The sequence below is a fragment of the Erythrolamprus reginae genome, chromosome 2 (genome assembly GCF_031021105.1).
Source record: "Erythrolamprus reginae isolate rEryReg1 chromosome 2, rEryReg1.hap1, whole genome shotgun sequence".
Lineage (NCBI taxonomy): Eukaryota > Metazoa > Chordata > Lepidosauria > Squamata > Dipsadidae > Erythrolamprus > Erythrolamprus reginae.
This window is the reverse complement of record NC_091951.1, coordinates 324,767,328-324,839,416: the sequence shown is the minus strand read 5'-3', so window position 1 is coordinate 324,839,416 and position 72,089 is coordinate 324,767,328. Positions and strand designations below refer to the sequence as shown.

Genomic DNA, 72,089 nt, shown 5'->3' with positions numbered 1-72,089 from the left:
GAGGTGAGCGAGGGGCTCATGGCAGGGGAGGGCAGCGCTCACAGCGGGGCAGGGCAGGTGTAGGTCCGGAGCTAGGCTACATGCTACATGTCCACCACCAGAACCATGTTCCCCACCATTTAGGGTCGGGCCCACCACTGCTCTCCATGCTGCGTGCACAGTGCACTGGTAGCAGGAGGTAGGAGCAATCCGCTCCTGATTGAATCCTATATCCTTTCCTGCATCCTATATTTTGAGAGAAAGTATCATGTTTAGCAGAATGTTTCTGCTATAATAGATGAAGCACTCCTAAAATATTCTGAAGAAATATTACAAACTCAAAGTTAGGAGACTCTCAAAAGTTATTTGGTTTGCCTCTTATTTCCACATCCTTGCTAAGTTAAATTCCCCACATGTTTTTTTATTGGAATAAAAATTATTTCTTATGCTGTGCAACTTTTTTTATCTTATTTATTTTATATTGGGCCTTCTTGATAAAAATTAGAGAATGGAAAGTGTACTATGAATTATCATCTCAATAAATATAGATTAGCTGGTTTCTGTTCCTCCTGTAGAAACAAATCAATTTACTGCATAAAATGAATATCTTGCTGACTAAACCATCCTTGGTGAGGAACATATGGCTCCAAGGAACATCGCATCTTACTCTCTATTTGCCCAGTGTAACTATGGAATTATTTCCCAATAATCAAAATATACAAAAGGGTGGTTTGTAATGATCTAACATTATAGGCACCAATACTCTTCCTGCTTCAACTTTGGCTTACATAGAATGAAAAGATAGTGCAGGTTATCGATGTTCCTTCCTCTTATTTTAAAACCACACTCATCTTTTTCCAATCCAACTTCCATTAATTTATATTTGGTATACAAGTTAAATAAATACAGGGAGAACAAACACTCTCCTTTGCCAACTTGAAATCAGTTCATTTCTCCCTGTCCTACTCATATTATGGCTTCTTGACTGCATTGTTCCATGAGAACAATGGGATTCCCATTTTTTAAAGGATTTTCCAGAGCTTGACATAATTAACATAGTCTTTTTAATCAATGAAAAGTCACAGCGACTTCTTTTTGGTATCCCTTAGGGGTTTTTTTTTCAATTACCCAATGGTTATCAGAAATAATGGCTCATGTTCCTTCACCTTTTGTAAAGTCATCTTGAGTATCTGGCATTATTTTTTACACATAAAACTCTAATCTGGGTTGGATCATCCCAATAATTATTTTTCTAGTATATGAAATTTAGGATAAATATCCTAAATTTAATATACTAGAAAAATGCTTGGGACTATCCAACCCAGTTTCTGCACTCTGAACATTACATTATAGATTACAAAACTTACTTTAAAATTATTTTAACAAGTCCATTCGGATGGGTATTTTATGAACATTTCCGTTCATGAACTAGGACTATAAATTTTAAATACAATAAATTAATAACTTCCAGTCTTATCTGGATTATTAATCAAGTTGTAGCTCAATCACAATTTAATCTTGAAAAGCAGCATTTAGTCAAAGGAAAATGTGTGACTATAATGTGAAATAATTCATGAATAGTCGAAAAATAAAGAAATCATGAATATGCAAAGACAATAAAGAGCTATAAATACTATACGGCTTTTCTTATAGTAGTATAACAGCAACAGAATAAATGCACAATTTTCACATGGCTTTTTCAATGTTTGCATTAACAGTGGCTTATTTCAAAAACTAAAACAATGAAATAAATCTTGTTGTACCAGACATTTTATCGTTATTCATTTATATTTTGAATATTCAGGAAGTAAATGATATACGGCCGCGAGAGCTATCATGGGGCTTCCTAGATCTGCCCACGTTTCGTCAACACTCCGTGGCCTGCACTGGTTGCCGATTAGTTTCCGGTCACAATTCAAAGTGTTGGTAATGACCTATAAAGCCCTTCATGGCATCGGACCAGAATACCTTCGGAACCGCCTACTGCCGCAAGAATCCCGGCAACCTATTAGGTCCCACAGAGTTGGCCTTCTCCGGGTCCTGTTGACAAAACAATGCCGTTTGGCAGACCCCAGGGGAAGACCCTTCTTTGTGGCGGCCCCGACCCTCTGGAACCAACTCCCCCCGGAGATTAGAACTACCCCCACCCTCCTTGCCTTTCATAAGCTATTAAAGACCCACTTATGTTGTCAGGCATGGGGAAGCTGAACCCCTGGGTTATATTTATGTATGGTATGAGTGTGTTGTATGATTTTTAAATAATGGGTTTTAGACTTCTTTAATGTATTAGATTTGTTATATTGTTGTTATTGTTGTGAGCCGCCCCGAGTCTTTGGAAAGGGCGGCATACAAATCTAATAAATCTAATAAATAAAGCTAATAGATAGATAGATAGATAGATAGATAGATAGATAGATAGATAGATAGATAGATAGATAGATAGATAGATAAAATGTATCGTAATTATTTATGACTTAGTATGATATATGAACCAGCTACTATGATTTTGTCAACATCCAAATTTTGTTTAGCACTGTAGAGAACTGTAGAAATAGAATGAAACTCACAAGCATGAACTGTCTAAGAAATATCAATCCTGCTCCTTGAACAGGTCAACTTTCAACCATATCTCATTGATATCACTGGAATCCTTGGTGTTCACTGACTTGGTTATTTTCTTGCAGACATTTCATTACCCAACTAGGTAACATCATCAGTATCAGGGTCCCAAATAGCATCCAAAATTAAATCAGAGTCTGACTCAAAGTATTCCTCAAAGTCCCAATTTATTATTAGAGCCATGTTGTTACATCTGGGTGAAACCCAAATCTGAAGTCCTCTGAGGTTCAAGTCCCAATTGAAAGTTCAAGTCCCCAGTCCTCACAACCACAACTCCACTATGTTGTCGATTTTTCATTTACCATGCTGGCAGAGTGCATGGTAAACTCCTTCCGTGCAGGTGCAGAAACAAAGGATGACCTTGGCTTTTTAGAAGAAATTTGGTATGGCTACATGCTAACAACCTCATGCAATCCCCCCTCCCATTTCCCCACAATAGAAAATGCATAGTAGAATGATATAAAATGTGGCAGGCCAAAGAGCCCAATAAAGATGGCTTTGGGCTGACAGTCAACAAGGGTGGGTTCCAACTTACTGGTTCACTTCCTCCCGTGCCACGTGGGTGCACTTCATGCACAGTGCTGAAAAATCCCCCTTCCCAGAAAAGCCAAAAACAAGATGGCGACCACATGCACAGTGCTGGAAACTCGACTTCTGCATATGCTCAGAGGGAAAAAAATCATTTTTAAAAAAAAATTAAAAAAAGATAGCAGCGCCCATGGATCGGCACCGACCGAACCAGGTCAGTGACATCATCATGACATCATCATGACATTGCTCTTAATTTATATTCTAGTGGTTTGTCTTCCACATAAGTGCCACTCTTGATGATTTTATGGATATAGCCACATACTGGACATGCTTTTTCAGTTTTTCAAAATAGCCTATAATCCTGATGTTTCCCTGTAGACTTCCATCCAAGTCTGAAGCATTCTGAACACCGTTTTTCTTGGAGCTCAGACAAGATTAGCAGGCACCAGAAATCAAAACCAAACACAACATGCTTAACACAATTTATAATCCCAGCTAATGTTTTTACATTTATTCACTAAGATATTCACAACGTCAAGTGTTCCATTAGGATTCCCATTTTACAAATGGGACTTAGGCCTAAGGAAAATAATGCTACAGTTTTACAGTAATGCTACAGTTTTACAGAAATTTGAATACAGTATAAGCCAAAGCTTTTTTTCTAAATCAAAATCCACTTATATAGAGCGCTGGTGAGACCACATTTGAAATACTGTGTTCAGTTCTGGAGACCTCACCTACAAAAAGATATTGACAAAATTGAATGGGTCCAAAGTCGGGCTACAAGAATGGTGGAAGGTCTTAAGCAAAAAACGTATCAGGAAAGACTTAATGAACTCAATCTGTATAGTCTGGAGGACAGAAGGAAAAGGGGGGACATGATCGAAACATTTAAATATGTCAAAGGGTTAAATAAGGTTCAGGAGGGAAGTGTTTTTAATGGGAAAGTGAACACAAGAACAAGGGGACACAATCTGAAATTAGCTGGGGGAAAGATCAAAAGCAACATGAGAAAATATTATTTTACTGAAAGAGTAGTAGATCCTTGGAACAAACTTCCAGCAGACGTGGTAGATAAATCCACAGTAACTGAATTTAAATATGCCTGGGATAAACATATATCTATTGTAAGATAAAATACAGGAAATAGTATAAGGGCAGACTAGATGGACCATGAGGTCTTTTTCTGCCGTCAGTCTTCTATGTTTCTATGTTTCTAAAATAACTACAGATCATTTCAGAATAAAACATTTCTCAATATTTTTAGAGAGGAAGAAAAAAGTCAAATAAAGATCCAGAAGAGAAGTTGGTGCTTTTGGATTAAAATAGACAGTTAGATTTTCTGGAAGCAGTCACATCATGAGACACAATGTAAAATTTTCAAGTTTCATAATTGTTTTCTAGTTACCTTAAAATCAAATTACTTAGTTAGATAGTATTGGGAAGTGTTTCTACATCAACAGTATCTCCTATACACACTTTAAGTCCTGTATATTAAAAAAGTAGTCATCTGAGGAAAAGAATGTAATCAGTCAGGTTGTTCCACTTTGCATTTTAATTTGTGCATTAGTAATCTTTTTTTTTAAAGAATGCACCAAGAAGTAGTGCTTTAATTTAGAATCCATACTGTATGCTACGGATGTACTTCAAGATCACCAGCAGTTATTCCTTAATGCCTTACTTTTAAAAGCACTCTTTTACATGATCTTATCTTTGATTTTAACTTGACAAAGAAATTACTATTCACTTATTTTTGTATACTAAATTGGATACTGAGAGTATTTCTTCCGTTGCTTAGAATATAGCGTAAATTATACATAGCAGTAGAATTTTCCCGAAGAAACCATTCAAGAACAATGTGATTTGCACTCTAAAGCATTACTGGATTATAACAAGCCCATCAAAGCAAGAGCCATGTGCCTTTTCAGTGCTTATTTCTAATGTTGCATGAGTTATATTAGAACCTATATGCTGTTCTTTAATAATAATAATAATAACAACAGAGTTGGAAGGGATCTTGGAAGTCTTCTAGTCCAACACCCTGCTTAGACAGATACTACTTCAGACAGATGGTTATCCAACATTTTCTTTAAAACTTCCAGTGTTGGAGCATTCATAACTTCTGGAGGCAAGCTGTTCCACGGATTATTTGTGATTGGACAAACAACAAATTTGTCTTGGTACATATGCTCTCTTAATTGTTCTGTCAGGAAATTTCTCCTTAGTTCTAAGTTACTTCTCTCCTTGTTTAATTTCCACCCATTGCTTCTTGTTCTACCCTCAGATGCTTTGGAGAATAGGTTGACTTCCTCTTCTTTGTGGCAACCGCTGAGATATTGGAGCATTGCTCTCATGTCTCCTCAGGTCTTTCTTTTCATTAAACTGCAACCGTTCTTCATATGTTTTAGTCTCCAGTTCCCTAATCATCTTTATTGCTCTTCTCTGCACTTTTTCTAGAGTCTCAACATACTTTTGTATTGTGACAATCAAAAATGAATGCAGTATTCTAAGTGTGGCCTTACCAAGGTCTTATAAAGTGGTATTAACACTTCATGTGATCTTGATTCTATTTTTCTGTTAATGCAGCCTAGAACTGTGTTGGCTGCTGCACACTTTTTAAAAAAAAATTATTTATTTATTTATTTATTTATTTATTTATTTATTTATTTATTTATTTATTTATTTATTTATTTATTTATTTATTTATTTATTTATTTATTTATTTATTTATTTATTTATTTATTTATTTATTTATTTATTATTTAGATTTGTATGCCGCCCCTCTCCGCAGACTCGGGACGGCTCACAACAGAATACAACAATTCCTGACAAATCTAAATTGTAATTTAAAATATTTTAAAAACCCCATTTACTAAGCAAACATACATACAAACATACCATGCATAAATTGTATATGCCCGGGGGAGATGTCTCAGTTCCCCCATGCCTGACGACAAAGGTGGGTTTTAAGGAGCTTACGAAAGGCAAGGAGAGTAGGGGCAGTTCTAATCTCTGGGGGGAGTTGGTTCCAGAGAGTCGGGGCCACCACAGAGAAGGCTCTTCCCCTGGGGCCCGCCAACCGACATTGTTTGGTTGACAGGACCCGGAGAAGGCCCACTCTGTGGGACCTAATCGGTCGCTGGGATTCGTGCGGCAGAAGGCGGTCTCGGAGATATTCTGGTCCAGTGCCATGAAGGGCTTTAAAGGTCATAACCAACACTTTGAATTGTGACCGGAAATTGATTGGCAACCAATGCAGACTGCGGAGTGTTGGTGAAACATGGGCATACCTAGGTAAGCCCATGACTGCTCTCGCAGCTGCATTCTGCACGATCTGAAGTTTCCGAACACTTTTGACTTTTAAATGCCTGAATTAGGACACATCTATGTTCATTTCAAAAGATTTCAAAATATGTAGCTTTTGTGCACAGTTCAAAACAGAAAACTGTGTACTAATGTCCAACATGTATGTTTACATTTTTGTTTTCAGAGATTTACAAACATTTTTGAATATATTTAGTAACATATTTTGTACATTTCTATTTTTCCTTTTCAAAAGTGCCTTAAAAGGACATGTATTGTTTTCTTCACATATGCACATGCAATTCCATATTATTTTTGCTGTAATCCAGGGAAGATTGTTTATTTTGTTTATAAATCATATTTATATAGCCTCACATTTCACAATCAAGTGACTTTTTAGGCCAAAAGACAAGGACAGGTTAATCCAGATTGCTGAAGGGCTCAAGAAAGATTTATTTCAGAGTTTCTCTGAATTCACAGCTAAAACCTGTAATAACAGCACAATAATTTAATTTTCTATCTTCTGTTTAAGTGACATCTTTCAATCAACCAAGCAAAAACTAAGTCAATAGGATCTTACACAATTAACCTTAGTTTTTATACTGTTCATTTTAGACAGAAATCTCCAAGTTGGCAACTTTAAGACTTGTGGACTTCAACGTCCAGAATTCTGGGATTTGAAGTCCACAAGTCTTAAAGTTGCCAAGTTTGAAGACCCCTGATTTAAGAAGATGCCTCGACACAGTGGGTGAACTGAGTTTACTACCCTGTTTTCCCCAAAATAAGACAGTGTCTTACATTAATTTTTGCTCCCAAAGATGTGCTACGTCTTATTTTCAGGGGATGTCTTATTTTTTTTCATTGAATTGTATCCTGTATCCTGCTGCAGCAAAAATGCATCCAAATACACAGCTGCATGTTGCATGCAAGTTGGATGTGTTTTAAATCTGATTGATGCAGCATTTTGGGATGCAATTTATGGACAGCAGTGTTATATATGTTTTGTTCGGAAATGCTGCGAAATGAAACGTCTCCTATGTCTTACTTTTGGGGGATGCCTTATATTAGGCAATTCTATGAAACGTCTCCTATGTCTTAATTTCAGGAGTGACTTATTTTCAGGGAAACAGTGTAGGTCAGTTTACATTCAGCTCTGACCTGGAACTGAAAGGAGGTTAACATATTATAAGGAACTTACCATTACTTCCCTAAGAGTCAACCCTTAGAAAATACCAATTTGCTTGCATTTTTGTTTTCAAATAAATTAATGTAATCCTATAAAACTCAACAGTATTGAACATTCTGTTCCACTTCTTGAGTACACATCTGTTCCATGTAATTTGCACAATAGCATTTGTAGAAACGGCTTCTTTTACAATCTTGAAATTAAAAAAGCATATGCTATGTTTAGAGTATTATTTATGTAATTTAGGTCCTTGTCATATGCTATAGTCCAGAAATTTCTTCAGAGCTGTAGTGCAGACAGCAAAGCTGGGAATGAATTCTGAAACATAATTTATCAGTTCTGTGATGCTCGGAATCTCTTTCTGATTTATCATTTTGTCTTTTCTTTCATCTGGTTTAATGCCATCTTTCATAAATAATTCTCCCTTTTCAGACTGATCTGAAAATGAATCTAAAAATGCAAGAATGATATGGGGAAAGATGCTATACTGGTTGTATAAATGATGTCTTAATAATTTAAAAGGGATAGTATGCCAATAATAAAACAAAAATAGGGATCTGGATAATTGGATTTACAAAAGAGAAATATTGAAGTTTTGCAGAATTTTGTGAGAAGGAATAAACAAACAATGAAACCAAGTTCTAGATCCTTATTTGAAGGGATTAAAGATCAAGGTAATTAAAAGTAAAAGCAAGGAATAAAAATTGGTTTATCTGATTAAAATAAATATTTTGCTGATCAAGACTGAACAACAAGGAGTTAAGAATTTGTTTAAAAGAAAATGATTAGTTACTACAATTATTTATACTTATTGGTGATGAAGATGTAAGTCATTACTTTATATACTGTATACTGTTTACTATCTTCTTTTTTTCTTTTATATTTGTCTACTTTTTCTTTCTTTTTTCTTCACTTTCTATTTTTTTAGTTTGTATTTGTTTTTCTTTTTGATTGCAAAGTTTAATAAAATCACATAGTTCTGTAGCTTTTATTGCCTGCCTATAAATACACCCTAGTTTCTTTCCTTCACAGCGTTGCCTGTGGAATGTTGCTGAACATGTTCATGTGTGCTTCAACTGGCTTTGCAAACGCATAATAAAATATTGGGAGACTAAAATAAAATGAAGGCGCAAGGTTACTGGCATGACAATTGTGACAGTCTAGAATAACACCTTTTTAAAATTGACTGTATTGGTTGCTGGGAGGCTTTCAGAGCCAATCTAAATTATGCTCATTATGTTTGACGCTCATGCAATGCAATAGTGGATTACATCAAGCAATGTCCTGCCAGACTAGACTCTGTTCTTTCCTTAATCTAGTCATCTACAGGCGGTTTTCTGAGTAATCCTCCTTGCAAGGTCCAAGCCCACAATTATATTCTCTTTGCTCAGGCGTGCATACAGCCCCTACCTTCCTTGCATTTTCAAGACAACAAGCCTTTACCCAGCACTGAAAATACCATGACAGTGTTTATACTTTTCTGTTTTAGTGCTACATTATGTTGTGGTTAGCTCTGGCCCAGCTCCTGCCCCAAGGACTGTGGATGTGGGGGAGACATCCACATGCCGCAGGCCTGTTTTGCTCTCGGTGGAATCTGATGATGAAGGCTCCTCTGACCAAGAAGACATGAGTGACAGGGAGGAAGAGAGTGTGGCAGACAGCTCAGAAGGAGATCAATTATCTCTCTCCTCCTTGGATTCGGAACAAGAGTTAATGATACAGCCATGCATGCGCAGAGCGATGCATAGGCAGCAACAACTGAGAGATTATTATCAAAGAAAATGAGGCCACCTGTGCTTGGGTGGGGCTGTGGTAATTAGTGAGGCTGTTATAAAGAGCAATGTGTGGGTTTGGCCATTGTGGAGGATTGTCTGATCGTTGTGTTTTGTGCCTGCCTTGCTGACTTCGACCTTGGTGTGTTGCTTTTTCCCCCACTTTGAAACTAAAGCAGAGCAAAAGGTGTTTCACTTTGTGAAAGAAGAAGGACTGTGAATTGCCTCACAGCTGCAAGCTGAGTATCTCAGAACTGATAAGGGACTTGTACCAATTACCAGTTTGTTTGGAGACGAGTGCTCTTTGCTACACAAAAAGAGGGCTTAGTTTAAGTGAATTTTCGTTATAAAGAACATTGTTTTGAATTTTCAAACGTGTGTGTCTGAAATTTGTACCTGTGAATTTTTGGGAGGATTCTACCAGAGAGCCCGACAGAACACATTATATTTATTACTTTTAAAGATTTTGAGTTTTAGAGTCTTTTGGAATTAATTAAATTGTTTGCAAGTTTGTTCCAATTATCTACTACTCTTTCAGTAAAATAATATTTTCTAATGTTGCTTTTGATCTTTCCCCCAACTAACTTCAGATTGTGAACCTTGTTCTTGTGTTCACTTTCCTATTAAAAACACTTCCCTCCTGAACCTTATTTAACCCTTTGACATATTTAAATGTTTCGATCATGTCCCCCCTTTTCCTTCTGTCCTCCAGACTATACAGATTGAGTTAATTAAGTCTTTCCTGATACGTTTTATGCTTAAGACCTTCCACCATTCATGTAGCCCCTCTTTGGACACGTTCAATTTTGTCAATATCTTTTTGTAGGTGAGGTCTCCAGAACTGAACACAGTATTCCAAATGTGGTCTCACCAGTGCTCTATATAGTGGGATCACAATCTCCCTCTTCCTGCTTGTTATACCTCTAGCTATGCAGCCAAGCACCCTTCTTGCTTTTCCTACCGCCCGACCACACTGCTCACCCACACTTTGATCTAAATATGTCATGGGGGAGGGGGGGCAGAGAAATATTTATACAAAGGATTTATTTGCATATCTTTATCATTTGGTATGCTCATACAATAATATACAATACTGGAAGCTTGTTTCAAACAATAGGAATAAATTAAAATTACTACAAATGCAAATTTCCTGGCATGGCAATGATCCTTTGGATTCCATCTGAACAAGTTTTCTACTTTGATTTCATAGCGGACCATAGTTTTGATCTATTCACCCAGTGCAAAATTGAAAACGTTGCTCATCATTATCACACTCACAATTTTGCTTTCAATTTTACTCTGCTTTTCCTTCATTTCCCCAAATAAACCAGATGATCTAATTCTAAAGATAGGACTGTCTTTCTTTTAAAAGTAAGGTAGCCACACATTGTTACCAAATGCTGACAGTGGAATTCTTTAATAGTTTACACAGCAGAAAAAGAGATGATATCCCAAAAATCTCTCTACAGTCAGCTGTACAGTGACAGATAAAACTAACTACACAAAAGCGAAAGAAAATAATGGTGGAGGGACTGAAATGAAAACGATATACCGGGAATGGATAATGCACAAAAAGTGAAGACAGGAAGACTCACAACAGTTTTTTTCCAGAATATATAATGGAGAAAAATGGAAAACATGCCTTCATTATTTCAGTTTCATATTATGTTAATGGATTTTAGCCAGCTATCAACATATGCTATTTTTCAAAAATAGCTACAGCAATCAATAAGTAATAGACATGACTCAAGTGAATAATACCTAAAACTATATCTTCCTCCAACATAGACCTTAAATAAGGCTAAACACAGCAACTAAATAAAAAGACCCACAGGCACAAAATGATCTCCGTTTTAGGAAAATCACTGCTGTCAAAGAGAGTAATTAGAACAACCAAATTAAACTTTAGGGAATTAAACTATTTCTGCCAGTTTTATAACCTTCCATTTTTAATCTCAGGGGTTTTTGCATAGAGTTTGCCGGCTTGAAAATTTAAATCTATTCCTCTGATGGTGAAGATGATATTACAGTAGTACAGTAATATATGTTGTGGTTAGATCTGGCCCAGCTCCTGCCCCAAGGAATGTGCAGGTGGATGTGGGGGAGAGATCCACATGCCGCAGGCCTGTTTTGCTCCCGATGGAATCTGACGATGAAGCCTCCTCTGACCAAGGAAGCATGAGTGACAGGGAAAAGGGGAGTTTGGCAGACAGCCCAGGAAAAGATCAATCATCTGTATCATCCTTGGATTCTGAACAAGCATTGATGACACATCCACGCATGCGTAGAGTGATCCATATGAGACAACAACTGAAGGATTATTACAAGAGAAAATGAGGCCACCTGTGGTTGGGTAGGGCTCCAGTAATTAGGGCTGCTGCTATAAACAGCAGCGTGTGGGTTTGGCCGTTGTGAAAGAGTATCTGATCGCAGTTTATAAGGAAACGTGTGTTGCTGTTTTCTGGACTTTGTTGATTTTTCATGCCTTTGAAACCAAAGCAGAGCAACGTGTGTGTGTGTCTCACTTCGTTGGAAGAAGAAGGGGTGTGAAGTTTCTTCACAGCTGCTAGCTAAGTACTTAATGACTGCTTAAGGGAAATTGTACAGACTACCCGGTTGTTTTGGGATGAGTACTCTTTGCAATACAAAAAGAGTGCTTAGTTTATTTTGAATTTTGTGATAAAGGACATTGTTTTGAATTTTCAAACGTGTGTGTGTCTGAAATTTGTACCCTTGAATTTTCGGGAGGCTCCTACCAGAGAGCCCGGCAGAACAAATATATATGTGTGCAATCATTTCTCCCCGTTGGCCAAACTAACTGCAAAGTGAAAATATCCTTGGGTGACAGGCTCTATAATGGTATGTGAAGAAGATCAAAGAAATCATCTTAGGAAACTGTCGGGTAAGAGAAGATGGATACTGCCAATCAGGAGTGGTTTCCAGATTTCTTTATTGCCAGTGTGCTCAGGGGCATGGCGTACAGATGCTTTTGTGCATGCGTAGAAGCAAAAAGCAAGATGGCAGCACCAAGAGAACCAGCTCGGACGCATGACAGGCCTGGGTCGCTGCCGGTTCCAGCGACCCAGAGTGCCAAGTTACTACCAGTTCTATAGAACCAGTCTGAATCGGTAGGAACCCATCTCTGCCGCCGATGAAGAGCCGCAAATTTTTTTTACTATCACACTGTGGGCGTGGCTTATTTTGTGAGTGTGGATTCTGGACATGTGACCAGGTGGGAGTGGCTTGATGATCATGTGACATGACTTAAAGATCATTATTTTGTAAGCCGCCCTGAGTCCTTCGGGATTGGGCAGCATAGAAGTCGAATAAATAAATAAACGTGACTGGCTTAAAGGTCGCCAACTTGACGTCACTCATGTCAAGGGTTAGAGTTAGGATTAGGGTGCCTGGCCTCTCCTCATCTCAAAGAGATACAATTTCCCTATCTATTTACTATTACTGAACATCCAAAATATACTATTTAATTCTATGTATATATGCCATATGTGTACAGTACATTCATGTTACACACAGGCACACAGAAATATACATTATCTACTATATGAACTGTATGTGTATGTACACACACACATGCACCCACAGTTCTTCTAAAATTATACATATTCAACCTCATTTACTGCGATAGGAAAAACATACTCAGAGCCCAGAAGGGGGAAAAAAGAAAAAAAAAATCAAAATTTTTCTACCGGTTCTGCATACCTGACCATACCTGTAGGAGCCCATCACTGATAGTGGGCAGAGTAAATGTTCTGAAGGGTCTCCCCCTGATTAGGCCTATAAAGCAGGGGGTCTCTCTCCAACCTTGGTAACTTTAAGTCTGACAGATTTCTGTAAAAGTCTACCAAGGCTTGAAGTTGCCAAGTTTAGAGACCACTGCTATAAAGGGAATGGGGAGTACTTTCAGACTTGCAAATTTCTATTAATGTAGCTTTGTAATAAAGTAGAATTAGTTACCTGGTTGTATTTTCTACCAGGTAAGCTCATAGCCTCTTTTATTTTCACTATGCTTTCAACAGGAAAATGGGCTTCCCTGCTACAGAATTTACAAAAATAGAGTTAACATTCCCAAACTGAGCTTGTTTGATACAGTCTATTATTTCTTTTCACGCCACAAGATGTCAGTAGAGTACATTTTCTTCAGAATGAAATCAAATTCTATGACTGATGTGTTAAACCCATGTAGGAAAACAACTTGCATACATTCAGTGGTTTAAATGTGGAATGCACAGCTTTCGAGCAATGCAAATTGGTCCTCTTTGTTCATATTTTTCTTTGTCCCAATCTACTGAAATGGGAAAAAAACACCTCTGCATTAAAATAAAGGAACCCAGGAACTCCAGTGATATACAAGTGCTTGTTCTGTCTGGGTCCCCCCAGACGCCAACACCAACCAAAAAGAGTATCCAGACACACTGGTAAAAAGCAAATGCAGTTTATATCATTCAAAGCAAACACAGGTAACAAAAACTGTTCTTACAGACAGGAACACTATGAAGCTTCACAGAGGTTTCACGAAGGCCAGGCAATAAAACAGGATTCTTGCTGGCAAAAACAACGTTGGAGATAATAAAACCCACGCCTCCCCCAAGTCTTCCAGACTTCTAGGCCACAAGCCAAGATCAGAGACGCCGAGAATCGAAGCAAGGTCACAGGACTCCCAATTGATAACTCTCCACAAGACTGTAAGGGCGGGCGTGCCTTTTCAACCCTGCTGAGGAGAACCACACCCAAACCCAGCTGTTGCCAATTCAGGGATGGAAATACCTTTCTAATTGGCCCCGTCTTTGAGCTGCTCGTCGCTGCCTCATGTCTATTATAGCCTGTGCGTCTTCATCCAATGAATCCAGGCTACTAGCTGGGGAGAGCCCCCCCCCCCGGGGGTCTCAGGCTGCTCTCCCTCCTCCTCTTCCTGACGTTCCTCTCCCCCGTCTGCCTGGTCCTCCCCCTCCTGTTCACTGTCCTCCTCCTCTGGGCATGGATCCTGCAGAGATCCAGCCGGTCCCTGAGGAGCCTCAGGCTGAATCACAACAAGTGCTAATCACTCATCAATGATAATTATAATCAGGAACTCAATCGCTAAAAAAACAGCCATCAGTTTTGACATCACGCGACTACACCAGCTTACAACTGTCTCAGATGTAGTTAGACTTTCATGCATGAACTACTATTGTTATGAAAGTCTTCATTTCTCTGCATCACAATTTCAGCAATCACTGACCTGGGCAAAAAGATCATGTAACATAACTCATAATGTCACATCCACTGGGAAAGATATTTTCAGCCACATTTCTATGGTGATAGAAACACGTGCTTGGCTCTAACCTTTCATTGACAAAGTACAGAAAGTACATTTAAGTAGTTAATTTATTAAAGATTAACTGCTGGATGTCTTATAATCAAACCAACGTGTTTTTTCAGAACAGCTTGCCTATCTGAATGCATCTTTAAAAGCTTTATATATTACATGTTAATGTATACCTGCAGCATATTTTACTTTGGTGTATCTAAAATTCAGGGCTGTTCTGTGTAAATATGAACATGTTGCTCTGTGTAAGCTAATTAAGCTACTTCATTGATTTTATTGAACTGCCATTATAAATTTCATAGAAACATAGAAGACTGACGGCAGAAAAAGACCTCATGGTCCATCTAGTCTGCCCTTATACTATTTCCTGTATTTTATCTTAGGAAGCATCTATGTTTCTCCCAGGCATGCTTAAATTCAGTTACTGTGGATTTACCAACCACGTCTGCTGGAAGTTTGTTCCAAGGATCTACTACTCTTTCAGTAAAATAATATTTTCTCATGTTGCTTATGATCTTTCCCCCAACTAACTTCAGATTGTGTCCCCTTGTTCTTGTGTTCACTTTCCTATTAAAAACACTTCCCTCCTGGACCTTATTTAACCCTTTAACATATTTAAATGTTTCGATCATGTCCCCCCTTTTCCTTCTGTCCTCCAGACTATACAGATTGAGTTCATTAAATCTTTCCTGATACGTTTTATGCTTAAGACCTTCCACCATTCTTGTAGCCCGTTTCAATTTTGTCAATATCTTTTTGTAGGTGAGGTCTCCAGAAGTGAACACAGTATTCCAAATGTGGTCTCACCAGCGCTCTATATAGCGGGATCACAATCTCCCTCTTCCTGCTTGTTATACCTCTAGCTATGCAGTCAAGCATCCTACTTGCTTTTCCTACCACTTGACCACACTGATCACTCATTTTGAGACTGTCATTTCCTTAAGGATTTGTATATGTTAAGAGATATGTTAACTACTCTGCTAACGTACCACTGTGTACTTAAGCAGATGGCTCTAGGTCAGCATCTCCCAACTTAGACAACTTTAAAAAGGGAGAACTTCAACTCCCAGAATTCCCCAGCTAATAGACCTGATGTAAAAATTCCTGAAATGTGCATGCAATGCATTTAAATAATCTAAGACAGGGCTGTCAAACTCCCGGCCCATGGGCCACAATGCGCCACGTGCAGGCCATGCCCATGTTGGGTTTAGTGAAGGGGGGGATGTCCCAATACATCATGTGACACCACCATCATGACATGGGTTTGACACCCTGGGTCTAAGATGATACAAAAAGATACAGGGCTGCCACAAAGAAGAGGGAGTCAGGCTATTCTCCAAAGCACCTGAGGGCAGGACAAGAAGCAATGGATGGAAACTAATCAAGGAGAGAAGCAATCTACAACTAAGGAGAAATTTCCTAACAGTTAGAACAATTAATCAGTGGAACAACCTGCCTCCAGTAGTTCTGAATGCCCCTGGAAATTTTTGACAAGAGATTGAAAAACCATTTGTCTGAAATGATAATGGGGTTTCCTGCCTAAGCAGGGAGTTGGACTAGAAGGCCTCCAGGGTCTCAATTCTGCTATTCTATTCTATTCTATTCTATTCTATTCTACCCTACCCTACCCTACCCTACTCTATTCAGCAATAGCGTGATCAACACCTGGAATGCATTACCTGACTGTGGTTTCTTCCCCAAACCACAAAATCTTTAACCTCAGATTGACCACAGTCGACCTCTCCCCTTTTCTAAGGGGTGTGTGAGGAGCATGCATAAACGCACCAAAGTACCTACCGTCCCTGTCCTAATGTCCCATTTTCTTTTTTATCATTACTTTCTACTTATGTTATGGTTATATAAACTACAATCCTATACTTGTTTGACAAACAAACAAACAAACAAACAAACAAATAAATAAATTATATCCTATCCTATTCTATTCTACAGTGTTCCCTCAATTTTCGCGGGGGATGCGTTCCGAGACCACCCGCAAAAGTCGAATTTCCGCGAAGTAGAGATGCGGAAGTAAATACACTATTTTTGGCTATGAACAGTATCCCAAGTCTTCCCTTAACACTTTAAACCCCTAAATTTCAATTTCCCATTCCCTTAGCAACCATTTAGATTATTACTCACCATGTTAATTTATTAAAGTTTATTTTTAAAAAAATTATTAAAGGCGGACGAAAGTTTGGCGATGACATATGACATCATCGGGCGGGAAAAAAATGGTATAGGGGAAAAAACCACGAAGTATTTTTAATTAATATTTTTGAAAAACCATGGTATAGACGTTTCGCGAAGTCCGAACCTGCGAAAATCGAGGGTACACTGTATTCTATATTCTATATTCTATATTCTATATTCTATATTCTATATTCTATATTCTATATTCTATATTCTATATTCTATATTCTATATTCTATATTCTATATTCTATATTCTATATTCTATATTCTATATTCTATATTCTATATTCTATATTCTATATTCTATATTCTATATTCTATATTCTATATTCTATATTCTATATTCTATATTCCATATTCCATATTCTATTCAGAAGAAACTACTGTAATTATTTTACAGCTTTTGAAAAGCTGGCGAGCATGAGCAAAGCTTCTGTCCTCCAAGGGTTAAAATAGCCTGATTCTCTAGAATGCTTTCTCAGCTGCTTCACAGCTGTCTGTGCATACATGAGCATGCACAAACAACTCTTCTGCCAGGATCATCAATGAAATGAAGGGGCTGTGTGGACACACCAGGAAGAGACAGCTGAGGGCAGCCTTCTAAAGAGTGATAGGAGTCCTCCAAATACATAGTAGGTCTTTAAACTGGAAGAGAAAGTGCTGTCATGATTTACAAAGCCTGCCTTTCTAAAGGTCCTGTGCAGACCTTTTACATTTTATCTCACTTAACCTGTACCTGGTATATAGTATTGTTACTCTTTTGCACAAATGATTACAATTAAATATAAAATGACTCATGGATTGTAAAGAAAGCAAAAGCAAATAAACACTTGGACATTTTTCTTTAGGATTTAATGCCTCGCTTCCCATTATATGCACATTAAATTTTTCTGCTGTGTCAACTGCTCTCCAGGGTTTCTGCAAAAAATGGGCTCAGTGATATGATTAGAGCCTTCATTTGCATTTTCAAACTAAAATAAGACATAGTGGGTTGTATTTCCAGTGATTGGGAGGAATAAATGTGACTTGCTTATAAGGAATAAAATATCTATAAACAGGTCACCAAAACCAAATATTTTAATCAAGGATGCAGAAATCTTCAACTTATTAACTAGGAAGTAAATTGAATGCGCCAACACTGGCAGTTTTTAAGCAGATATTGGATAACCATTTGTCTGAAGTGGTGTAGGGTTTCCTGCATAAGCAAGGGGTTAGACTGGAAGACCTCCAAGGTCCCTTCCAACTCTTGTTTTTCTATTCTAAGTATGTCTGGCAGAACACAACATGAATCAATATTCAAACAAAAAAGAGTTAACATCAAAAATTTATGAATGGAATTATTCATTCATTTATTCAATTTTCTTCTCCTTAGACTCAGGGTGATTTACAACATGTTAGCAATAGCACTTTTTAACAGAGCCAGCATATTGCCCCCATAAACCGGGTCCTCATTTTATCTACTTTGGAAGGATGGAAGGCTGAGTCAACCTTGAGCCGGTAATGAGATTTGAACCGCTAACCTATAGTCAGCTTCAGTGGCCTGCAGTACAGTACTCTACCTGCTGTGCCATCCCGGCTTAGAATAAGTAACATTTATTCAGGAAATTATTGCCATCTTAAAATTCACTATCTTTAAAACAAGGTAGAAGTATTAGTTATTCTACATTACAGAATGTTGTATAAACAGAGCTGGATAACAGACATGGAATGGAGCCCAACTCAGCAGTCCTGTTATAAGGAATGAAGCTGACAAGGCAATTTTCTTAGGAGCTAAAGACAACTATTCTCTCATGCCAACAAAAACTAGGTGCTTTTCAAGATTCTCAAGAAAACATCAAGAATCTATTGATTCAGGGAAAAAAGGAGAAAAAAAATCAAATCTTGGGTATAAGTCTATATGTATGCTTTAATTTCTGTGTCCTGCAGTAGGTAGGTTTTTTGGTGTATATGGCATTATTCTTGTCTGCCGTAAAGAAGTTAATCTTACCCAGCTGTGCCCGAGAGCCTTCTCCCAAATAAGCCAAATAATTTCTGAATAAAGGATTATGTTTGGAGAGTTGAGATTAAAAGCTGGGCTTCCTCCAAAGCCTGATGTATGCAGTATGTCCTAATGTATATATTGTAAATTCAAATAAATATCCCAAACATTCTTTGTTATGGTTGTAGAGATTTCAAAAATGACTTAGAAGGGCTGCATATGTCATACAAGCACATCAGCTCTCAGCTATGCATTAACCTAGCTTTTGTCAAGCTTCTGGGAGAATCGTACCAATGCTTTAATAATGGCATGAACTTTAATGAATAGGTTCTGTAAAGCCTAAGCACATTTCTTTCAGGTTTTCCTACAACCCAGACAAAAATGAAGGTACTTAAACAAGTAGCAGAAAAGTATTGCATTTTTATTTGCGTAATGCCTGAAGTGTTTTTTATGAATAATACAAAAGATATATATACAATAATATTTGAGGAATTGGAAGAGAGGGACAGAAAAAGCAGTAAAGAGGATGAGAGGCTTGGAAGCTAACTTTTATGAAGAATGGTTAAAAGGATTATTGTGTATGTTTAGCTAAAGAAAATAATGGGAAACATCATAGATGGCTTCCAATACCTGACGAGTTATCACAGAGAGAAGAGTAGGGGATTTATTCACAATGCCTCAGGGAGGGTAGAATTAATAGATTGAAGCTTTACAAAGAGATCCAAAGTCAAAATGAGTAATTTCCTGATCATGAACACTACTAAAAACTAGAACAGCCTCCTAGAGTCTTGGGTTAGGGCAATACTTCTTCTTAATTATTTTCTGTTACGCCCGCCCTAGGAAGAAATAAACACACACACACCCAACTCTCTGATCTGGGCCCCAATGTAATTTTAGTGTTAATATTTATTATTTTACTTATTATAAGTAAAATATCTCTGAGACCGCCTTCTGCCGCACGTATCCCAGCGACCGACTAAGTCCCACAGAGTGGGCCTTCTCCGGGTCCCGTCAACTAAACAATGTCGGTTGGCGGGCCCCAGGGGAAGAGCCTTCTCTGTGGCGGCCCCGACTCTCTGGAACCAACTCCCCCCAGAGATTAGAACTGCCCCTACTCTCCCTGCCTTCCGTAAACTCCTTAAAACCCACCTTTGCCGTCAGGCATGGGGGAACTGAAACACCTCCCCCGGGCATGTACAATTTATGCATGGTATGTTTGTGTGTGTGCTTGTTAGTAAATGGGGTTCTTTTTTTCTTTTTTTAACTTTTTAAAATATTTTAAATTTATTTGGATTTGTTACGATTGTTATATTTTGCTGTGAGCCGCCCCGAGTCCGCGGAGAGGGGCGGCATACAAGTCTGAATAATAAATAAATAAATAAAAATGAATATAAGCTGCAAAAACTATTGGTTGGGAAAGGCTGCCACTTACCTGGGAGTAATTCACACTGAACTCAGTGGAGTCTGTTTTCGGTTAGGTAGGCATAGGCTACCATGGTTAGGGCCATCTTTTGACATGGGGCCAGGCCAGCTTAATCAAGCTGATGTTTTGGGGTCGCCGGCCTGCCCCATAAGCGCTGCCTCTACCTGGCACTCACAGCGAATGGTGTGGAAGGAGGCTTTGGGATGCTGTTCAAAGCTTCCACCCAGCTGCAGAGGATTAGATTAGGTTAGATTTATTGGATTTATATGCCGCCCCTCTCCGCAGACTCGGGGCGGCTCACAACAATGGTAAAAAACAGTACATAGTAACAAATCTAATATTTAGCAATCTAAATTACAGTTTTAGGTTAAAAAGTCCAAAAAGAGAAACCCCAATATATAAAAAACAAGCACACAATCGAATCATACACAAAAACTACATGGGCAAGGGGCATGGCCTTCTGCCGCACGAATCCCAGCGACCGATTCGGTCCCACAGAGTGGGCCTCCTCCGGGTCCCGTCAACTAAACAATGCCGGTTGGCGGGCCCCAGGGGGAGAGCCTTCTCTGTGGCGGCACCGGCCCTCTGGAACCAACTCCCCCCGGAGATCAGAACTGCCCCTACTCTTCCTGCCTTCCGTAAACTCCTCAAAACCCACCTTTGCCGTCAGGCATGGGGAAACTAAACATCTCCCCCTGGGCACGTTGAAGTTATATATGGTATGCCTGTATGTGTGTATGTTAGTATAGGGGATTTTCTTAAATTTATAATATTTTAATTAATTGGATTGTATTGGATCGTTTTTCACTTGTTGTGAGCCGCCCCGAGTCTTCGGAGAGGGGCGGCATACAAATCCAAATAATAAATAAATAAATAAATAAATAAAGATGTTTCAATTCCCCGATGCCTGACAGCAGAGGTGGGTTTTAAGGAGTTTACGAAAGGCAAGGAGGGTGGGGGCAACCCTAATCTCTGGAGGGAGCTGATTCCAGAGGGTCAGAGCCACCACAGAGAAGGCTCTTCCCCTGGGTCCCGCCAAATGACGTTGTTTAGTCGACGGGACCCGGAGAAGGCCAACTCTGTGGGACCTAACCGGTCGCTGGGATTCATGCGGCAGAAGGCGGTAGAAGGATGCTACAACTTGTCCAGCTGCAGTTTTGCCATGCCATTCATGGCTACCACAGCGCCTGCCGAAAACAAGAACCCATGCAGCCACCCTGCCCCACCAGGTTGCCTTTTCTTCCAGGCTCGGATCAGCATGCAGCTGGGAAAACACTCCCCATCTGGGGGAATTCTATCGAGATGGACCGCAGAAAAGCTGGAGAGGCGACAGCTCACCAGATCTTCACAAAGTGAGCCTCCACAAGCAGGCTCGGTGGAGTGGAAGTGGAATAGGCAGGGCAAATGTTGCAGTGCCTCTGGAGTTCTTTGTAAGGGTGAACAATTGCCACGGTGCTTCAACATTTGTAACCTGGGGTCTATTTCATAAGTACATGGGGGGCTCTTTCGTCACAGCTTTGAACAGTCGCTAAGTGAGCTGTCGTAACTCGGATATTACATGTATAAGTATAATTATGTGTTCTGTCGAGCTCTCTGGTAGAATCCTCCCAAAAATGCACAGATACAATTTCAGACACACACACTTTTGAAAATTCAAAACAATGTTCTTTATACCGAAAATGCAAATAAACAGAGCACTCTTTTTGTATAGCAAAGAGCACTTGTCTCCAAATAAATTGGTAATTTGTACAAGTCCCTTATCAGTTCTGTGATACTTATCTTGCAGCTGTGAGACAATTCACAGTCCTTCTTCTTTCACAAAGTGAAATACACTTTGCTCTGGGTTAGTTTCAAAGCGGGGAAAAATCAGCACACAAAAAGTCAAAGTCAGCAAAGCAGTCATGAAACACCACGATGAGATAATCCTCCACAATGGCCAAACCCACAGGCTGCTATTTAATTCCACAGCCCCACCCAACCACAGGTGGCCTCATTTTCTTTGATAATAATCTCTCAGTTGTTGTTGCCTATGCATCGCTCTCCACATGCATGGCTGTATCATTAACTCTTGTTCTGAATCCAAGGAGGAGCTAGATAATTGATCTCCTTCTGAGCTGTCTGCCACACTCTCCTCCTCCCTGTCACTCATGTCTTCTTGGTCAGAGGAGCCTTCATCAGCAGATTCCATCGGGGGGGGGAGGGGGCAAAACAGGCCTGCAGCAGGTGGATGTCTCCCCCACATCCACAGTCCTTGGGGCAGGAGTTGGGCCAGAGCTAACCACAACAATTATGTATCTGTGTAACAACAGTAATATAACATGAATGATATCTACTGAAAATAAAAATATCTACAACAGCTACAGCTTCTATAATTAGCACTCAATTGTCAACATTTCCAAAGATGTAGTGTAGGGCAGGGTTTTTAGTCACACCCAGGGAAGTGATAAGCTCCGACAGAGCTAAAAATATGAAGCTGCTTCAGCTGATCAACTAGCAGGCAAGAGGAGAAACAGCTAGAAAGAGGGTATTATCTCAGGATTCTCTTGGGTTCGAAGAGATTATCATCAATGGAAAAGGTTATTCTACGCCATCGGGTGGAAACTCCAGTACGGTACCAAGAGCATTTTCCTGATCAAGATTTGGAAGCCTGCAAATTGAACCATTCCTTGTTTGCATTGCCAAGTCCAGCACAGATAAGGAACATTCACGCATCCCCGAGTGCGGATGAAACAGAACAGAAAACCACAGATGAAGCAACCCCCAGATTTCAAGCCTTACTAGACGTGGTGCAGTTTCGTCCCGAAGATGTCATCATACAAGTCTTCGAAGGGTGGCTCCTAATCAGAGCTCAGCATGGACCCAGGATGGATGAACAGGGCTTTGTAGCAAGGAGCTTCACTAGGCAATATAAATTGCCAGATGGCGTTGAAATGAAAGATCTGAGTGCGCTCTTCTGTCATGATGGCATTTTGGTTATTGAAACTAAGACATTTGGCAGTACATAAATTCTTGACCGTTTTGTTACGGGTGAGATGATCTTATTCCTCCTTCTGGCGTTGAGCATGCATATTTGGAGTTAAAGCAAGCTTTCACATACTTTTATTCAGTTTGGTGGGGGGGGAAACTTTTGAGGAGCTTGTTTGTGTGACATAAGAGACAATATTTTTCTCCTTACAGCTGCATGTATACAGTCAGACATGGTTAAAATCTTTGACAAAATAAAGTTTAAAAGGAAACAAGGCAGATGTAAAGTAGGATCTGCAAAAGAAAATGAAAATGGAAGTCTGCATTTAAGGTCTCAAAGCTTTATACTGAAGGGAAGTTACAAAGGCTTGAATTAAATGGTCTGCTGTATAATTTTTGCTGTAAAGCAGTTCTCTTGAAGAGATATGGCTGCCAATCTAAACAATGTTGAACAGTCTCAAATATAGGCAAATACTTATTATTTATTGCATGTAACAATTCAGCTTCAAAGAACGATTGTTTCCGCCAATGATTTTTTTTGTATGTGTTTCTTTAAATACTTGAATATTCTGCTTTTGGAAGTTAACAGCTGTTTAAATCTGACTGTCTTTTTTCAAGCATAGTTATTATGATAAGCATGATCGCCATTCTAAGTAGAGTCAAAGAATTCAGAAAAAGATCCAAGATAAATACAGGCTTTTATTAAGAGGCATATTTGGAGACTCCGAAAGAAAGATAAATCAACAGCAACTTTGTTCTATGTTTTAAAATATTTTCAAAAGGCCAAATCTTGATCTAGAAATTCTGATCAAAGAGTTCCACCAACACCAGCTATAGTTTTTGTTAGATGATCTCTTGGGAGAGTGGAAAAGGGGGCGGGGGAATTAATAGCCTTGGAATCCACAGTTCCTTCTCTTAGAGATAATCAGTATGGGCACAGGGCTGACTGGAAATTTATTTTAAATAAGCAAAACCAGCAAGCTGATTGCTTATTAAAATCCTCCTGCCGTTTTTCACTTAGTTCCATGGCTTATATTTCAATGGAATGATGAAAAAATAGGTATACCTTTTACCATACAAGTATCTATTGGCTGGGCTAGGCCAAAAGAAAGTTGAATTTCATTTTGCTTAAGAACCATTTTGTACAGCTTCTCCACTTTATTTATATATTTACAGATGATGTTCTAAATGTGCATTTAGGATGATAGCTGCATATTTAGACTGTAAGATACCACACAATAAAAGAAATCATACTGGTGTGTTGAACAAAAACAAGCCCAAATCAATATGGAAAATGGCTCATCATCATCATCATCATCCCCTTTATATTAATAGAATCTTTACATAACTTATTTCTAAATCTGCCTTTAAAAATAATATATGGCTACTGGGACAGATTATATAATCTGCCAATAAATATTAATTATTACAACAGATATAATATTGTTGGAAAAATTATGCAGAATTTATGTTTGAAAATAAGGGTTGTATTTTGGCAAGGGCAAAAGTGCTATATAGTCAGCAATGCTTCTGTAATTAAATGATGTATTTGCTTACAGGCATGTCCAGCTTCTAAGACTCTGAATGATAGTAAGATAGTTATTGAGAAAACAAGAAACATGTTGTATGATTTATAGTTTTTTTCCTTCTGGTTTAATTATGTCTAATGTTTTGCTGATATTTTACCTCTGTATTCTATTTACTATACGTTGTGATTATTTCTATAATGTGTTAAATCTCATAGTATTGGGCTGATCTCAACGTATTTTAAATATTTTAAGTTTAAATTTAGGTTTGTTGGATTTATATGGCACCCCTCTCTGAGGGCTCGAAATCCAAATAATTAAATATCGAAAACCAAATAATTAAAATTCAGTTTAAAATAACATTTGAAAGTGTAACTATTATATGTGACAAGTTTATAATCTGTTAAAATACAGAGATATAAGAGATGTGAAAAAGTTACTAATACTGTTTATGAACAGAATTGAAATCATGTTATATTACCATGTCGTTGCATGATATATATTTCTTTACTAAATTTATTAAGATCCCCTTCTCCATAGTGACTCATGGTATTTCAGAAACCAGTTATCTTAGAATGATAATCAGTAGAGTGGTTTGCATTCAGAAGCAGCAGAACACAAAAGTTACCTATGTTTGCCCATAACTGCCTGGTCTGTTCATTTCAAAGTAGCTGCAGCTTCCATGTGGTTTTCAAGGATAGGCCCTAGTAGATTGCATTACAATAGTCCATGCACAAGGTAACCAAAGCAGAAACATCACAGCTGCCATCTGACATAACCCAACACAGAAATATAATTTTGAAGTAGCGTGTTAAATTTCTTCAACTGCTTTGGGCATAAATAAAATCCACATTTCATTAAATAAATTAAAGGAAGATTTGTATAAGTGAAAAAAAATACAAAAGAATTCTATAAATACAAAATTATTTCTCTAAAATTTTAATGTTCACATTTAGCAAAGCTCATCTAGCATACAGGAATCTCCAAGAGTCAGACATGATTGAACAGCACATTAAAAAAAAATTAAGTCACCACATTGTTATCTGGCAGTAGTTTTGCAGAATTGTATTGAACTCTTGAGCAAAAATGCTGGGTCACAGAGTGCACTATTACTGCTTTTAGCTTTTTTTAAATTGTTGTTTTTGACCTTGAAATCTTTGTAATTTTTGTTGTCCTAGCCACCAAAACTGTGGTGTGGTGAGGTGTGGTCTCTCTCTCTCTCTCTCTCTCTCTCTCTCTCTCTCTCTCTCTCTCTCTCTGTGTAACATATTTTGCTGATAATGAAAAGGAAGGGAGACTACTATAGATCTATTTTGGACTTATTTGTAATCATCAGGTAGTCACACTCTTACTGGGATTTGAACCTGGGACCTCTGCCTTATAATCTCCTGTATCCACTTGTACCAGGGAAGGGTTATGTGTGATTTTTTTTGTCGAATCACCTTGGTATATTGAAGGAGCATCACAGCTTCCTTTTTCGCCTCTTGGTCCCACCAGGGGCCATATTCCAAGGCAGATAAGCTTTTTATAAGCAATAGCTATAATCTATAAGTGTAACATATTTTGCTGATAATGAAAAGGAAGTGCATATACACATACACACACATACAACATTCTAACCACTGCGTCATGGCGGCACAGTGGTTAGAAATCAGTACTGCAGGCTACTTCTGCTGACTGCCAGCAATTTGGCAGTTCCAATCTCACCGGCTCAAGGCTGACTCAGCCTTCCATCCTTCCAAGGTCGGTAAAATGAGGACCCAGATTGATGGTGGCAATATGCTGACTCTTTAAACCACTAAGAGACAGCTGTAAAGCACTGTAAAGTGGTATATTATTCTAACTGTTATTGCAATTTAAATTTTTCTAGTTATGAGGCATGCTTGGTGAAACCTTTGCATTTTTATAACCCTGAGGACAAATCTGGAAATAGTTTGAGATTTGCATCTTACTCCAAATTGTGATGCTGTGTCATGTTCAGACTTGCAAAAACATTAGAGATTTGGAAAACTATGTGAAGATTTCTATCTTGAAGCATCTTTGCACACTACATCATTCCAGCGTGGACCATTTAATTGAAACAATCCCTGAGAGCATTTTCCTATGACATCTGCTAAAGCTTCTTTATATTCCAAAAAAGGACATTGTCAAGATGATTTCTCTTCTCCCACATACATGACTTTTATCTTGGCAAGCATCAGCTCTTCCTATCTTGTTTCCTCTTGAGCAATTAACAAAAATTTCATTTGCCCTATCTTTCAATTTTTGTTAATGCTTGTATTGGTATTGTGTTGCTTGTAACTTCACCACCATCTCAGAATTGGTTATGTTTTGGAAAAAAAATTCAATGGGGTGTAAAATATTTTTGAATCCATTGGAGTCAAGACTTGAAAAGAGAGAGGGGAGAATGTTGTCCCTTGAAACTTTCTTCCAACTATGCTAGAGGAGGGGTGGTGGCTCAGTGACTTAAAGACAATGGAGAAGGTCTATATTCCAGTGATTCCAATCCTAGTACCGCATGATGAGGATAGTCCCATCACATGCCTTCGCTTCTGCTAACCTAGCAATTTGAAAGCATGCTACCTGCAAGTAGATAAATAGGTACCACTGTGATGGAAAAAATAATGGCGCTTCATGCAGAAGTACGAACCTAGCTGATGTCGGACCTGCCCTAATGGCAACTCCTGAACACAAGGCGACATTGGTGGAGGAAAAAAGCCCAGGATGACGTTGCAGAATGCCATTAGCCATTCTGAGTGTGGAGTTCGTCCCCTGTGGTGCGCTTCTGGATAGTGCACGACTCACGAGTGTGATTTCAAAAGGATATACAAAGAATATAATTTGCCAGGAATTCAATTAAATGATCATTCAGTTTTATAGACAATTACAAAATAAACAAAAATTAAACAGTGAATTGCAATTCCTTATTTTACTAATGCAATGGTCTGAATTTTTTTTAAAAGTGATAAATACATCTTATTACATTAAAATTAATTTAATTCATCATTGTTGTATCCAATTCCTTAAATTTCTGTTTGTTAGCTTATTTGTTAACTTAGCTTAGCTTGTTAGCTTAGTTGTTTCACTTAACAACTGTGACAAGAAAGGTCATAAAAGGGGGCAAAATTACTTAACAACTGTCTTACTTAGCGATGGAATTTTGGGGCTCAACTGTGATCTTAAATTGAGCATTACTTTTATACTCATCCTACAGCTTTAACTTGACGCTGTAGTCTGATTTTCTGAAACCTTTTGGTGCCGCCTAGTGGCTTTACATGAGTTGCTAAAGTCACAAGGCAAACTGATAGGTTGGGAACTAGATAAAAAGTAATTTAAAAATAAACAAAATGTTTTTGCAGCATACTGACAAAAACAATAAAAATGATTACTAAAGGAACTATCACGGAGAAAAGCAAAACAAAACAGGTAACACTTCTGAAGAAAAGAGAGCTGCTGCAAAGTAGAGTGGAAACAAATATTTTTGCAAAGGTCCAGAAACTCCTCAACCAAGCTACAAACTTGAGAGAAAAATTCTGCTAAAATGAAAGAATCAATTTATCAAATATTTACTCCAACTACCAGGTCATAGGTCATTCAAACATGAGGTTAAAAGGTATTATTAATTCAATATAGCAAAACATATATATTTGGAATATGAAATCACAGTGGAGTATAAGACGCACCTTAGTTTTGGGGGAAGGAAAAATAGGGGAATTATTGTTTTATCCCCTGAAAAAAACTTTTTGGGAGGGAGTAGCAATGAAAACAAACCTGCAAGCCAGGAACAGCCAGAAATATTCGTTAGCACCTCATTAGGGCTGGGGGAAAAAAGCTTTGAAAAGCTACATTTGGATTATAAGATGCACCCAAATTTTCAGCCTCTTTTAAGGGTGGGAAAATTGCATCTTATACTCCAAAAAAATGGTAGTTTGCATTTCTCAAAGCACTATTTGAGCTAAAACAAGTTTTCTTTTAACATTTATTTCTTTTTTCCAATTTTGCAGTGAAGTCCTTTGAAATATGTGTAAAAAATCTTTATTTACTTAATTTAGCAAGTCTTAGAAATGTTAAGGCATGTAATACATGTTGATAGGAAGGGGTATGTAATCCATACTCAAATTAGTATGCATTTCTTATTTTATGATAATGGGACAAGGATGCTTGAGGCTTATCGAAGGCCAAGACCCAATCAATAAGAGATATAAAGATGGGTGGGAAAACCTATACAAAATGAACCTCACATCATTTTTACATTTAGAGATAGAATCAGCAAGCCGGACATGACATCTTAGAAAATGAAATTTAAAGGGCCCTAAAATTTTGCTAATAACAATGCTACAGGCATTGATGACATGCCCAGCAGATCTGTTAAAAACTATATTACATGATGCTGTTGACATGCTGCTCATAGTTTGTAAGCAGCTACAGAAACAAACATCACAGTACTAAAGATTGCTCCAACTAGCTGAACGGTGGACAAACAAATGGAAACACCTTGAAAAATCATCAAAATATCTTTTAATATGGTGTTGGTCACCTTTTGTGGCAAATACAGCACCTCAATTCTCCGAGGTATTGATTCATATAAATTATGAATTGTTTCCAAAGGAATTTTAGCCCATTCTTCAGTAGTAAAGCACCCTCTAATTCTTTTAGAGACGGTGGTGGTGGAAATCATCTTCTTACTGGAATCTCTAAAATCGACCATAAATGCTCAATAATGTTGAGGTCTGGTGATGTGTGGTGATCAGATGAGATGCTGAACTTCATTAGAATGTTCCCCGTACCTTTCTTTAACACTTCTTGCTCTATGAATTGGTGCATTATTCATCTTGAAAGATGGCATCCCCCTCTGGAAACAGTTCTTGAACCATAGGATGAATTTGGTCGGCCAAAATTCCTAAATAGTGATGGCTGTTAATTCGTCCATGAAGGGAAAAATAATTGGCCTGGCAGATTTCCAAGAAATAGCACCTCAGGTCATCACTGAACCCCCCCCCCGCCATGCTTTGAGGGTTGGGAGAGAGGAGCAGTCCTGGATGAAATGATTCTTTTGGCTGTCTCCAAACGTAAACACAGCCAGAGGTTGGAAAAAAGGGTAAAACAATGATTCGTCAGAGAAAATCACATTTTGCCCCTGCTCGAGGGGACCATTTCTGGTGGTCTACACCACTCTAAACTCTTTGAAACATTTGTCTTTGAGAGCAGAGGTTTTCTAATTGCAGCTCTTCCATGGAATTCAGATTTGTGAAGCTCCTTTCAAACAGTTTTTGTGGAAACTGGATTCTATACATGTCTATTGAGCTCTGCAGTGGATTTTAGGAGCTGTGGTCTTGCGATTCGTTTTAGAGTCCAGGACAACTTCGACTTTTGACCAGACCTGTGTTTGGCTGAAGATGTTTTCCCTTCTCTTTCAAAAGCAGTCATTACTTTTAAGACATTACCTCTTGAAACCGCCAAACATTCGGGCACTTTCTGTTACACTAGTGCCTGCCATTCAAGCACCGTCAATTTGGCCTCTTTAAAAGTCAGAGAGGTCCTGCCATTTCTAGAAGGTTATAACCAATTTCCTTACATTTCTGTCAAAAAAAGGTAGTTTTAAAAAAACATATCAAGTAACAGAATTAAAAACAAACATTTAAAATATGTCAAGTTTTGATTGATTTGAACATGATCAAACATTATGATGCCAAAAAGTCAAGTGTTTCTATTTTTTGTCCACTCATATGTTAAGTACCTGGTACTAAAAGTGTGTATACCTCAAGGCTGTAGTTGCAATGTATGGCTGTGAAAGTTGGACCATAAGAAAGGCTGGGTGCTAAAGAATTGAGGACTGAACTATGCTGCTGGAGAAGACTTCTGCAAGTCCCTTGGTCTGCAAGGGATCAAACTGGAGAAGGCCAGATCCTGAAGATGAAACTCAAATACTTTGACCATATAATGAGAAGGAAGGAGTTAGTGGAGAAGAGCCTAATGCTGGAAAGATTGAGAGCAAAAAAATGGGGGGGGGGGGGGATGGCAGAGAATGAGGGTGGCTTGGATGGAGTCACTGAAGCAGTAGGCGTGAGCTTAAATAGAGTCCAGGGGATGGTAGAGAATAGGAAGGCCTGAAGGAATGTTATCCATTGGGTCGCAATGGGTTCAGACACAACTTTGCAACTAACAACATGAACATGGGTTAAGACTTTCCAAGCCAGACTTCAAGAATAAATGCAATGAGAACCTACCACAAGTTCAAGCTGATTTCAGAAGCAGCAGAGGAACAAAACATCTGGTTCGATAATGGAAAAATGTAAGTTCCAGAAATAAATTGGGTTTTAAGCAATATTGAACATACTAAGAATATTGGTGAGAGAGAAATAAACCAAAATTGTGGGACCCCTCATCTGCATTTTAAGGAATCCACTAGGAAGCAACAGTCAGAACAACATATGGAATAACTCATTGGTCCAAAAATAGGAAGAATGCCAAAGTTATATATGGTCACCCTTTCTGTTTAGTCTATATGCAGAACATATCTTGAGAAATGCTGGACTAAAATAAACAGAAATCAGAATTTAAAATCCTGGAAAATATTAATCTCAGTTTTGGCTAATGAAACCATAATGAAGTAAGGAATGTTAATTAACCTCTTGATGATTGGGAGAAGGAAGGGAAGGAAGGGAAGGAAGGGAGGGAGGAAGAGGAAAGGAGGAAGGAAGGAAGGGAGGGAGGGAGGGGAGGGGAGGGGAGGGAGGGAGGGAAAACAGAAAGGCAGAAGGAAAAAAGAACGAAACAAAAGAGGGAAAGAATTTTGATGGAAAGAAGGAAGGGAGGGAGGGACGGAGGGAGGGAGACGCAAGGAAGACAAAGATAGAAGGAAAGAAACAAGGAAAGATGGATGGGAGGATAGATGGAAGGGAGGGAGGAAGGAAAGAAGGAAGAAGGAAAGAAAGAAAGAAGTAAAGGGAAGGAGGAAGGAAGGAAACAGAAAAGGCAGAAGGAAAAAGAAGAAAAGAAAGGGAAAGGATGGAAGGAAGGAAGGGGAGGGAGAAAGGAATACAGAAGGAAGGAAAGAAAGAAGGAAGGAAAGATGGATGGAAGGGGGGAGTAGAAAGGAGTAAGAAAAGAAGACAGAAAGAAATAAAAAAGCAGGAAAGAAAGATGGATTGAAAGAAGGCAGGCAGGCAGGAAGAGGGAGGAAGAAAGGAAGATAGAAAGGAAAGGAGAGGAAAAGAAAGAGGGGGGGAAGGGGAGAGTTATGGCCACAATTGAGCCCCAAATTTTGGCTGCTAAGCAAGAACGTTGTTAAGTGAGTTTCACCACATTTTACAAGTTGGTCACGCCACCTGAAGATGAGTTTTCACCACCAAAGGGGTGGGTGAGTGTTGGACTGAAAAAGTGTGGGACACTTGATTGGCAAATGATTGACAAGAAAACTCTTCGGCGCCTGACTGGCCTTGAATCGCTCTCGAAGGCTTCCCCTCGAAGGCTCCTGACTCAACCTCAGCTTACGGGTTCCCTCAGCTTCAGATGCCCCCCAGCTTTTCAACGCCCGAAATCGCTTCACTTCAGCGGCTTCTGAGGCGGCGTCCCTCCCACGCCGAACGCCAGAGGGCAGGCCGGGCGCACCGCGAAGGCCAACCCGAAGCCTCTGCCCGCCGCTCCGGCCCCATCGATGGGGGCGGCAGCTCTGGGCTCGGCTTCCCGGCCCTTCCTCTCGGCTCTGGATTAGTGAAACTGGCGACGTGGGACAGTCCCCCGACCCGGCCCCCTTCTCCGGGCGCCTCCAAGCGGCACTCCGGCGCTCGGTTGGGGAGCGCGGCCGCCGAAGGAGAGGGCTCCCGGGGGGGAGCGACGGAGAGGGAGCGGGGGCTCGGGCTGAGGCGGCGCCCCGGGAGAGGGAGGCGGACCGGCAGTTAGTCCGCCGTAGGGGCGGGCAGCGAGGCCGGCCGGCCGGCGGGGGGCGCGAGTCGCGCCTGTGAGGCGGCCCCTTCGACTTCCATCCCTGCCTGGGCGGCGGCGGGGCCATGGCTTTGCTGCGGGCCCGCGCGCTCTACGACTTCAAGTCGGAGAACCCGGGCGAGATCTCGCTGCGCGAACACGAGGTGCTGAGCCTGTGCAGCGACCAGGAGATCGAGGGGTGGTTCGAAGGGGTGAACAGCCGAGGCGACCGAGGCCTCTTCCCGGCCTCCTACGTCCAGGTCATCCGAGCTCCCGTAGCCGAGCCGGCGCTCCCGCCACCGGCGCCCGTCCCGGCTCGCTACGCCAACGTGCCGTCGGGCGGCTTTGAGCCCTTGGCGGCTCCCGCTTTCAACCCCCCCGGGGTCCAGCATCATCCCCAGCTGCCTCCGCCGGCCGCTGCCGAGCCTTTCCAGCTACCTCCGCCGCCGGTCGCCTCGTCGGGCTTACACCTCCTTCCAGGCGCCGCGCTCCTACGGCGGCGGCTCTTCTTACCAAGCCAGCCAAGGCAGCGACGACGACTGGGACGACGACTGGGACGACAGCTCGACCGTGGCCGACGAGCCGGGCGTCCTGAGCTGCTCCTACCCGGACTACGAGAACGCGGCCCTGGGAGTCGGCGGGGCGGGAGGCTCCTCAGCCAGCCGGTATTCCCTTTCCACCCGCTCCGATCTGTCGCTCGGCTCCGGAGCAGCCAACCCGGCGGCCCTTTGCATCACCCGGCCGGCGGCGCCAAGAGCTCGGCCACCGTCAGCCGCAACTTGAACCGCTTCTCCACCTTCGTGAAATCCGGAGGCGAAGCTTTCGTGCTGGGCGAGGCCGCGGGCTTCGTCAAGGACGGCGACAAGCTCTGCGTGGTGCTGGGCTCCTACGGGCCCGAGTGGCAGGAGAACCCCTACCCTTTCCAGTGCTCCATCGATGACCCCACCAAGCAGACCAAGTTCAAAGGCATGAAGAGCTACATCGCCTACAAGCTGGTGCCCAGCCACACGGGTCAGCAGGTCAACCGCCGCTACAAGCACTTTGACTGGCTCTACGGCCGCCTGGTTGAGAAGTTCCCCGTCATTTCTGTGCCCCACTTGCCCGAGAAACAAGCCACGGGGCGCTTCGAGGAGGACTTCATCTCCAAGCGACGCAAAGGCTTGGCCTGGTGGATGGACCACATGTGCAGCCATCCAGTCTTGGCCCAGTGCGACGCCTTCCAGCATTTTCTCACCTGTCCCAGCACCGACGAGAAGGCCTGGAAGCAAGGCAAACGCAAAGCCGAGAAGGACGAGATGGTGGGTGCGAACTTCTTCCTGACCATTAGCGTCCCCGCCGGGGGCCCGGCTGCTCTGGACCTGCAGGAGGTGGAAAGTAAAGTGGACGGCTTCAAAAGTTTCACCAAAAAGATGGACGAGAGCACAATTCAGTTGAATCAGACGGTCAATGAGTTTGCCCGCAAGCAGGTTGCGGGGTTCAAAAAGGAATACCAGAAAGTGGGACACTCCTTCCGAGGCCTCAGCCAAGCCTTTGAAATGGACCAGCAAGCTTTTTCAGTTGGCCTCAATCAGGCCATTGCCTTCACTGGGGAAGCCTATGATGCTATTGGTGAACTCTTTGCAGACCAACCCAGACAGGACCTGGACCCAGTGATGGATTTATTAGCTCTGTATCAGGGACATCTGGCCAACTTCCCAGACATAATACATGTCCAGAAAGGTAATGTAAAGCTTTTACTGTATAACTGTGCCTTAAAAAAAACCCCAATGTAGGTGTCAGGACACAAATCTTTCCTTGGGTTTTTTTCTTTAACTTATTTATTGATAAAATTGAACAGGACCAAAGACGGGCAACAAAAATGTGGAAGGTCTTAAGCATAAAACTTATCAGGAAAGACTTAATGAACTCAATCTGTATAGTCTGGAGGACAGAAGGGAAAGGGGGGGACACGATCAAAAAAATTAAATATGTTAAAGGGTTAAATAAAGTTCAGGAGGGAAGTGTTTTTAATAGGAAAGTGAACACAAGAACAAGGGGGCACAATCTGAGGTTAGTTGGGGGAAAGATCAGAAGCAACATGAAAAAATATTATTTTACTGAAAAAGTAGTAGATGCTTGGAACAAACTTCCAGCAGATGTGGTTGGTAAATCCACAGTAACTGAATTTAAACATCCCTTGGATAAACATACAGTATAACCATCCTAAGATAAATTACAGGGAATAGTATAAGGGAAGACTAGATGGACCATGAGGTCTGTTTCTGCCATCAATTTTCTGTTTGTATGATAAAGGCATGCCATAAAAGTAATTCACATCAATCTATAAAGAAAAACAAAAGATTTTTTTGAACCGTAATAGCTTTATTATGACATAGATTTCTATCCATTTGATACGTGTGATGCTGTGTTTTGTAGGTTTTTTGATCTTTTGATTTCACTGCTTATATGTACAGGGGGTGCAGAGAAAGAAAGAAAAAATTCTATAAATGGAGAAGTTTCTTTGTCTCAGATGATGTATGTTTTAGATTGCAATCCTACATATAAGTAGACCTGAACTCTACTAAACATAGTAACTTCCATTAAATCGATTGAAATAGAAGACAGAAAGGAAAGGGGAGACACAATGGAAACATTTAAATATGTTAAAGGGTTAAATAAAGTTCAGGAGGGAAGTGTTTTAATAGGAAAGTGAACACAAGAACAAGGGGGGCATAATCTGAGGTTAGTTGGGGGAAAGATCAGAAGCAACATGAAAAAATATTATTTTACTGAAAGAGTAGTAGATGCTTGGAACAAACTTCCAGCAGACGTGGTTGGTAAATCCATAGTAACTGAATTTAAACATGCCTGGGATAAACATATCCATCCTAAGATAAAATACAGGAAATAGTATAAGGGAAGACTAGGTGGACCATTAGGTCTTTTTCTGCCATCAATGTTTCTATGATAAAGACATCCCAGAGAAGTAATTCACATCAATCTATAAAGAAAAACAAAAAAAATATTTTGAACCGTAATAACTTTATTATGGCATAGATTTCTTTCTATTTGATTCTTGTGATGCTGTGTTTTGTAGGTTTTTTGATCTTTTGATTTCACTGTTTATATGTTCAGGGGTTCAGAGAAAAAGAAAGAAATTCTATAAACTGAAAAGAAGTTTCTTTGCCTCAGATTACGTACGTTTTAGATTGCAATCCTACATATATTTAAGTAGACCTGAACTCCATTAAACATAGTAACTTCCATTAAAATATATACTTTATTAACAGTCAGATGATGTTTTTACAGAACCATGAGATTTACAGTGATGGCATGGAGGATGGGGGAGGTATCATCATAACTGGAAGCAACTACATCAAGCTTTTGACTTATTTTTCATTTGCAAAAATTTAGGAGTATTTACCATCTGAATTACTATGAATGCTCTACAACATTGTGTGTGGTGTGTGTGCAAGTGTGTATTCATGTGTGTCTCTAATCTCCACCATCCTCCCCTCAATATGTATTTCTATGTTCCAGATGTTTAATGCATGCAAAAACTTTGTCTGTTTTAGCAAGGAGGGAGATGGGACCTCTTATATCCACAGCTAAGTGTGGAGCTCTTGATCAAAATTTTGTATCCCTTAATTGAGGAAATTGCTAATGAATCACCCAGAAATTAATAGTGGCCAGAGACAATTACAACACAACTAACTAGGCATATACATGACTAAAGATACTTGTTGTCTCCTTTTCCTCCTTACATTCATTTAAATGTGAAGCATATCTGTTCTACAGTGGAACCCCGACATAAGAGCTGCTCTACTTAAGAGCAACTCGAGATAAGAGCTGGGAGGGGAGAGATATTTTTGTTCTACTTACAAGCCCAAATTCGAGATACAAGCGCCAAGGAGCTGTCTCCTGAAGCCGAACGCTAACTTCCGCGTTCAGCTTCAGGAGACAGCTGCGAAGCGGCGCGTGTGTTTTAAAAGGTTGCAGCCGGCCTGGGGGGCTCGGGGGGGGTGCTTGCAGCTTTCTTTCTTGCTCTTTTTCTTTCTCTCTTTTACCTTCCCTTCCTCTATTTCTTCTTTTCTTTCTCCTTCCCACCTTCTTCCCTCCCTCCCTCCCTTCACTCATTCCTCTCTTACTCTCCCCTTTCATAAGTTTCCTTCCTTCCTTCCTCTGTTCCTGTCCCTTCCCTCTTTCCTTCCTTCCTTCCCACCCTCCGTCCATTCATTCACCCATTCCTCTCTTGATCGCTTAAAGCCGGTCCCTGGTGCAAAAAGGGTTGGGGACCTCTGTCCTACAGGATTGGGTGGCAGAGAAGTTGAACATATGTAAATTTAAAAGTTTAAGAAAGTTTACAAGTTAAGTGAAAGAAACTTCATTATTCATTTATATGTACATGTACATTTCTTCATTAAAAACATGTCTTTCTGCATAATTTAGACTAACTTTGTGAGTTTTTTGAGGGCTGGAACCAATTAAAATTATTTACATTAATTCCTATGGGGAAAAGTCGTTCGAGATAAGAGCTGCTCGACTTAAGAGCCCAGGTCCGGAACGAATTAAACTCGTATCTCGAGGTACCACTGTACTGGCAAATATATTTTGAATGTGAAATCTCTTAAAAAGAAGATAGTTGGGGAACAGAGAAGAGAAATAATACAGTCATACCTCGTCTTACGAACCTAATTGGTTCCAGGGGGAGGTTCGTAAGACGAAAGGTTCATAAGACGAAACATTGTTTCCTATAGGAAACAATGTAAAGTCAATTAATCCGTGCAACCAAAAAAAAAAAACCCGCAAAAAAACCGCTGCCGCCCGGCTGTCACCTTTTAAAACAGCCTGGGGGCTTCTCAGCGACCTCCCGAACGCCGAACGCCAAACCCGAACTTCCGGGTTCGGCGTTTGGGAGGCCGCCGAGAAGCCACCAGGCTGTTTAAAAGGTGACAGCTGGGCGGCGGGGCTTCCCAGCAGCCTCCCGAACGCCGAACCCAGAAGTTCGGGTTTGGCGTTCGTAACACGAAAAAAGTTCGTAAGAAGAGGCAATTTTTTTCTGAACCCCGGGTTCGTATCTCGAGTTGTTCGTAAGACGAAGGGTTCGTATCTTGAGGTACCACTGTAGTTGTATGTTTTCATGGACATCTGAGATCCATCCTTCATCTCCACCCCACCCTTCAGTAAGTTTGGGCCAGTTTTCAAAACCTGATACTTAGTAAAAGCAGTTAAAAACATAAACAAAACCAGAGCCCTAACTGAAAACAACCACAGTAATAGAGATATACCAGCAAAATATACACAAACATTAACCTCAGGCCTGTACAGTATATAAAACAGTTCTCTGCCTAAAATTCTTTACCTTGCACTGCCAATTTAAAAAGGACATCTTTCTTTTAAATTTAAATAACAGTTGCAATTCACGCATGAGAACTCAATCACACTTTCTCTGGCTTCATTATCATAGCATTGCTGCTGCTACTATCCCGTGTATCAGACACAAATCACAGACTCTTCCTGTTTTTATTCTGTTCAAATACAAGACTGAGAACAAGGCTGTTGAGCCATTCTGGGCAAATGCCAGTTTGTGTGTGTGTGTGTGTGTGTGTGTGTGTGTGTGTGTGTGTGTGTGTGTGTGTGTGTAATCTGAGGCAGACATGGCCTCTGAGCATCAACCATGGATGCTCAGCTTACAAGAACAGAATAAGTGACTTAAGTGATCAGATTGGCTTTGGGGGAAATACAAAAGTGCATCAGAAATCATATTTGGAACCTTTTATGTACTTCTGTGTGCCTATCATTAGATTCTGCCATCACAGCAAAACAATAACATTGCCAGAGAATGATTAGATCATATGTGAATGATGGCAAGAGACTAAGAGTAGATCCTATTGTTTGTTTGCTTAGATTCAGAAGGGAAGATCGCTAGGTTTGGAGAGAAAAAAGTTCTTCCATTTAAAATGTTTTTGTACAATAGTATATATACTTTGGCTTCTTTTCCTAAAAAAAGACTAAAATTCAGAAGAAAAAATATGTAAGGATACCTTTTAAAAGGTTATATTTCTTTAAATAAAATACGTACTTCTGTAGCTGTCTACTAATTTAATTCATATGTGCAGCTTGAAACTCAAAAACCTTATTATTTTAAAATATTTTGTTTGATTTTCCATGAAGGTCTGATACTCTTTGTAGCAATTGAGTAGCATGTTCATGTGTTGTTATGAAGAAAAAATGAGACAAAATATCTTAATCAATTTCAGTCCACATATGACTTGATTGCTCATCCATTACTTATTTTTTTATTAGCTGGGTAACTATCGTTGGGATAGGAACCAGAGTACTGTATATCATAAATCCATTATGATTGTAAGTAGTAAGTTCCATTGATCTAAATTCGTCAATACGGAAGAATATTTAATTTGGATTTGAGCCATATTTCTTGGTTCATTATTATATTTCTGTTTTGATGTATTCTTCTTTCCCAATGATCATTTTGTGTGTTATGATAGTGAAAAATTACATGAATTCTAATGTTTTGTCATGAAGAACTTTTTTATGAGAACTTTGTTCAGATAAAATTATAAAGGTAGTTTTCATGGTATGGTATGTTTATTGTCTCTGATTTTTTGTTTTTGTTTTAATCAGCTAATGTATTCCTGAATAAGTAGGAAAGGATAAGGGAATCTGTGGCTGGTATTGGGTTTGATTTAAGGGAATTTTTTTTTGTCATGCATATGGAACACTTGATATAACAAAACATTGAGAATGAAGAAAAAGATGGTGCTACTTAGACTGACCATTGAAATAAGATCTCTGAGGAATATGAAGAGACATTTATAATAGTTTAAACACTTAAGTAATTCAAGTTTAAATACAAAAGATATATTGTAATTACTAATACAGTATTTCAGCATTAGAAACTGTTATTCATGTATGAAGAGCAAGATTAATGTGATTAGATGGATGGATAGGTGGATAGTGATAGCGTTATCATTATCATTATAAATTATCCTTCCCCCTAGGCCATTACAAGTTATGCATGGTATGTTTGTGTGTATGTTTGGTTTTATAATAAGGGTTTTTAGTTGTTTTATTATTGGATTGTCACATGCTGTTTTTATCATTGTTGTTAACCGCTCCGAGTCTACGGAGAGGGGCAGCATACAAATCCAATAAATAATAATAATAATATTTAAAATTAGAATCAATATAGATTTTTCAAGGACAGATTGCTTGATTTCTGCAATATAAAACTGATAAAAGGTCAATGTCCTTGTCATTAGTTTGGATATTCTCACGTGGGGTTTTTTGTGGCATTAACAAGAGAACAAGAAAGACAATTGAATTGCTTTCCTCAGTTTTTTCTTTCTTGAAGAATTTTCAGAATAAGCTTTAATCACATAATGTGATCTCATTTCAGTGCTATTCTTCAGACTCATTTAAGGTAAGGCCTGTTCAATCAGTGCCAGTGTGATTAGTACTTAAATACTATTACATTACAGCTGTCTTGCACAAAATGACTTGATGGTGTTTATTCAGCCAATTACTATTTGAAGAACTTCAAAATATGTGTGTGGGTGTGTGTGTATGTATGCATTTTCAGTGACGTGTGTATTTATGTAGATGCATATACCTAAAACAATGTTTAAATATTTTATTTTAAAAATTACAAGTAACTCACATTTTTTTGTTAGAAGTATCAAGGTGCTTCTGAATTGAAAGGATTAGCTGGTAACATCACCACTGTCCAGGAGATGCCCAGTTGGGGCTCCTTTTATGCCCCTCTTAATATGCACACCAAAGTGGTATATGTCTGTCTATCCATGATTACACACTTTCAAACTGCCAGGTTGGGATGAGCGGTAGCTCTCCCCATCATGCAGCGGCATTGGGTCTCAAATATGGGCTTGTGTCCTAACCACTTCCAATTACAAGTACAAACTACAGGTTTCAGTATTGTATAACCTGGCAGGGCTAATCTCTTAATAATTGATTAAATTGCTAGTTGGGATCAGGATGTCTTTTGGTGGAGGAACATTGACCCATAAAGCAGAATATTTGTAGCTCAGAGTTGCAATGAGGGATCCTTGGTGTTCTCTGAGCCAAGGTTGCTTTCTTTTCGTGTTCTTGCAGACATTTGATTACTCAAACTAGGTAACATAATCAGTACACTGCAAGATAACAATCCCAGCTCTGAGATCACCAAAAACATTGACTTGTCATGGCATTCTTCACAAAACCCTGACGACCTAGTTTTGACATCAGGCCTGGGGTCAGAGTGAGATGGAGCCTATCAAGTGATTTATTTGATTGATTGAGCGCTGACACCAGGGTGTAGGGGGTTATTGCTATTTTTTTATAAGGGGTTTTTATCTTTGTAAGCAGCCTGGAATCACTAAGAGTCAGGTGGGCAACCATATACATTTCCTTAAATGAATAAACCCGTCACATCCTATTCAAATGATATATGAGTGTTCCTTTGAAAGAAAAACCAATAATGGCTGTTTCCAACTACTGTATTAGAAAACATGCTTGTAAATTAGCCCATATTAGAATTAATCTATGTTGGGAAAATCATATTATCTGGGATCAGTCTCTTTAACAACTAGAAATTGCCATTGAAATGTTGTCAAGGAGGTCCTTGACCATCTATGTATACATATAAAAAAATATGTCTATAAATAACCCTTTGTAGAATGTTTTTATTTATTTTATTTTAAAGAAAAAATATACTTCTATATGACTGCTCAAGTCACTCTCAATGATTCCAGCTGACTTACGAGGATAAAACTCACAAAACCCGCCCCTACTATTGACATCTCAAGGCAGAGGTCACTTGATTAGAGCTTCACAAACTGTACTTTGTAGAGCTAAATAGACAGCCTTCAACCCACATTCTATACCTGCTTTGCAGTCTCAAGTAGATTAGCAAAAACAACAAACCATTAGAAACACAGATATTGAGTGAGTTGGCAATGGAATAGTATGCACTGGGCACAGCAGTTTCTGCAATGAAGTATGATGATACCAAAGTGATAAGTGTACAATGACGTAAATATGCAACCCTTCTGTAGTTGCATCAGCCACAATAAATTGTGACCTTTGCATGACTACCTCATCTTGCTTCCTCCATGGACAATCATAATCAGATGCTGAGTTTTGCCTCTTAATAGCAAACTAAACTGATGGGATTAAATGCTGAAGAATGTTTCAATGTTTTGCTCATATCCAGACATAGCATCTACAAGTACATTTGACCATGACCATGATGGCGACCAGCAATTTGAATGTTAAATGATGCCATCATGACGTGAACCATCACAATTTTACAATTGTACTTCAGCATTCCTTTGCTTTAGAGACCTGTAAATGCTGTAAATGTGGATATCGGGAACAAAATTACTTTTTCATAACTGGAATGGTCACTATCAGAGGTACAGTAGTTGCTAAATGAAGACTACCCGTACTGAGGCTCTAATGATTTGAGATATTCCAAAATTTGTGTGTTGTTAATTATAATTTAAAGTCAGTAGTATCCTTTATAATTTCCTCAGTGATGTTTTTAGTCAATAAAGTGCTGGCATTGAAGGCATGACATCAGAATTCATATTACTATTTAGACTTGAAGTCTGCTTTCCTTCAGCAAACTTAAGGGATAAAAAACCTGCATGTATTGTTTGTTAGGCTATGCTTTCTTGGAGAAAAGAAGAGTTTGTAAATCTTGTAAAAATGGAGATGTAATTATTTTAATTCAGATTTCAATGTGTTTCTCAGTATTTGAGAAAAGCTAGAACTCTAGTGGGATTGTATGACAGAGGAAAGTTGTTCCACCCAGCAAAAGATGGATCATGAATGAGTGAATCACTACTGTCAAATCAGTATATAATTTACTTTCAAAATGGCCTTTTAACCCTTTTGTGGTATATTCACTGCTGCCATAACTTAATCCATCACCTTGTTACTCACCGGTCATTCAATTCCTCTTTTTCCACATAATGAGGTGTCCAAGCATGATACAAAAACTGCACAAGTTTAATAAAAGCAATTTATAAAAGATAATAACCACCTGCTACCGCACAAATCCCAGCGGCCGATAAGGTCCCACAGAGTTGGCCTTCTCCAGGTCCCGTCGACTAAACAATGCCGTCTGGCGGGCCCCAGGGGAAGAGCCTTCTCTGTGGCGGCCCCGGCCCTCTGGAATCAACTCCCCCCAGAGATTAGAACTGCTCCCACCCTCCTTGTCTTCCATAAACTACTTAAGACCCACTTATACCGCCAGGCATGGGGGATTTGAGACACCTTTCCCCCAGGCTTATTATAATTTATGTTTGGTATGTATGTGCTGTTTGGTTTTTAATTATAATAGGGTTTTTAGTTGTTTTTTTTCCTTAATATTAGATTTGTGCCTGTATATATTGTTTTATCGTTTGTTGTGAGCCGCCCCGAGTCTTCGGAGAGGGGCGGCATACAAATCTAATAAATTATTATTATTAAATTATTATAATGTAAAGTTAGGGCACAGTATTTGCTACTATTAATGCTAGTGCTGTTCTCTATGCAGAACCCAGTAATCTCTGATTTTAATGAATTGGAAGGAATGAAGCGAGTAGTAATATTGAAGAGTACAAATGACAGTGGTATTAACTGTCAAAGTAACAATTCATAATTGAACCTGTTCATAGTAAAGTTAACATATTTTCAGTTTGTTTCCAGCATATTTGCATCACATTGGACTATCCAGCAAGTTTAATAGCTAACCTTACGAACCAAACCCTCAAAGGCCAAACTTGTTCACAAAGTATTATAAAGAGAGAGTTATTCATCTCTACTTTATCTTGGAATCAGCAAATCCAATCAGTTGTCACCAGTGCAGTTCATCAGCTTTCAGATGGAATATCATTTACCAGTTAATCTATTCAGAGATTCCCCAGCCTGACTTACTCATCCTTTCACCACTTTATTCTAATGTAGGATTACCTTTGACAATTGCTTGAGGTCTTCAGATAGATTACTAATTGGGTCTTTCTTTCTTTTTTGTATTTGCTGTTCTTTCCAGTTCAGTGCAAAGTGCTGAAGTTAGTTTGTATATGTGTGTGTATCACTACCACGGATCCTCAGCCCCTAGGCCACAGCCTTTGTGGAACTGAGCCATGCAAGTGGTGGGAAAGCACACCTACGTGTGCAATTCCACTTGGGAGAACGGTGTACAGTGTTCCCTCGGTTTTCGCGGGGGATGCGTTCTGAGGCCGCCCGCGAAAGTCGAATTTCCGCAAAGTAGAGATGCGGAAGTAAATACACTATTTTTGGCTATGAACAGTGTCTCAAGCCTTCCCTTAACACTTTAAACCCCTAAATTACCATTTCCCTTACCCTTAGCAACCATTTAGATTATTACTCACCGTGTTTATTTATTAAAGTTTATTTAAAAAAATATTGATTAAAGGTGGACGAAAGTTTGGCGATGACGTATGACGTCATTGGGCCGGAAAAAACCGTGGTATAGGGGAAAAACCGCAAAGTATTTTTTAATTAATATTTTTGAAAAACCGTGGTATAGACATTTCGCGAAGTTCGAACCCGCGAAAATCGAGGGAACACTGTTCACGCATACAAAGTTCCATTCATGCAAGCGGCGGATACATGCACCCACCACTTGCGTTAATGGAGCTGCACACACTTGTGCATAAGCCCACTTTTTACACTGAACCATGCCCTCTCCCCTACTTTCACTGCCAGTCTGCAAAGCCAGAACGCTGGGAACTGCTGAGTTACTATCACTATTACTACTAATAACTAGAGAATAAGAAACTACCAAATTATTGTTAAAACTTTTACCATGCCTTGATTATTAGTGGTTCTTGAATGACTGCTTGTTTCCAAATAAAAAGTCCTCAAACTCAGAATTTTCTACGAAAATTGACCGTTGATATGAGCAGAATATACACCTGTTTAGTGGCATATTAGCAATGAAAATTCTTCCTAAAGGAATCCGATAACACATACCTTTCTCTCTGTTCTACACTATAAACCCTTTTTTTGGCACAACGTAAGTTCTCTAATTTTAAGTTAATGTTATTTTTTGTTTTATTATTATTTATTATTGTTGTATTTAGATTTTAATTTTAACATGAGATTGTGATTCAAAAGTATGTAACTAAAAACTATTATTGCTTAGCTATTTCTAGCAACAGCTAAATTTTGTATTTCTTCCTTCTCTCCCTCTCTCTTTCTCTCTCTCCCTTTCCTTCCTGCCTTCCCTCCTTTGCAGTCTTTCTGGAAAATCTTTGAATGCTGGAAAGAAGTAAAGGGAAAATTGTGATTGAACAAAGTAATTGTTCTGAAGCAATAACAATGGAAGAATCATATATAAGGTGGTAGATATGTTTTCCATTCCTGTCCAAAGGTGAAACTTTGGACTCCAGAACCTTTCATGATAAGATGATATTCTTGTTCTAAGCAATACATGCTGCCTCATTTCCATTTATTACTATTGGCTATACTTTTTCCTCTCCTTTGTGTTTCTGTTGTAATTCAAAGCTTACTGGAATCTGCTGTGCTTAGATAGATAGATAGATCAGCACTTTGACTCCAGGATGTTAAAGGATACCAAACAGAGGTGGTATTTAGCTGGTTAGGATCTATTCGGATGAACTGGTAGTAGCGAACTACCCCAGCGCTATGCCGTCCTATTTAGGCACATTTTGAAGGCTTGCGTATGTGTGTAAGTTGCACGCATGAGCAAAGCGCATGCACAGAAGACAGTGTGCATGCATGCAGCTGCCCACACATGCAATCACATTTGTGAACTAGTAGGAAAAGTAAGTGAATACCACCCCTGGTACCAAAGGTGTCCATTGCTCAGAGATAGATAGCACAATTTTTAATCAAAACAAAACTAAACTTGGTGCTTAATGGAAATGCAACTGATAGCAAATAGGCTATCTATATGCAAGGTCATAGAGTTAATTAAGCTTTTCTGTATAATTTATAAAATACTTAGGTCTTGACAAAACTTGAGAACTTCTATTTTATAACAATAAAAAATGTAGGATACATGTCATCCCCAAACTTAGCACACTGTTTTTGCTGAACATTCTGGCAAACAAGTGTACTTTTGCATACTACCCAATTTTTTTTCATGCAAGTGGTTGGGTTCTTTTGCCAATTGGAACAGCTGTTGACTACCACTCCTTGACTATTTACACCCTTTTAAAAAAAAAAATAGTTTTACTCCCTCAAATGCTGAAATCTTAAGAGAAAAGTCTAGAATTCATGTTGGCTTGTTAGAAAAGATCAAGCTAGAGATCCTAATTCAAATTTCATCACTAAGTGAACCATTTATAAAGATATTCTGATTTGTTTAACAGCTCTTCCTGAATGCAAGTGAATAGAGTTGGGAGGAAGCAATAGCACATTTGCTTCTTCAAAAGTCAGCCATTCTGCGTTGCATGACTCAGATTATTTTAGGAGAATTTTCACTAGATTTCCCTCATATTTTGACCACCCTTATATGATATATCTGTTAGAGATGCTAGTACAGTAATACCTGTACTTACGAATTTAATTGGTGCCGGGAGGAGGCTCGTAAGGTGAAAAGTTCATAAGTCGAAACATTGTTTCCCATAGGAATCAATGGAAAAGCGATTAATGCGTGCAAGCCCAAAAATCAGAAACCGGCCGCCACCACCGAAGGAGGCTTGAGCCTCCCGATCCTCCCTGCCCCTTTGCCATGCATGTCATCCTGCTCATGCCGGGCGGCCCACCTGGAACTCCAACAATGCCGCCGGGCCGATTGCCGAGTGGGGGCAGGGCGTGGGAGGAGGAGGAGGTGGCGCCACACCGGACCCCTCAGGCCGCTCCACCCGGGATGGGGCTCCTCTGGATGGCCCACCGGGAAGGGAGAAGGCGGCGGCTCAAGCCCTTCCCCGTGCGCCCCTCCGGAGGAGCCCCATCCCAGGCGGAGCGGCCTGAGGGGGCCGGTGCGGTGATGCCTCCGCCTCCTCCCGCACCCCGCCCCTGCTCGGCAATCAGCCCGGCGGCATTGCTGGCGTTCCAGGCGGGCCTCCCGGCATGAGCAGCCGTTTCGTGCCTCTCGGGCCGGGCAGACAAGAGGTGCAGCGCTCCCACGGGGAAGGGAGAAGGCGGCAGCTCAAGTCCTTCCCCGTGCGCCCCTCCGGAGGAGCCCCTCCGGAGGAGCCCCTCTGGTGGTTGTCCGGGCAGGTAAAGGTGGCTGGGCCGCTGACAGGGACAGGCGGTGAGCGCTCGGAGGGGGCACAGCCCTTAGCGAGACTTAGCCTCGGCTCGTATCCCGAATTTGAGCTCGGGAGTAGAACAGAAATGTCTCTCCCCTCCTAGCTCGTATCTTGAAATGCTCGTATATAGAGCAGCTCGTATCTAGAGGTACTACTGTATCTGTTTTCAATTCCTGTTGTGTTGTTGATGTAACCAGAGCCAAGAAGTGTGGGGAGAGAACTGGGAGTTGTGGTTTACCTCCCACTTTGCTTTAGGTTCATTAAGTGGCAATTCAAAACCCACTTAGACTTTTCATTGTCAGAGTTCAAAAGTTTTCACTTTAAACTTCGTTCAGTTACAATATCATGAAATTAGAAACCTTTAAGTGTTAGGAAATTCTGAAGCAGAATAGTTGTCAGTCTTCCAGAAGAAATAACTCCATTTAGATTAAATTAGACCCAGGTAAAAATTTTAGGCATTGAAGAAGACACATTCCCAAGACCCCAACAAAATCTGCCTTGATCAAACAATAAAATGTATTGAAGAAAATATAAGCAGAAGAAAGAAGAAAGAATCAAGATACAGTGATAAAAGTAAATAAAATATTATACTGGAAGACTGTTCAGCTTAACTCTGGATAAAGTGATAAACTTCTATGCCAGTAGACTTCATTTTTAAATGGAACTTTATGTATCTTGCCTTATTTGATGCAGAGAATCAATCAAAAATTTTGGCTCTCCACAGGAGCAAAAAGAAATAAGAACAAAGAATGTTTTGCAAAGCTTTGTTCTCAGTTCAGGTGATAGTAACAGCAATAGCATTTAGACCTATATACAGCTTCAGCATATTGTCCCCAACAATTGCCCCTCATTTTACGAACTTCGGAAGGATGGAAGTCTGAGTCAACCTTGAACCAGTCAGGATTGAACTCTTGGCTGTGGGCAGAATTAACCTGCAATACGCATTCCAGCCAGGGTGGTATTTGTCGCATATCTGAACTACTCAAAAGTTCTCCAGAACCTGCTGGATTTCACCCCTGGAATAGAGTACAGGTAGTTCTTGACTTATGACCAAAATTGAACCCAAAATTTCTGTTGCTAAGTTAGACAATTGTTAAGTGAATTTTGCTCTATTTTACGGCTTTTCTTGCCACAGTTTCTAAATGAATCTCTTGACCTCTTAAGTTAGTAACATGGTTGTTAAGACAATCTGACCCTTCCATTGCCTTTGCTACTCAGAAGGTCCCCAAAAGTGGTCATATGAGACCCCAAGAAACTGCAGCTATCATAAATATTAGTCAGGTGCAAAGCATCCAAATTTTGATCAGGTGACCATGTGAGTGTGTATGCTTCAATGATTGTAAGAGTAAAAAACAGTCAAAAGTCACTTTTGCAGTGCCATTGTAACTTTGAATGATCCCTAAATGAAAAGTAAGTCAAGGACTACAGTACCTGTACCGAGACAGACGAAGAGTCATTTGTGGGGCAGTTATTCTCAAAAGTTTACCTAAGCAGTTGAGAATGAGTCTTGTTCATTTGCAGACGTGATTAGAGGAAGGTATGAATTGGATCATTCTGTTAGTCAACTTAAAAGGCCAGCCAGGACCAGACTACATTTCAGAAGCATTAAAGGAAATTGCACAAACTACCTGAGAGTTTCATGTTTGCCAGCAGTTGATTCACAATGTACTTAATTGTGATCAAGCTTTTTAAAAAATACTTAGTGTCAGTTAAAGGTATGCCTGCTGAAAGAGGTACAATATGGTAAATATCTAAGTCTAGATTTTGTTTTTTTAATCAATGTCTTGATGACATTTTTTTATAAAATGGAAAAGCAAGAGAGGGGGCAATGAAGATGAATTTTTAATGCCTCCCCTGATTTATTTTATTTTGGTATATACATATACATACCAATTCAGTCATATTGATGACTGCAATTGATTAAAATCTGGTTTTAGCATTCTGCGAAAAAATATTCAGACTAATTTAAACTTTTCCAACAATGAATCTGTTCAGAAATGAGATATTATATGTCTATATTTTTATTTCTCAACTTGGCAATTTGAAGTGTTCACTCGCCAACATTCTGGGAGTTAGAAACATAGAAACATAGAAGTCTGACGGCAGAAAAAGACCTCATGGTCTATCTAGTCTGCCCTTATACTATTTTCTGTATTTTATCTTAGGATGGATATATGTTTATCCCAGGCATGTTTAAATTCAGTTACTGTGGATTTATCTACCACATCTGCTGGAAGTTTGTTCCAAGGATCTACTACTCTTTCAGTAAAATAATATTTTCTCATGTTGCTTTTGATCTTTCCCCCAACTAACTTCAGATTGTGTCCCCTTGTTCTTGTGTTCACTTTCCTATTAAAAACACTTCCCTCCTGGACCTTATTTAACCCTTTAATATATTTAAATGTTTCGATCATGTCCCCCCTTTTCCTTCTGTCCTCCAGACTATACAGATTGAGTTCATTAAGTCTTTCCTGATACGTTTTATGCTTAAGACCTTCCACCATTCTTGTAGCCCGTCTTTGGACCCGTTCAATTTTGTCAATATCTTTTTGTAGGTGAGGTCTCCAGAACTGAACACAGTATTCCAAATGTGGTCTCACCAGCATTCTATATAGTGGGATCATAATCTCCCTCTTCCTGCTTGTTATACCTCTAGCTATGCAGCCAAGCATCCTACTTGCTTTCCCTACCGCCTGACTGCACTGTTCACCCATTTTGAGACTGTCAGAAATCACTACCCCTAAATCCTTTTCTTTTGAAGTATTTGCCAACACTGAACTGCCAATACAATACTCAGATTGAGGATTCCTTTTCCCCAAGTGCATTATTTTACATTTGGAAACATTAAACTGCAGTTTCCATTGCTTAGACCATTTATCTAGTAAAGCTAAATCATTTACCATATTACAGACGCCTCCAGGAATATCAACCCTATTGCACACTTTAGAGTCATCGGCAAATAGGCAAACCTTCCCTACCAAACCTTCCCCTATGTCACTCACAAATATATTAAAAAGAATAGGACCCAGAACAGATCCTTGTGGCACACCACTTGTAACCTGACTCTGCTCAGAATACTCGCCATTAACAATAACTCTCTGATGTCTACGCTTCAGCCAGCTGCAAATCCATTGAACTATCCAGGGATTAAGTCCAATCTTCACTAATTTATCTATCAGCTCTTTATGTGGAACCGTATCAAACGCTTTGCTGAAGTCCAGGTAGGCAATATCCACGGCACCACCTTCATCCAACACCTTTGTGACATAGTCAAAGAAATCAATGAGATTAGTCTGACATGATTTGCCTTCAGTAAAGCCATGCTGATTCTCCGTACTGAAGGAGCGGGTCCAGCAGTCACATGGGTTGCTCATGTCCAATCCGGTGGAACTGAGCCTAGTATTAAAAAAGCTTGCCGGATCCGCCCCTTCCCCAGAATTCGCTCAGTTCGCATATCCTGCGGTTGTATTGTGATAGCTCGTTCAACATTCGTTCAACAATCTATTTTTGCTGTGTTGTCTAAGGCCATTGATGCCAAACTCTCTTCCATCAATGAGCTTCCCTTACCTCCTCCTCCTTCTCGTCCCTCCCGCCCCTTGGGTTCTTCCCCAGCGGTTAGGGCTCCTATTCAGGATGATTCAGATTCCTCTCAGGACGAATATGAGGATATGGAGGATGATGAGGACCCTTTCCAAGGGCTATCAGATGATGAGGAATCCCAAATAAAGGTTCCTTCTCCAATTACCATTTTCCCTTCTCAATTATTCAAATCTCTCCTCCTCAAAGCTAGGATTTCTACGGGATTAGCGGCCCAGGAGAAACAAGCCTCCACTTCCACTGATCCCCCGGAGGAGAATTTACCTTATTTCACTGAGGAACAGGAGGATAACGAGGTAATTCCTATGCCTAAATTGTTTAAAGATGCCTTACTCAAACAGTGGGATTTCCCAGCCTCTAGTCTTAATCCCTCCACTAAAGACAGGAAGTTGTTCAAACTTTCCTCTTCCTATGAAGAGCTTCTATCCTTTCCCAAACCGGATGAACCTGTCAAGATCCTTCATTCGGCAGCGGCTGTGCCGGGAGAGGCGGAGGAAGTCCTCCGCCCAGAGGACAAGCGCATTGAACAAATGCTCAAAAGAGGATTCACGGCAGATTCCTGGGCCATTAAAAGTTCTGCAGCAGCCTCCTTTTTCTCCAGAGCCATGCTGCTGTGGCTTCGCCAACTTCAACAGCATATTCCTCCCGATGACTTGAGAGGTCAACAAGACTTCAACAAGGTCTTTGCAGCTGCCCAGTACGTGGCTGATGCCACCTTGCAATCTACCAGATTTTCTGCTAAGTCTATTGCAGCTTCTACAACGGCGAGGAGACTCCTATGGATTCGCCCTTGGCAAGCGGGAGTACGCCAGAAGTGGCAGTTATCCCAGGGACCCTTAAAGCGCGACCTTCTTTTCGGTGATCTTCTGGATCCACTCCTCACGGAAACCACGGATAAGAAGAAAGTTTTGGGTCCAACCACAAAAAGGGCTACCAAAACGCAGTCCTTTCGTCGCCCGGGGCGCCAGCAAGATCAAGCTGCTTCCTATCAGAGATCTCCAGGTCAGTATTCCCCCCGCTTTCGTTCCCAAAGTAGGAACTCCAGGGGTAGAGGTTTTCGCTTCCAAAGGGGAGCTTCTTCTAACAGGGCCTCAAAAAAACCTAGATGGTAATCTTTCCTCTATTCCCATAGGGGGTCGCCTAGCTCATTTCGCCTCAAATTGGCGTCTCACCTCCAAGGACCCCTGGGTCATTGACACTGTTCAAACTGGCCTTCTTTTAGAATTTATTTCTCCTCCCCCCAAACGTTTTATTTCCTGCCCTGCTCCCAGGTCCTCCTCAGATTGTAACCGTATGGAGGAGGCCATTTCTCATCTATTGTCCATCAGAGCCATTCAACCGGTTCCTCCCGGTCAGAAGGGCCTAGGTTTTTACTCCATTTTATTTATGGTTCCAAAATCCTCCGGAGGTTGGAGAGCTATTTTGGATTTAAAGAAACTAAACCTATTCATCAAATATAGGAAGTTTAAAATGCACTCCTTATCTTCTATTTTGGCCGCCATTCACTCCGGAGATTTCATGGTCTCCTTAGACCTCACTGAGGCCTACCTTCACATCCCTATAGCCAAATGCCACAGGAAGTTTTTACGTTTTTCCTTTCAAGGCAGGCATTTCCAGTATAGGGCGATGCCATTTGGCCTTTCCTCGGCCCCTCGGGTCTTTACAAAGCTCTTGGGGTCCCTGGCGGCCTATATCCGGGCGTCTCCCATTCACATTTTATGTTATCTTGATGATATTTTGATTCATGGGAACTCCCTAGAGAAAGTGAAAACAGACCTTTCTGTCACCATGTCAGTCCTTCAGGACCATGGTTTTTCCATCAACTTTGAAAAAAGTCACCTCCAACCTTCCACATCCATTTCTCACCTGGGTTCCATTATCAATTCAGAATCTTCCCAGGTTTTTCTCTCTCCCGAGAGAAAACTCAGTATAGGGGAGTTAATTTCTAACATTTTATCTAATTCTTCAGTATCCATAATAACTCTGTCTTCCCTTTTGGGGAAGATGGTGTCATGCATAGGCATCATTCCCTGGGCTCGCCTTCATGCTAGGGAACTCCAGTGGCTCCTATTACCCTTTCAGAGATCGGGGCACAGCAACTCAAATCGGCGCATTGTCATCCCGCCAAGTGTTCGCAGATCCTTCAAGTGGTGGAAGTCTCCGGCCATGGACAAAGGATCCCCGTTCAGATGCCCGGATCAATTTGTCATCACCACAGATGCCAGTCTATCGGGATGGGGCGCCCACGCCCAGGGGATGATAGCCCAGGGCACGTGGTCCCCGGAGGAAGCTTCCAGGCCAATCAATTGGCTAGAGTTAAGAGCCGTTTCCCTGGCTCTGAAGCATTTCTCTCCTCGCATTCCCAACCGGCACGTTCTCATTCTCACCGACAACATTGCCACAAAAAGCCATATCTGCAGACAGGGGGGCACGAGATCCAAAGCTCTCATGAGGGAGGCCCTCAAGTTAGGCCTTTGGGCGGAAAAACATCTTCGGTCGCTCCTAGCCGACCACATCTCGGGGAGCCTCAACGTCCAGGCGGACTGGCTATCTCGAGCAACGATAGACCCAGGAGAGTGGAACCTCCATCAGGACCTGTTCCATCAAATCAGCCTCAGATTCGGCCTACCAGTCCTGGATCTCTTCGCGACCAATGCGAACGCCCAACTCCCTCGCTTCTTTTCCAGATTTCCATCCCCGGGAGCGGAAGCAATCAATGCCCTCCGGAGTCCATGGCCTCCAGGCCTACTCTACGCATTTCCTCCAATTCCAATTCTCCCGGACGTGATTCACAAGGTTCTCACCGAGAGGGCCCGAGTAATCTTAATCGCCCCTCATTGGCCCCGCCGGCCCTGGTTCGCGGATCTCCAACAGCTGTCCGTCCAGGACCCTTGGCGACTCCCCGTTTCGGGGGATATGCTGCGGCAGGGGGCCTCATTCCATCCAGACCCGGAGTGGTTCCACCTCACCGCCTGGCTGTTATCAGGAGAGACTTAGAACTGCGTGGTCATGACCCCGATTCAGTGGAGGTCATTTTAAAGGCCAGAAGGGGCTCGACCAATCGAATCTACGACCACACGTGGTCCAAGTTTCACCAGTGGTGTCTACAGGAAGGTCTCTCCCCTCTGTGCATCCCCATACACAGAATTATTTCCTTCCTTATGCAAGGCTTCCATAAAGGACTTTCCACCAGCACCCTCCGGCGGCATCTGGCAGCCATTTCATCTGTCCTAGGGGGTCCCCGCAGACAGCCTCTTCGCTCCTTCCCTGAAGTTCAGGAATTCCTCAAGGGCATAGCCAACCTCAGACCTTCCAAGGTCCACAGGTATCCATCCTGGGATTTGCCACGGGTTCTCCATTCCCTCACGCAGGCACCATACGAACCCCTAAAATCGGCGTCCCTCAGGTACCTATCCTTTAAGGTAGCATTCCTGGTGGCTATTACCTCTGCCCGACGCATTTCGGAGCTGGCTGCCCTCTCAATCAGGCAGGACCTTTGTCAATTCCATCAGGACAAGGTAGTCTTGCGACTGGACCCCACCTTCTTACCCAAGGTCAGTTCCATGTTCCACAGATCTCAGGATATTGTCCTACCTTCCTTCTGTCTCCAACGAGACCATCCCTTGGCAATTAGATGGCACACCCTGGATCTCATCAGAGCGCTGAGAATCTATATCCAACGCACAGGACCCTTTCGAAGGTCAGAAGCACTTTTCATAGCCTATCATCCCAGAGTCATGGGGGCCAAAGTGTCTTCAACAGTAATAGGCCGTTGGATCAGAGGGACTATATCTAAGGCCTATGAGTCGGCCTCCCTCTCAGTTCCAAGGAACATCACAGCGCATTCCACCAGGAGCGCAGCCACCTCGGCCGCTTGGGCGACTCAAGCCCCGTTGGAGGAGGTCTGCAAAGCAGCCACTTGGGCCTCGCCAAATTCCTTCATCAGGCACTACAAGATTGATTCTTACGCTTCAGCGGACGCTGCCTTCGGCAGAAGGGTACTCCAATCCGTTATCTCACACGATAGCAATCTAATCCCACCCTAGGGACCATCTATTGGGTATGTCCCATGTGACTGCTGGACCCGCTCCTTCAGTACGGAGAATAGGCGTTGATTGCTTACCTGAACGCCTCTTCTCGTACGGTGAGCGGGTACAGCAGTCACTTCCCGCCCTTGTATGTGTCTTTTTTACCTTTCTATAATTCCTTTTCCTCTAACAATAAGAGTTGAACACTACAGAGCTTCACAACTGAGCCTAGTCTATGGATTCGCGAATTCTGGGGAAGGGGCGGATCCGGCAAGCTTTTTTAATACTAGGCTCAGTTCCACCGGATTGGACATGAGCAACCCATGTGACTGCTGTACCCGCTCACCGTACGAGAAGAGGCGTTCAGGTAAGCAATCAACGCCTATTTGGGTCTAATAAGTTATTGTTTTTTAGGTGCTGATTTATCCTCTTTTTGAGTAGAGTCTCCATCATTTTAACTACAACTGATGTCAAGCTAACTGGCCTGTAGTTACCAGCTTCTTCTCTACTGCCCTTCTTGTGAATAGGCACAACACTGGCCATTCTCCAATCCTCAGGAACTTCTCCTGTTAACAAGGATTGGTTAAACAAATCAGTCAGGGGGGTAGCAAGGACAGATCTGAGTTCTTTAAGAACTCTAGGGTGGATGCCATCTGGACCCGTTGCCTTATTTATCTTTAATCGTTCAAGTTCTTCTAAGACATCGGCTTCTAAGATCACTGGAGCTGAATCCGTACAGCTGGAAGCAATGCTATATCCCTCTATAGTATTATTTTGTAAGGTGTCTTTTGAGAAAACTGAACAGAAGTAGCTATTGAAATGGTCAGCGATCTCCTTATTCCCATTAATGCATGTATTATTCCCGGTACTAAGCTTCGTGATGCCGCAGTTTTTCTTCCTCTTATCATTAATATATCTGAAGAAGGTTTTATCCCCCTTCTTTACAGATTTGGCAATTTCTTCCTCTTTTGAGGCTTTAGCAGCATATATTATCTGTTTCGCCTCCTTCTGTCTCATTTTATATACCTCCCTATCAGCTATACTTCCAGACTCTTTATACCTCCTATAGGCAGCCTTTTTTTCATTGACTATAGCCCTTACATCATTGCTAAACCATAGCGGTTTCTTCTTCCTTTTACCTTTAGTTATTTGTCTTACATACAGTCCAGTGGCTTTTAAGATGGCCTTTTTTAATACAGTCCACTGGATGCTCGCTCCTGCCATTTTATCCCTCCCCTTTAATTCATTATCTAAATATTCTCCCATTGCATTAAAATTTGTTTTTCTGAAATCCAATACTTTGGTTGCATTATAGGATTGCTCACAATGAGTTTTTACATCAAACCACAAACATAGATGGTCACTGCAACCTAAATTTTCTCCCACCTTGACATCTGAAACCCAATTCCCATTCGTAAAAACTAAATCTAGAATATTCTCCCCTCTAGTTGGTGTCTTAACCAGCTGTGCCAGAGCTGCTCCTGTAAAGGCCTCTACTATATTCTTACTTTTGCATGTAAGGGCACTGGGGATATTCCAGTCAACATCAGGCATGTTGAAATCACCCATAACCACAATATCTCCCTTTACTGCCATTTGGGTAATTTCATCCACCATCTTGTTGTCATATTCCTCGGATTGCCCTGGAGGCCTATAGATCACCCCAATTCTAATGACAGAACCTTCTTTATTTTGCATGCAAATCCAGAGAGTCTCTAGATCTTGACACGTATTTTGAATTAGTGTTGTTTTTAGACTTTCTTTAATATAAATGGCTACTCCACCTCCCCTTCTCTCTATTCTATCCTTCCTATACAGTGTATATCCTGGTATGGATATTTCCCATTCATTAGAATCCTTAAACCATGTCTCAGTTATGGCAACCAGGTCCAAATTATCTCTAGATATTATGGCCATTAATTCACAGAGCTTGTTGCTCAAGCTTCGAGCATTTGTGCACATTACCCAAAGAACATTATTTTCGTTATTAGTTTGCCCCTATATATCTATATATAGTCTATATATCTTCAAATTGCCAAGGTTGAGAAGCATTAGTTTTGTCTTACATTTTTGGAAGTGTCAGATGAAGAGTGCCCCCAATAGCCACATAATGAGGTGGGGTGAAGTTGGTGGGAACTGCATCATGATCTAGACCCCTGTCAGAATTGTAGATGTGAGAAGGACAGCCATAAAATTACCAAATAAATTTAAGGCTGCCCCTTTTTTGTGGTACTTTGAAATTGTAAGTATGTACCCCCCTGCCCCCCCCCCCCCCGGGCTGAACTTGGATAACATCAATTATTTTGCAGATTTTGATACCTCCCTTTCTATGGGGAATATTTTGCTAGGCAACATGTATGGATGGGTGGGACAGAATTAGAGAGTACAATTGTAAATGCAAAAATGAGAATGATGTTTGTTTGATGAGCATCTACTTTTGAAAAATGTATCTTTGTTTTTATCAAGCATATGTTTGCTTATGCATACACATGGTAGGGGAATTAAATTATTTGGATTGAAACTGAAGCAAGAATGCTGGAAAGAGTATTCTGGAGATTTGTTCCAGAATAATAGCAGTGTATGGAAAAGAATGTAACGAATGTTATCAGTGTTAGCATCCAAGAAAAATATGGCTAACAGCGAACCTGAATCTGCTTTTTACCATTTCACTGATTCCATTTATCCTACAAGAGCAACAGAAAGTAAGCCTAACTGCTTCTCCCAATGGCAAACTTTTGCAGTTATCTGACAACTGCTATTGACACCTTCTACCAATACTTTCTTCTGCAGGCTAACCAACCGTTCTATAATTGTTTCTCATACAACTTGGCTTTCAGTCTTTTTATCATCTTAGTAGTCTTCCTGATTTGGTTTTATTTATTTAATAATGAACAGCTGAAAAATTATTGTAGCAAAAAATGTTATTTAAAAAACACTGAAGCGCGTGTTTTTAATTGTAAAATGTAAACTTTGCATATTTTCATCAAATCTGTTCCATGATATATAATTTTTAAGCTGTTGCTTCCAGCAAAAGTATTCAAGTTAAAGTTCATATCTTGGTGCCCTCTAGGCATATGTATTATTTCTTGTATTTCAATCATCTGAAATTTAGGGAAAGTGATTTTTCAGGATATTAATATTCAATAACTTTGGAGTCTGAGGGCAGAAAAGGAACAATGACTGTGTGGGATCCGATTCAGTTCACTCACTGATGGATCTGCTCTTCTCAGAAACTTTTAGTATCTACCTGTACCTTGTGATTTGGACCTGTCTTGTGATTTGTCTCAGTATTACTGTAACTGTCAAAATCAAATGTGTGAACTAGAAATGGATCTGTATCGGTTTCTGCTCTTGAATGATGCAATATGTTTGTAGAGAGTTTGTACTGTAGAACAAAAAGCTGGACTTTGCAAGCTATAATCATTGAAACTGAGATTGCACACCATCTTGAACTACCTTAAAAGGTTAATGTAAGCATTCTTTTTAAGAAAAAGAAAGTAGTTTTATTTTAAATTCTTCAAGGCACTAAGAATTTGTATTAAGCTTCTATAGCAATGCACTGCTAACCTTATCTGGGTCTGGAAACCCTTACCACTGATAAACCAAATATAAGAAGTTAGCTTTATTTTTCTGGAAAGTAAAGTGCTATTAAGAATAATATTTGCTGAATTAGTTGAGACAGAACATTATTTGCAACAAGGAAGAGGAAAGCAGGGGTGCAGGACATCTGAGGAGCCATCTCACCTCAATGGGACTCAGCTATGGGCTCTGTCTGCTAAGAAATTTTAGTGGGAGGAGTCAAGGAAAAGAGCCTTCTCTACTGTGGTCCCAGCCCTGTGGAACACTCTGCCACCATAGAACTGCACCCAGTCTTTTGGTCTTCTCAAAGCATATTACAATTTAGTTGTGCTGGTTGGTTTGGTGCCCTAAGGGCAGGGGAGCACTCACTGACAGGATAAGAAGACCTCCTTTCCATGCCATCTGTCTCCCTGGCCTGGTTTATTTGTTTGTTTGTTTGGTATAATTTTTAATTTCCATAATTTTAATATCCTAATTATTTTTCTGTTTATCTTTTTATGATCTGTAGAGATCTAATTGAGAAGATGAATGGCATATAAATTTAAATCAATGAATGGTAAATGGAAAGTCAATGAGAAAGGACAGGTAAAGGTGTTTGGGTTAATGGCCTTGTAGCTTCCCCTAGCCCAGTGATGGTGAACCTTTTTGGCACCAAGTGCTGAAATGTCACGCATGCACTCTGAAAAAGCTAAACATCTGGGTTCTTGAGCACCTGACGATCAGCTGGCCAGCATACATGTTTTTGGCACTGCCACATGCGCGAAGGGATCACACTCCAGAACAGCTGAACTTCCGGGTTCTGGTGTACATGGGCACCCAACAATCAGCTGGCTGGCATGCACACACACACACCGGTTTTCAACACTGCGGCACACACGAAGGACAGCTGATTGCATGTGTGTTAGAAACCCAGAAGACAAACAGGCAAGGCTTTGTATGCCGGGTGACATGGCTTTGCACGCAACTTTGGGCAGATGTGCCATAGGTTCGCTATCACGGCCCTAGCCTGTAATCCTCTGTGATTTTTGACTTAGTATAGTTGGCCTCTGTGGGGTTCCTGTAACTTCATATTTTGATAGTAGATTTCTAAGGTAAATGGGACAACAGTCTTTAGTCGTCTTGGTTCCAGTAGAGTGTGCCTGTTATAGTTTCTGGGATCTAGGCCGGTGATGGCGAACCTATGGCACAGATGGCACACAGAGCCATATCTGCTGGCACGTGAGCCGTTGCCCTAGCTCAGCTCCAACGTGCATGTGTGTGCTGGCCAGCTGATTTTTGGCTCAAAAAGAGGCTCTGGGAGGACCTATTTGGCTTCCAGAGTGCCCCCGGGGATGGGGAAGGGCATTTTTACCCTAACCCGGATCCAAGGAAGCCTTTGGAGCCTGGGGAGGGCAAAACATGAGCCTACTGGGCCCACCAGAGGTTGGGAAACAGGCCATTATCTGACCTCAAGAGGGCTTCACGGGGGTGGGGGAAGCTGTTTTCGCCCTCCCCAGGCATTGAATTATTGATGTGGGCACTCTCTCATGCGCGATAGCACACATACACACACACTTTCGGCACTCGCAGAAAAAAATGGTTCGCCATCACTGGTCTAGGTTCTTGGCTCTTCTATGACTTGTGGACTTCAACTCCCAGAATTCCTGAGCCAATCATGCTAGCTCAGGAATTCTGGGAGTTGAAGTCCACATGTCACAGAAGAGCCAAGTTTGCCTACCCCTGATCTAGGGAATTGTGGTGCCTGCATTGTGGAATCTTCTCCCGACCCTCCTTCAGCAATAGGATTCTTTATGATACCCATTTTTGAAGATATGATTCTATACCTTTTGGAAACAAAGTTCAGGTAGTCCTTAGCTTACAATCAGAATTGCAACCAGCATTTCAGTGGCTAAGTGATGCAGCTTAAACAAGTCATCATGTGACTAGATGCAATTTTACTACCATTTTTACCACAGTCATTAAATTAATTGCTATTGTCCTTAAACTAAGTGGTCACTAAATGTGTCACAAGTGAATCGGCTTCCCCAATTGATTTTGTTTGTCAGCTGCAAAGGGAGGTCACAAATTGCAGTCACCTGGTCACAAGATGCTGCTACTGTTGTAAACACAACAGCACAAGAGCACACAACAGATTTAAACTTAATATTAACCACTCCAAACTGGACTGTAAAAAATATGACTTCAGTACCCGAGTTGTCAAAGCGTGGAACTCATTACCGGACTCCATAGTGTCATCCCCAAACCCCCAACACTTTACCCTTAGATCATCTACGGTTGACCTATCCAGATTCCTAAGAGGTCAGTAAGGGGCGAGTACAAGTGCACTAGAGTGCCTTCCGTCCCCTGTCCTATTGCTCTCCTATATCTCCTGTTCCTTTCTTCTATTCCTATATCCCTTCTTCTATTCTTTCATTGATATGTTCTATTACTATATCTTCTTTTCTATTCTTTCATAGATATATTTTACTATGAGTATCTCCTCTATAACCTTCATCATGTATTTTACTATGTGTATATACATACCCACTAAAACTCTCATTGTGTATTGGACTAACTAACTAACTAACTAACTAACTAACTAAATAAATAAATAAATAAATAAAAATGGTAGCTGGTTGCAATTTGTAATTTTGAGGATGAGTCACTTTTTGAAGGCTATCATAGTTTGATCATCCTTAAATAAACAATGGTAAATCAGGGGCTACCTATATAGAGAATGTGAAAATAAAATCTAACCAGTTCATCTTTTCCTTCCAACACTTGTAGTAAATATTTTACAAACTTAAGACACTTCCAGAATCAATCAGCTCACTCAACTGTTACTTTTATAGTACCACCTAAGACATGGATTTTCCAATTGAGTTCTAGGAGTCTTGGAAATCCTGATGCTATTTAGAAAGTTGCATATCAGTAATAAATTCAGAATAATAGTTCCTTTAAATTTGGCAACCACTGCATCTCATGGTACTTTTATGAACACTCTATAAAAGAGATTCCACAGCAATTAGAAAGAGCTTCTTTAGCAAATTCTCTTGGAAAGTTTTAAAAAGTTTAAAGTAACTTGTCCAACAAGATGATCACATATCCTACTTGTAAGACTCAGGAGGTACTTTGGCTTCATTTAGTGGTAACTGCATCTTTTTTTTAATCCAGTGGGTAAGATGACCTTGTTTGGAGCCAGTAATTAAAATCCTATTATGGCTAGTTAATATTAAAATGGATTTAGCATAAGGCTGGTTTGTGGAGACATTGATTGCAGAGTTATCTTTCAGAATTGCCTTTCTTGCAATTCCAGCATGCCTTATTCTGTGACAACAGACTCCAGAAGGAAGGAGACCCCATAGGGGCACCGTTGATTTAATTTGGGATGTTTATGGCCACTGTTTTTTTTTTAAATAGTTGGAGGGGAGTTGGGACAAGTGTTTGATCTGTTTCTCTTTCTGAATTTAGAGATGTACAAACTCAGCTGCAGATTTAGGATACCAAAATGTGTGTAGCACTTAATATTTTTCATGATTTACTTAAAAGGTTAACAAAATAAAATTAACAGAACTGAGAGAATGTATCCAAGGCATGTTATATGTTTCAAACTATTGTGCAATTACAATGTGACTTTCAACAGCTGGGTGGGGAATTCTGGGAGTTGAGGTCTACAAGTCTTAAAGGTTGGATATCTCTGTTTTAAATGGCTATTCGAATTCGATTTTATTTACTTCAGTATGAAGACAAAGACTTGAAGTCTGTTTTAAGCAAGCAATAGAATTCCAGGGAGTGGTTCAAAATATTTCTAGTGACACCAAATGTTCTCAGTGAAAAAAGAATTCTTATTTGGTTAATAAATTCGTTTGGATGATGTTTTGTTCACTTTTACTTACTTTTTGTTCCCTATTCTTAAATACAGATAAAACATTACAGAATGTGGAGGCATTTTTTAGATTGATAACCACAATATTTACCTATTATTTTGAAAGACAAAAGCTATTCCAATTCTTTTGTTATTGTTATTATTATTTTTATTGAATATATACATTAAAAACAGGGTACAGAAAAGCAAAAGGGATATATATAATATACATTCTAACATTTATAATTTACTTATATAGTACACGTAGGTGGGGAGGGAGAAAAGAAGAAAGGTAGGGGGTTGGGGAAGAAGGGAAAGAGATATAAGGGGAAGGAGGATAGGAAATTGGAGCAAAAGGGGAGTGGTAAGAAGAGAAGGGCAGCGTTAGAGCTGGGGCTTTCATGCTTTGCGGCCTGTGGTTTAAGCACATAGGTGGTGTAAATTTCCCTAAATTTTTATCCATATGTTTTTGATGTAATTGTTAGTGCCAATACGTATCAGTGGTTTAAGGGTTTGTTTTCTTTGTAATTTAAAGTTCGTGTCAATCGATGTTTACAGTTTGTCGTTTCAATTTGATGTTATGATTTGTGATGTAGGTTGCTAGTTTTTCAAGTTGTTTTTGTTGGATATTTTTCTTGATGAATAATTTTTAAGTAATTCCTTTTTTTTAACCAGAGGTACCATTTGTCCCATGCGTACCTCTGGTTAAAAGCTATTCCAATTCAAGCATGTCTTAAATCCAAGGCAAAATAAATGTTTGAATTGCTGAATTGATCTGGTTTTTGTTTTAGTCAAACAAATCAGACATAGGTTATTATATTCCAAATAACAAGATTTATACGTATAATGTCTATTTCATATAGTACTGTAACCATTTATAATTTATGTAGAAATTAGTGATATCTATTTTTCATCTTTCAATAATTGTTTTGTTTTTGTTATTTTTTTTTTAATCCAATGTGCAGGAGCCCTTACCAAAGTGAAGGAAAGTAAGCGGCACGTAGAAGAAGGAAAAATGGAAATCCAGAAAGCTGATGGGATTCAGGATCGTTGTAACATTATTTCATTTGCCACTTTGGCAGAGATTCACCATTTCCATAGAATTCGAGTCAGGGACTTCAAATCACAAATGCAGCATTTCTTACAACAGCAAATCATTTTTTTTCAAAAAGTGACCCAAAAGCTAGAAGAAGCTCTTCACAAATATGACAGCGTTTAATGTTGCTTAATTAATAAACTTTACTTGGTGGCTATTTCTTGGATTGTAGATGGAATCAACTACAGAGGCAATGCTGCTCCAATGACTGTTAACACCTCTCGGGGTGTTTTGCAAAACTCTTTTTTTTTGTAATTGTTCTGAATTCCAGAACCTAATAATTGCATAAGGAGAAAATAATTATGCATCCATAGCAGAGACTATACTATACATTGTAACTAAATTATACCCAAAATGCCTACACTACCATCATAATGTCTTTTGAAATAATGATTATACTATTTGCCTTATTGCTTTTTTGAAATATGGTATTTTAGTGCATATGCTATAGACCTCAACATGTCGGGGTCTTTAAGGAAGTGGGCTAATGCCCGCTTCATATGCCTTTTAAAAATTCTCCTTGGTTTGAATTTATTAAATTCAGCCAATTCTCTGTTTACAAATTGCTGTTAGAGCAGCTATGCGATTTTGTGCCTTTAGAATTTTTCATTTTTTTTCCTCTAGTAAATGACATTTTTATGATTGAATGAAGGGTTGGCACCTCCGACAGGGCTTAATTTCAAACCTCATAGTGACTCAAAAAATGACTAGTTATATAACTTGCACACTAGATGCTATGATAAATGTTGATAAAGCAACAACAAAATTTAAAATCATTTTAGATTCCGTGTTGATTAAAAAATACTATTTATTATTTTTACCAAAATATCAAGTACAAAAGCAACAATGCAGCATTGCTGTATTTCTTTTCTTAATATGTCAGCATAAAATCTTTCTGTGTAATACATCTTTGGATAGAAACTTGGACCATTTATCTAATAAAAGGACACTGAATTATATCAGTGGGATACAACTAAGGGTTCAAAGAGTAATGCTTGCATGCATGTGTCTATTGTTTGGAAGATTTTTCTGGTGGATGATTTGTTTGATTCTAAACATGGCCCACATTGTCATTTGAAACTTGCTAATGCCAGGAAGCATTACTGTTCAGTGAAGTTAATTGTTGGTTAGGGAAAAAAATACATGCATATTAATATATTTTGTTCTCCTGATTCCTACTATTTAGAGATGTTAAAGAATCCTTTGTGTGAAAATATTAATTGAGGCCTTAACACAACAAGATGCTGGAAAAGGTGTTTTACTTAAATTACTTACCCTCCATCACAAGGGTGTCAAACTCGATTTCATTGAAGACCACACCAGGGTTGCGTTTAACCTTGGTGGGCCAGGTTGGACATGGCCAGGGTGGGTGTGGCTAGCTTGACATCACTCATGTCAGGGACACCTGTGGTGTCCTGAGCACGCTGCCAGCGAAAATGGGCTCTCAAGCTCTGTTTTAGGCTGTGAAGGCCTCCTGCACGTTCTACCAGTGAAAACTGAGCTTGTGAGGTCTGCAGGCAGCCGTCCCCAAACTTTGTTTTCAGTAGCAGAGGCACCGCTCTGCAGTTTGCGGTTTCCAAGGCAGCCACGTGGTCCAGATCGAAGCACCGTGCAGGCCAGATCCAGCCCCCTGGCCTTGAGTTTGACATCCCTGCTCTATTACTTTCTTCTGCTGGTGTCTCATTTAAGTGGTACGGGAGAAGTCTTTAGAATCGACCTAGTTCTGTATTGTTAGAATGCTTTTTGAATATGTTCTGGAACCTGATACATTCACCAGCTTTTAGTAAGTCAATCTAACGACAGCCCTACAAGTTTATTTATACTGTTAATCTAGTACAGTAGTCCCTCACCTATCACTGGTGTTATGTTCCAGACCTGGCCGCGATAGGTGAAATCCGCGATGGGGAATTTATCGACTGATAGTACTTATTTAAGTATTTATATTGTAATTGTTTGGTAAGTTTTCATTGTTTTAAGTGTTTATAAACCCTTCCCACACAGTATTTATTTTAGATACAGTATTTAAATACAGTATTTACAATTTTAGATATTTTTTTTTGAAAAACCTGCCGATTGAGTTCCGCGGGCTGTTTAAATCTGCCAATCGACTTCCTCAGAAACCCGCGAACCAGCGAAGATCCGCGAATGATTTTTCTCATTAATATTTCTTGAAAACCCGCGATGAAGTGAAGCCGCAGTAGGTGAAGCGCGGTATAGCGAGGGACTACTGTACTACACAAAACACTTTTAAAAAGAACTTACTGAATAGAATATTCAATTCAACTTGGTTGAAGAATGACATCTAGTTATTTCTCTACTGCATAGATATGGCATATTTAAATTGGTTCCATATTTAGATACCATATTTTTCGGAGTATAAGTTGGTGGAAATGTTGGTGTGTCTTCTACACCAAATATAGCCATTTTGGGCCTCACAGCCCTTGTGTCCCATTTTTGCAAACAATTGGCCCATTTTTCACAAAAATGGGGTGCACAGAAGGTTTGGGGGCTTACAGAGTACTGAGGGCTGAGGGAAGATAAAACACCCCAATTTTGGTAGGAAAAATGGGCTATTTTTTGCAAAAACGGGCATTTTTGATGAGGAGAAGCCGCAGCCCCCGCCGCGGCAGGAGAAGTCACGCCCCAAGGCGGGAGGCAGAGAAAGCCGGAGAGGGGGCAGATCAGGTGGGCGGGGGGCAGTGGTGAGAGGCCAGGGGCACGAGGGGCCGAAGGCACCGTGGGGAAGTGGGGGCCGCCGCGGCTCCCTTTCCTTCCACCCATGGGCTGGCAGGGGGATGGAGAGCACACGTGGCACCTCCGCACTTTCGTCGCCCCCCAACTCCAACGCCCAGCTCCTTGCACGCCCTTGGAAAAGGGTCCGCGGGGGGTATTTTGGGGCACGTGCGCAGCTTACAAAGAACAGTGCTGGGCGGCTTGACTCCTATTGATAAAATCTATGAAGTTTGTTAAGAGAGTGTCATTGCATCACTCTTAGTTTGGTTTGGTTTGTTTACAGCTACACTTGGCCAACTGCTCTGAAATTTTCAGGTGATCTACATTTCCAGAGAAAGAAATAGCCAACTGACAATGGCTCTATGAAAAAGCGGAGCCAATGACCACAGTGGAATGAAGAGCCAATGGATTGACTGGCTATTTGTAATTCTTCTGTGGATAAAGAGAGGACAAGATCAGTCACAAGTGTTCCAAACACAGTGGCCTCCAGCAGGATTTAGAAGACTGGAAGATCGGGCAAGTCACTTTGCTCAAACTGCAGTTGGTGCTTTTGAAAGGAAACTGGGTTTGTGACATTCCAGTTTTAGTTACATTCAGAAATACTTTATTAACTACTTTTCAGCTATGAGGTATGAATATTGAGGTACTTTCCCAAACATTTCTGCTGCTTTTTATTTCTGAAATGTATTTTTTTTAAATTGAATTTTAAAAACTGCTGTCTGGCAGTTGAAGAATCATTCTTCAAGGAGGGGCAGAGGGATAAGAGGGAAAGACCCTGCCTTGTTTTTAATTTCCCTCAATAAAATAATATGAATATGGAATGTATGAAGTAGGAATCCTATTAGGACAAATGAACAAGTGCAGCCGTTTTACTTATTCGGGAAAATGGTGCCAGCATTCTAGATGTATATACGCATGCTATATTGCGCTGGCCTAAATACAAAAGCTTACGTAGTAAATTTTGTTTGAGAAATTATAGCAATTTTTATTCTTCCTGATTCTTATCTTTCCTGATGCTAATCCTTAAGGAAGTGAAGCATTTTTGTTAGAGACAGTGAAACCCATCAGTAATTCCTATAGCCTCATCAAAATGCTTGCCATGTGAATATGCCCCATAGATAAATATAGATTCAGATTTAAATGACTATCCCAACTAATAGCATAAATATGCAAAGCAAATTTAAAATTTGTTCGCTGGAGCTCCACCCCTTTTGTATGAGTGTTGAATACATAAGAGAGTTGGGCCATTGGTTGTGCAATTGTGGCCATCGCCTTGACTGGTCACCACTACATCAAAACAATACTCTCAGCCACCATTATTACAGATGTTTTTAAATATAGAAAAATATTGCATATCTCTCCGCATCAATATGAAAAGATGCCTGTGTTATAGTTTTTTAAAGGCTGAACTGTCATAGATTTATGGCAAGAAAGACGTTCTTCTATTCTTTTACTAACACAAATCCGCTAATTTTATATATAACTTTGTTCACGCACAACTTTAAACTATTATTAGAATGGGATTATGCATGTGAATTAGGCGATTATGAATTGTTCCAAAAATCATCATCATAATTAGGTCCTCTTCAGAGCACATTCCAGAGGTTTCAATCATTCACAACATCTTCAGCATCATCCCAAGGGACATTAATAAATTTAAGATCTTCCTTAAGTGTCTGGCACCAAATTTTCCAAGGCCGGAATTATCTTCTCTTTCTTTCAGGAGATGTACAACATAGCACAATTTTGGGGTGATGGTCTTTAGGTATAGCATACATAAGATATGGCCAACAAGCCACGTGTGACATTCACTCACAGTTCTCAATAGGTGTTCTAGATTTGTACTACCTCTTCATTAGTGATGTAGTCGTGATATGAAACATGGAGGATTCTTCTTAAGCAGCATTGTTGGAAAACATTTATCTGTTTAATCATCCTGATCGTACACTTCCACGTTTCACAAGAATATATTGCAGCTGGTATATCAATACCCTTGAAGAGTTTTATTTTTGTGGCTTATGACTGCCGTAGACCAAATTGGACACACGCGTTGAAATACAGCCACCATTCCATTTGATGGTTAATTTTCTTCTCTGTACCTCCATCAATAAACATAGTGCTACTAAGATAAATGCATTTATGTTCTACAAATGTTGGTTTAAAATCCTGGCTTGATATCTGAGAACTACATTCAGATGAAAGAATGACATCACCAGATCTGAAATGACAGTGAAACAACTATGGAGAACAGGTTAGAAGTAAAAGTACCAAATGAGTTTAAAACAAAAAACAAAATTTCCCTTGAATTTTGCGATAATAGCTGAGTAACTAGCGATGGGTTTCAAAAATTACTACTACCGGTTCTGTGGGTGTGGCGTGGTTTAGTGAGTGTGGCAGGAGAAGGGTACTGTAAAATCCCCATTCCCTATCAGCTGGGAGTTGGGAGGAAGAGACTAGATGGAGGTGGGGCCAATCAGAGGTGGTATTTTACCGGTTCTCAGAACTACTCAAAATTTCCACTACTAGTTCTCCAGAACTGGTCAGAACCTACTGAAACCCACCTCTATGAGTAATTATTCCTCATATATTTCAAAAGTTTCCTTAAGTTACACATCTGTATAACTTAAGAAATAATTCAAAATATTTCCACAATAATTTGGAGGTACTGATTTGATTATATTAAAAAAGTTTTCTCATTGGAATTTTTTTTTAAAAAATGGATGTTATATGCATGTTAGAATTGATAAGGAGGCAAGAGGGAATACATGTGCAGGCTATTAGTTTTGGAATGAGAAGATATATAGCTGTATTTCTCAGTTGCTGCTATTTTCAGTGGAATTATTTCAAATACCAGTAACCACAAGCTAATTCTTGTCCGGAACTTCTTGTTTCTTTTCATGGGAAATGAACAACATTCCATACTAAGTTTCTTCTCCCCCTAAACACTCAGTGTTGTTGTTTGTTTACTTTTAACTTATAATGACGGGTGAATTCACTTATGACATAACATTATACGGAAACCATGGCAATTAGTTTTATTCAGTGAACTGTTCTTTAAAAAAAACTTTATGTGGGGAAAAAAGCATGATGATAATTCAGTGTTGGATTATTTCTTTTTAATTACTGTTTTGTTTCTAAAATACATGGCTGTCAATGTTAGCCTTGACTTGCCACAGTTGCAGTTTAGGAAAAGCACACTCAAAACTCTAGTGTAACATAATTTTGTGCACTTACGCTTCCTGAACAATTTTATTTAACTGGGTTGAATTGTAGCTTTAAAGAGCTCTGTTATCAGTCTGTTAAAATTTTCGAATTCTTATCTGTTATTTCGGGTATATGTTTCTTGTTAGAAACCTTTAGCTTGAAATTTCAGGTTTAAATTTGTTTAAAAAGTTTTAGTTCTCAAAAATGAAGTGGTAATCAAGAATCCATGTTTGTTGAATATAACCATCATTTTCTAATATCAGAGTGCTAGAGTGCTAGAGCTTAAAGACATCTAGGGTTTTTTTTAAAAAAAGGATATTTTCCCCATAATTGAAACCACATGCTTTCTGCAGAGAGGGGCGGCATACAAATCTAAATAATAAATAATAAATAAAACTTGAATGCGCTAAGTTTCTATAAATTAATACAAATATGATAATAAATGATAGATTGGTCCATTGAACTAGGCCTTGGTTTTTATCATGGTTTGCTGAACAAACCATAATTACTTGTTTCATGTATAACAGAGTTATAAAGCTCATGTCATCACAACAGTGTCACATGATTTATCGGGACCTTATCCTCCTTCGCTAAACCAGGCGTGGGTATAGCCAGCACATGACACCTCTGGCCGATGGGCCGGGAGTTTGACAGCCCTGATGTATAACCATAACACCAAGCCTTAAAATGTATCAAAACACTTTTCACTAAACCAAAATGAAACAACAGGAGTTACTATGATACACTGATTAGCCCAAACTACCACTGTAGTTCTCTTTGAGACTGTGGATTATTGGGAGACAATTCAATATGACTAATCTTTGTTGGCTTTTTTGTTTTACTGTGCTTTGTAAAATATTGTAGTCTTTTGCCATTGCTGTGACAAACTAGGAGCACTACCATCAGAGGCAACCGAAATTGAAATACTGATTTTTCTCCAAGATGGCGTAGACAAAGGTATCAGCCCTAATACCTTGTGTAGACAAGTGGCAGCAATGGCAATGGTCATACCAGGCGGCCCTTATGGATCTATATCCCATCATCCACACATCAAGAGATTCATTAGAGCTACCACCCTAATTGCCCTGCCAGTAATAGGTTGTTTCCCAACTTGGGATTTGCCCAAGGTCTTGAAGTCTCTGATGATGGCGCCATATGAACCACTCAAAGATTCATTCTTGTGACATTTGAGGTGTAAAGTAGTTTTCTTAGTGGCAATTACTTCAGCTGGAAGAGTGTCTGAACTAGCGGTCTTGTCAATGCATCTTTCATATTATTATTATTATTATTATTATTATTATATATATTATATTATATTATTATTATTATTATTATTATTATTATTATTTGGATTTGTATGCCGCCCCTCTCCGTAGACTCGGGGCAGCTAACAACAGTGATAAAAAACAGCATGTAACAATCCAATATTAAAACAACTAAAAAAAAACCTTATTATAAAACCAAACATACATACAAACATACCATGCATAAATTGAAAAGGCCTAGAGGGAAAGAGTATCTCAGTTCCCCCATGCCAGAAGGCAAAGGTGGGTTTTAAGAAGCATACGAAAGGCGAGGAGGGTGGGGGCAATTCTAATTTCACGGGGGAGTTGGTTCCAGAGGGCCGGGGCCGCCACAGAGAAGGCTCTTCCCCTGGGTCCCGTAAGGTGGTCTGGTGCTTGGATCTCACCTTCTTGCCCAAAGTTAACACGATATTCCATATAACAAAAGACATTGTCCTTCCTACCTTTTGCGCACGCCCAGTACATCCTAGGGAGAAGATCTGCATATCTTAGACGTGTGACGGTCACTACACATGTGTGTGAGACGAACACAGGAATTCAGGAAGTCTGAGGCTCTGTTCGTTTCTTTCCAATCTGCTTCCATGGGGCGCAAAGTTTCTCCTTCTACAATAGGCATGTGGACTCATTCTATCATTGCAAAAACATATGAAGTACAAGGAAAAATGCCTCATTCCAGACTAACTCCAGACTAACCACCCATTCAACCAGAAGCGTAGCTACTTCTACAGCGTGGGCGACCTAGGCATCACAGGAGGAAGTATTCCAGGCAGCTACCTGGGCTACCCCCGTTCCATTTGTGAAACATTACAAGATTGATTCATACGCCTCTGCTGAGGTTTCATTTGGTCGGAGGGTTCTTCAAAAAGTAGTGAGAGCTAAGACATTGTCAAGTATTTGAGCCCTGCTGTAGTGGACATTCAGCTTAGATATGTCCCATGCATGGCTGCTACATCCACCATGAAAGAGAAGGGGTGTTGGTCCTACCTGATACGCCTCTTCTATGATGGTGGATATTTATTTTTATTTATTTATTTATTTATTTTATTAGATTTGTATGCTGCCCCTCTCCGTAGACTCGGGGCGGCTCACAACAGCAATAGAACAATTCATAACAAATCTAATAATTTTAAAACATTTTTAAAAACCCATTATTAATCAGACATACATACAAACATACCATACATAAATTGTATAGGCCCGGGGGAGATATCTCAATTCCCCCATGCCTGGTGGCAAAGGTGGGTTTTAAGGAGTTTACGGAAGGCAAGGAGGGTGGGGGCAGTTCTAATCTCTGGGGGGAGCTGGTTCCAGAGAGTCAGGGCCGCCACAGAGAAGGCTCTTCCCCTGGGACCCACCAAACGACATTGTTTAGTCGACGGGACCCGGAGAAGGCCAACTCTGTGGGACCTAATTGGTTGCTGGGATTCGTGTGGCAGAAGGCAGTCTCGGAGATATTCTGGCCCGATGCCATGAAGGGCTTTATAGGTCATAACCAACACTTGGAATTGTGACCGGAAATTGATCGGCAACCAATGCAGACTGCGGAGTGTTAGTGTGACATGGACATACTTGGGAAGCCCATGGTTGCTCTCGCAGCTGCATTCTGCACAATCTGAAGTTTCCGAACACTTTTCAAAGGTAGCCCCATGCAGAGAGCGTTACAATAGTCTAATCTCGAGGTGATGAGGGCATGAGTGACTGTGAGCAGTGAGTCCCGGTCCAAATAGGGCCGCAACTGGTGCACCAGGCGA

The 72,089-nt window shown here is 40.2% G+C and overlaps 2 protein-coding genes across 2 annotated transcripts; both read left to right on the top strand.

Moving 5' to 3' along the window:
- Positions 1 to 22,873: 22,873 nt before the first annotated feature.
- Positions 22,874 to 23,314, top strand: HSPB3 (heat shock protein family B (small) member 3). The gene has a single exon (XM_070736910.1). It carries the CDS (start codon positions 22,877 to 22,879, stop codon positions 23,312 to 23,314), a length of 438 nt encoding a protein of 145 aa, XP_070593011.1. The 5' UTR covers positions 22,874 to 22,876.
- Positions 23,315 to 32,555: 9,241 nt separating this feature from the next.
- On the top strand, positions 32,556 to 64,070 carry SNX18 (sorting nexin 18). The gene is given in 4 exon segments (XM_070743349.1): positions 32,556 to 33,189; positions 33,191 to 33,445; positions 33,448 to 34,441; positions 62,967 to 64,070. Coding segments are annotated over 4 exon segments (1,884 nt in total). The 5' UTR covers positions 32,556 to 32,808; the 3' UTR covers positions 63,221 to 64,070.
- Positions 64,071 to 72,089: the final 8,019 nt, after the last annotated feature.

Coding starts and splice junctions, on each gene's coding strand:
- HSPB3 (XM_070736910.1), top strand. CDS start 22,877: ATGGAAAAGGTTATTCTACGCCATCGGGTGGAAACTCCAGTACGGTAC.